The sequence below is a fragment of the Lissotriton helveticus genome, chromosome 8, assembly GCF_964261635.1.
Source record: "Lissotriton helveticus chromosome 8, aLisHel1.1, whole genome shotgun sequence".
NCBI classification, from domain to species: Eukaryota; Metazoa; Chordata; class Amphibia; order Caudata; family Salamandridae; genus Lissotriton; species Lissotriton helveticus.
The window spans coordinates 473701524-473773612 of record NC_136069.1 but is presented as its reverse complement, the minus strand read 5'-3'; positions in this window follow the sequence as shown (position 1 = coordinate 473773612).

Sequence of the window (72089 nt, the reverse complement as noted above, 5' to 3'; positions counted from 1 at the left end):
TACCATCAGTATCAAAGTGGGTGATTGGGTTAGAGTCAAGAAACCTGTAAAAGTACCCAAAGGAGAAGTCAATTTTTCCAACTACAGAGAGTTAGATAAATTCTTAGTAATGCTGTGAGACTTGAGGATGGTAAAGTTTGGAACTTAAAAAGGGTTGCAGTGTGTGATCACAGCCTAGCTCGATTTGTAGAGTCTGGAGTCCGGAGGCGTGGAGAAGCAGTGTAGCAAGCAGCAAGCAGCAAGCAGCACGAAGCGGGCTGCAGCGGCCGTGCTGGTGATCGCGTCCCGTGCCCCGAGCGTGACTGCTCCGTGGGGGTGTCGTTACGGGCAGCCAGCAGTGGCTTGAGGCTTGACGTCCAACCGGACCCGCCCGCATCCCGCATCCCGCATCCGACATCCTGTGTCCCGCATCCCGAGGACCAGGGAGATCATGGAGACCAAGACTAGGGAGAGAATCGCGGGAGAAAAGCCGCTGTGGTAACCGCAGCCGTTGCGGTGGTTGCTGCCGAACGGAGCCCGCTAAGCCAAGAAGCCAGACCAGACCGGAGAATCACCCTCTGCTGCCAGACGAGCCCTGAGGTAAGGTGCGGCTGGCGCCATAGGACGCCAGAGGAGCCAAAGGGGCGACGCAATAGGAGCGACAAAGTGAGGTGCAGGGGGCTAGTGTGGCTACGGTGGCTTGTGGCCTATGGTAGTCAGAATGGAGCATTGCTGAGTGATCAGCGTCCGAACCCTGGCCCAACACCATCAGCCCCCCCAAGAGAGTCACCTGTCTGAGCCATTGGGACTGGACTGAGCCATTCTGCGTTTTGCGTCCAGCCAAGACGCCTTGCAGAGCAGAGTAGAGCGGAGGAGCAGAGGAGGCTACGGGTGCGGTGCGGTCGAGCGTGAGCGCTGATCCAAGGGCTGTGAGAACAACGCCGCTGCCCCCCCTCCCCCAGCCCCCCCCCGAGAAGCCGGAGGACAGGAGAACAGGGTCACGGCCCCGACATCCGTGGCTGGGCGAAAACGAGCGATCTGAGAGGCAAAACTGCGCTGATACAGGTGTGCCTCAGGCACGTCCAGTAACGAGAGGCGGGAGACCCCCCTGGTACAGCAGGAGCCTTCTCAGCAGGAGCGGCTGAGTGCTTTCTTCCGCGAACAGCGGGTCCTCACAGGAGCCTCTCTTGCCATCACCTTAGCCTCGGCAAAAGTTCCACCTCGTCGCGGCCTCATGGGAGGGCTGATTAGCCTCAAGGAGAGGAGCCTCACTCACTGCCCCAGCATATCATTGTCGAAAGAGGGAGTTACAGGACAGGCTACAAGGAGGGGACAAGAGCAATCAGGGCTTGGCAACGAGGAGTAGCGGCAGTAGCAGGACATTGGGGGTGACCATCAAATCATTGAAATGAGATCAGGAAGAGTTAGACAGACCCCTGCCCAGAAAACTAGGAGCGAAAAACAAATTAATAAGAAAAAACCCGAAAGGGGTGACTCTAAGCAAAAAAGTCCACTCTTATCGCCTCTCTTAACAATGTTTAGAAGCATAGAGGAAGGCACTAAAAGAAAACCAGCTCCGAGTGACAGACTGCTACTACTCAAGGACCCTGGAGCCGCCATTTACTCCACATCAGCAGAGATCCCCGGACTAATGACTCCTTTAGCACCTCAGATAGCCTTATCGGCCCAGCCTGAAAATAACAAGGGAAAAAACAAATCAGCGCCAAACCTTAACCTAAACTTAAACCTAAATAGTACAATTGAACAGTGGCTGTGGCAAAAACCGACCCAGAGCATGGGAAAGCCTGGCACAAATCTGACTGACAAGGTGGAGTCATGCAATGGTACTTGCTTTGGCCCAACATGTAAAGAGGACACATGCCTGAGTATGGATCAGGTTCAAGCAGATAGAACAAAAAGTGATGACATTATACATAATATTAATGGAGATAGCTTAGATTATTCGAACAAGATAGAAGGACAGCTAAACTCTATTCATAAGAACCCTAGCCACAGGGAAAAATCTAATTCTCCAACAGCAATTTTTAAAACACCTCAAGGGGAGCACACATGCTCTACCCCCAAGCCAGCCATCAACATTGTAAGAACATCAAGACTCCAGATAGCCGCTCAGGTGCACCAGGTGGATCAAGCCGACCAGGAACAAACAAAAAACGATGGGCAAAAAGAAACAATGTCGGTGTTAGCGAAGGAAATCATGCAGACACCAATTTCGGAAACTATTTTCCAAACGGGAAGTAAACGCAATTTCAATGCTCAAAATAACATGGACCATCAAGGAGCAAAAAATACAAAAACAAACAATGACAACAATCCCTTTAGGAAGGCTAATGACACCAGGCACCAAGTTAATCAAGACCAAAGCCCCAGCCAAGAATTCAAATCACAGGCTCAACAAGGAGAGATAGTCATCGATCAAAGTGTGCTCTCGGAGATCTCTAAATCTTTATTGAACAAATTACAGACAACAATAACGGCATTTAACATGCAAAATGACAAAATGGACATACAAATAGACCTCATGAATATAATTGCATCTCAAATAGCAGGGATTAATACCAAACTGGAAAACATGAACAACTTAATTTCAAGAGTTCAGGCAAAGTACTCTGCTCAGTGCGCTTGTAGCCCAATAATAGACAAATTAAGTCTTCTGCCTACACTTCTTGAACAGATAATATTACTAAATAAATCAAGCTTGGGAGAATATAAAAACAAGGAAGAACAAATAAACGATAAGGGAGAAAACATCAAGGTTCTTGTAAATTCGGAATCTAACAAGACTGAAACTGGTAATCAGTCATCCGGAAATACTGATATTCCCAACCAGGAGGAAATAAGTAATATAGGACTAAAGCTGTCAAGGAAACAAAAAAAATGTAACAGAAAAGCACAGAACAAACAGCCTCCAACTACAGAACAGCAAAAAACTAAGACCTATCCAATGTTCGTTAGTGCAAAAATAAGTAATGCAACTACGGACTTGTACAGCTTTATAGATGAAGACTTGTTAGCCAACACAAACTCAGAAATTGTAGATAAGGACAAACCTGTAGAAATTATCCAGACAAAATACTGTGGAGGAGAGTCAACCCGGGAACCATGCAAAGACACCGGGGACCAAAAGAACATCACTAAAAGAAAAGCAGATAATAAACATGGGCTAAAGAAAAAACCCACTCAGGCGGGGAATACATCCGGAAATGCTCAAACAACGACGTTAAAGGAGACTAAAGATTCCAAGAGCAATAGTGGTCAAAGTACTGACTTCATCAATGGTGATCAGATAAACTATGAACAACCCAGGCCCAGGTTGACCAACACACCACCACATAACGCCCGGCTCGAAATAGAACTGGGAGATAAAGCAGCAAATACACGAGGTCAACAAAAAATCCACACAAAAAACAGGGAACAAAACATCAAAGGAACTTGTGAGGTTGGATGGCGTGTGAACAAAAGTGTTGACAAACAAGAAAACCCGAACCTGGTGAATCAAAAGCGTGGAGATAGCATGATTGAAGGTAAAAAGATAGATACCTTCCAAGTGTTAGATCATGCAGAAACACAGACATGGGTTGAAAATCAAAGAATGCCTCTACCCAAAAAGTATGGGGATAACACCCAAACAAATTTACACCAGGAACCGGTAACTCCCGAACATTCGAGATGCGGACTTGATGACATCGATGCCTTGCATTCTGAGTTGAGAGACAATAACCAACATGTACACATAAAAGTAGAAATTAAAGACTATATAAAGCAAATTAAAATGGAAAAAAAGAGTGAAGACGCAGAACACCTGGCGCATGACCTCAAAACTTCATCAAAATGGCAATTATTGCTAACTCCAGAATATGAGTCAAAAGGTTTGCATAACATTCTGAATAGGAGGAATATTCTGAAATTAACAGCAAACATACCAGCCTTATACTATTTGACCACTACAAATCTATTGGCAGTAGAATTCATTGCAATGACAGACCAGAAAAACAAGGAACAAACACTGACAACTTGGCAGACTGAAATGGACGTTCAGCACATCATGAACGCTAAGGCACAATTTGAAGCATGGGGAATTAAACTATCAAGACCAATAAAACCTCGCTACCCGGGACCTCCAAACAGCAATTTAAACATCAACTATATCGGCCAAAGGCAAAAAGGAACCTCGTCGAATAACCAAACACTACTCAGAGGAGCAATTGGCAGCAGCCTTCCTACAGCACTGAATAGAGCCCAAGAGAATGACCTGGCACCTAGAATGGAGGGGTCCAAGGATAACTGGGCCTGGCTGTCAGGAGCGCTAAATACGATCACTTGCAAGTGACCGACTGAAAATGAACTAGCCGTTCAAGACTTAAGAAACATCCAAATGCTCTCATGGAACATCGCGGGAGCCAAAAAATGGTTAGAAAGCGGGTCCCGACTAGACAAGTGGGAAAAGTACGATATAATCGCATTGCAAGAAACCTGGGCACTAGAAGACCTACCTCTAATAAATTACATACACTATACGGTACCAGCAACCAAAACTAAAACTTATGGTCGGCCGAAAGGGGGCCTGGCGGTCTACATATCCACAGAACTACAAATTGATTCCGTACAGATGGACTCAGTAGGACCAAACATCCAACTGATTAAACTAACCTCAGGGTCTGTGCATAGATTAAAAACTGTCCTGCTGATAAATACATATGCTCACCCGTCGGCCAAGCAAAAAGCAGAGCACAATATGCAGCTAATTACGACCATTACAAACATCAGGAGCACTTTTCCCTCATGGGACCTGATACTTACAGGAGATTTTAACTCAAACTTAATTCACACCCCGGATGAGGATGACCTGTTAGCATCGGATAACATATGCTGGAACGTGCCACAACAATATCAACCAACAATGTTTAAAAAGGATCACGCAGGACAAAGCTTCGTAAATGCTCTTGAGTATCTTGGATTAAGAGTAATAAATGGCAGAACTCCAGATGACTTCCCACCTAAACATACATTTCACAGGGGAAAGATAAGATCAAGACTAGTCTACACAGTCATTTCAGTAGCATCGATGCCATTCCTCTCCCACTTTTCTATTGAGTACACAACCAAGAGTGATCACTCATTTCAACTCATACACTTTAGGCTAAAAATCGCTACGCATCAGGCAAATACAGTAGTTGAAGGAGACATACAAACGGTTGACCTAAAACGCCTCAAATGGTCAAACGAAACAATGGAAACACTTCAGCAACAATTAAAAAATAAGATAAGTAACTATAAAGCAGGATCCCAGACCATCACCCAAGCCTGGGAAAAATTTACAGCAGACCTATCTTCCCTAACGACAACTGGACAAAGGCAGACAAGATATCATGGCCAAAAAAAGCTCCCCGTTAAAACAACAACTGCAGGTCTACGAGCCTTTGAAACGCAACCTCAAAAAAAAATAAGGAGGCTAAAAAGAACAGTACCTGACACCGCAGCCTGGGACAGCGTACGGCAGCTAAGGAAACGATACAAAAAAGGACTCTGGGAAGAAAAAAGAAAAATGAATGATAAATTCTGGGCAGAACTGCTCTGTATCTCCAAGAAATCAAATTCAAAGCAGTTTTGGCTTACCATAAATAAACTGCAGAGACGAGTGAACATATTATCGTCAAATATTCAAGAACGCGAGTGGGCGGAATTCCTGACCTCAAGGTTTTTCGAAATAAATACTCAAGATACAGCAGAAAGAAACTGACAGATTTTAGCGGAGGGAAATGACCAATCCATCGGGATTAAAGGAGTTACCAACTCAGAAGAAGATGAAACCACACATAAAGAAAAGAAATTGATTAACGCGTTAAAGTGTACAGAGGATAATGGCCTATTGACACTAGCAACAACTCACTCGTTCCTCTCAATCGAAGGAGTTAGACGCACAATCAAGAAAGCCCGAACCGAAGGCGCTCCTGGCCCCAATGGAATTCCCCAAGCAATTTTTAAACATGATACATCGTTTTGGAGTAACCATCTACTTGCCTTATATCAAGAGGTAGAGCTCTTAAACTACATACCGACAAATTGGCAAGGATCGATACTGACTCCAATATTTAAAGGAGGAGACAGATCAAATCCAGCAAACTACAGGTTGATAGCCCTCCTGGATGTTGAGGCCAAATACTACGCTTCTCTGGTGTTAGAAGAGCTCAAGGCTTGGTCTGATAATCTCAATCTTATCCCGGCCAACCAGACAGGCTTCAGGCAAGGTATAGGGACGACAACAAACATTTTAGGCCTATCAATTATGGCAAACAAATGTAAGCAGAGGAAACAACATCTCTACCTCTGCTTTATAGACCTAAAAACTGCTTTTGATAGTGTTGATCGCCAGCTCCTGTGGAAAAAGCTTCGAGCATGGGCCATACCTGAAAGGCTACTAAAGGGGATATTGTTATTCTATTCCAACACGTGGCTAAGAATTAAAATAGGTGATGGATCCAGGCTATCAAGGAAACTAATAACAACTAGAGGCCTTAAACAAGGGTGTGTCCTTGCCCCTCACCTTTTTAATTTGTTTTTGTCTGATCTTTCACAAAGGCTGGACCGTATCAACTCCCATCCACCAAAACTCGGAAAATTTAGACTTTCTCATCTCTCATATGCCGATGACATCGTGCTAATGAGCAACACAAAAGTTGGTCTTCAAAGAAGCGTGTATGAAATGTCAGCTTACGTTTCAGAGAACAAACTTTAAATAAACACATCGAAGACCAAAACAATGGTGATTGGGAGCCAACTGAGACGTAAACAGACAATCTGGCTTAAGGGTAACCAATTAGAGGAGGTAAAAAAATACAAGTACCTGGGTTTTTACATCGATAACTCAAGAAATCACACAGAGCAAAAAGGGTACATGGCACAGAGAACAACCGCCCTTACATTTGCCTTCAGTCTATTGGCGAAGAAACTGAAGGGCCCTTCATATAAACCTCTGCTTGCCGTAATGAAGGCAAAGATTTTACCAACAATAACGTATGCGAGCGTCACTTTCCATGGAGAAGACAGAGATGTTTCAAACCAACTGGTAGCTTCTATCTACAAAAAAACATTTCAGATACAAAGGTCAGCCTCCCCAGCCCAGGTGCGCCTGGAATTCGGCATACTAAACGAAGATTTGGGCAGAATGTATGCGACAGTTAAAACTTGGTATCGTTTGAAACTAAACGTAGCTACTTTGCAAATCAATGAAGCACTTTGGGTGGAAGTAAATGAGGACAAAACTTTCATCAATTTCTGTTCAAATCTCTCTCAATTACATGCACAACAGAATTATGGAATAAAAATCTGCCATACCAATTGTTTAAACAAGCATTAAATAAAGCTTTAAAAATTCATTCATCACTGCCGGACAAAAACATTTTTAGAACAAGGTCACACGCCTGGATGGTGATAAATAGTTATAAGTCCCTTGTTCCGGCACCTTATTTGAGCATACCGTTCTCAATGTCTGTTAAAAAACAATTAATGACATTACGCTTTGGTAAACTACCATCTTTGGCAGACCAGCCAGCCTGGGTGTATACAGGTTCTAAACAATGCCGGCTGTGTAACTGCCAGAAGGAAGACTTCATTCATATAATCTGTATATGTAACAAACTGTACAATGAACGAGTTATGCTCCTAAAATCAAGTTTTAATGTAAGAGGAATTAGGTCATGCAGAGCGGCAATAACAGCGTGCCTAAATCCGGAAGATCCCCCTCTGAACGGCAGACTGATTAAATTCCTTAAAGCATTTACTAAGCTCTGTTAAAAAGACTAAAAACGCGGTTAAAGAGGAAGACGGTTGATCATACTGTACTGTATTTTTATAATGAATTTTAGACCACCAGAAGAGATGAAATGAATATATGTAAATCTGGAAGATCCCACCCTCTGAAGGGCAGTCCGATTAAATTCCTTAGAGTACTAACTAATCTCTGTAAAAAGACTGGAAACTTGGTTAAGGTGGAAGATGGCTGGTCTTACTGTACTGTATTTTTTTTTTTTTGTTCTTGTTGTATAATGGATTTTAGAACAACCAGAAGAGATGAAATGAAGTATGGTTATTTTTCTTGTACCACAATGATTTGTTTTTTTATCTTTTCATTGTTTGCTTGTTTTGTTTTGGAAATTCTGGTTTTAAATTGTTATGGTTTTAACTAACTAAACAATAAACTTTGATTTGGTTGCAGTGTGTGGTATGGAAGTTTTTCCAGAGGTGGATTTGGACTCTAAAATGTGACAGATCCCCTTTGGGCTTCAGATATTTGTGAGTTGGCCAATGATGGACGGAGAAATAAAGAGCTGGAAATAATGAGTTGTGATGTTGGTCCAAGTACAAGAAATGTTGGAAGTACTTGCGATGGAAGAGAGTATGAGAATTCCAGAAGCTATTCCAGCAGAAAAAGGGAATTACCTGCTTGGTTTAAGGATTTTGTGGTAGGATAAAAAAAGTACAAATAAAATGTATTAAGTAATTTTGTTTTATGTTTTTTTCTCTTTCTACTTTCCTTCTCTCTCTCTTCTCACATTTTAGTTATTTTTTTTCTTTTCTCTTCTTTCTTTCCCTCTTGTGTAATCTCTTTTGGGGTGATGTGGGTTAGGCAGGAAACTTAATTGTAATTTGGGTTTTTTTAAAGGAAGGGGATGTGTTGTGTCAAGCTATTTCTTAGAATGAGCTTTAGGTTCTGGTGTGCAACTTACATGTTGGTTTTCTGGTTCCACAACAGTATGTTGACCGGACATACCTGTTTCCTGTTGTGGATTTATTACAATAAATATCTTTCATGGATACTTTAATCTCCTGGATTTATTGCCACCACTACAGCATTCAATATTCAAAGTAGGAACAACAAATGTATATCTCTAGACCATACCGGTACTACTGATATACAAATCACTTCTTGTCAAGGCTGTAAGAACTCTCTACACTTTAATAGAGAACCTCACCCTCTGAGAGATACTAGTGGTTCAGAGACAAAATACATAAATGATAGCATCTGCAGTACTTTGATCAACGCATGGTCATTAATTAAAAATAAAGGTGAATTTGACAAATTTCAGGACAATCATATACCAGATCTAGTATTTGTCACAGAAATGTGGGCAGACTTGACATCTGGACCAGATTTGGTCACAGCTATACATTCAAGATACTCCCTGCTCGGACTGGATCGGCAAACCAGGAGAGGGGGGAACCTAGCGGTTGTGCATCGCAACAAAAGAGCAATTTCCTTCTTACTAGTACCTGCCCCAGATTATTAAGCACTTTGAATTAAAATCGAAATTTCTAAAAAATCAGTCATTCAACAGATTACTTATTTAATGCCCACCAGGCCCAAAAACTACATTTGAGTAAACAATTTGCTCATTATTTGAATATTACCTCCAACTGGCAGATTTCACTGTACTGGGAGATTTCAACTGCCATCTGGAAGTCTCTCACGATAAAGACACTGAACATAATTTTCTTCATTAGAAAATAACGAAGGATTGCCTACATACCTCCATATCTAAATTGATTATGTGGTAGCCATCTTGCAACGGCGATGGAGCTTACCTTGACTCTAACTTTTCTACTCTTTTTGTCCTTCTACAAACATTTGGATGCAATGGCAATGAAAAATACTTTATAGTCATAATAGCAAGGGCACTGGAGTCACATTCGTTTGCAGAGCATCCCTCTATTAAAAATACCCCAACATATTCTCCTCTAACTCTAATAATGAAAGAAGTCACCTCTTTGACATTTTATCTTCATTAACTCTGCCACTACGAGCAGCACATATATTCCCAACTCACCAACACTTCTGGGTGGGGTGTCTGATTCTCCCACCGTGGCCTGACAATTCAGCCATCATCCTTATCACTCCTCTAAAGCAATGTCATGTCCTTTAGGCTAGTCCTGTCACGTATACCCCTTTTTACATACATGGTCCAATCCACATGACAATAACGGTTCTGAAACAGGTGACCTTTTACCTAGTGGCTAGCTCCTGCCTCTTTGACAGCAGGTTCTTAGTATTCTATCCTAATCCCTACACCTGACGTACATAAACATGTCCTTAGGCACAGCATAATTACTCTGTATAAGGGTCACCGCTTTTTTCATCCTTGGCCTACAGCCAGCTGTGCATGATCACATTTGCTTGTAAAAACATTTACGATTGTTTTTAAAACATTCATGACTGTTTTCAAAACATATTGATTCTAGCAGAAACCCTGGAGTGACTACTCTAGTATATAAGACCCTTATTCTCCTTGCAAATTAGAGGAGAATTCCTTCCAAGCTGACACAGGGTCCTACATGCTGAATCTTTGACACGCAGTGGTCTGACATCCCTTGTGGGGTGTCATCCTCGAAGCAGAGACGGGGTCCTTCATTTTCAACCATCAGGTGAGGGGGCTGATTCATCTCTGAGGGATTCTTGGCTACACATACACATATGCATTCTACACATACAGATCTAGTCTAGGTACATTTAGGCAAATTACTTAGGGTGCACATTTTAGGAATATGCAAGTGCTACTGTTTTTATCTGAACTGCTTATGTTCATCTTATTAGCACTATGGTAGAAATGCATCTACTATTTACTATATTGGTACTTGCAATCTCTTTTGTATGCTTCTATCTCCTGATTGCTGCAGCAAATATGTTTTACACAAAACTAATGCTGGACCAATAAATACTTATTGAAAACATCCTGATTGCCCTCTTGTGTACTTTCTGAGAATAAGCATGCACGAGTGACTGAGCGAAAAGTACTGTACTGTTTTCCACGATCCCTGAGGAATCAGGGTTGTCATGTTCCATGGTTGCCAGAAACTACCTACACCATTGTAGAATACAGGGGGTGGTAGTGGCACTGTAGAGTTAGCTGGTGTAACGGCTGACATAGCCTGTGAGGGTGTCCAGAAGTGGTTGGAACATCAAGCCCTCAGTTTAGGTCAACCAAAACGTGCAGGTCCTGGGGATTCCTAGGAACTACACACCAGCAGGGGTCACTGACATACATAGCAATGGAACTCACTCTACTGCTCTGTTCCTACCCTCAGCCTTTGATTGCACCAGCCTACTAATGTGTCTATGACACTTCCCATGGATCACAAGTTGACTACCTTGATGTATGAACCCCCAATTCTGAGCAAAAACATTAACCATATGAGCCCACTGTCTCTACTTAATCAGTTCGTGAGTTCTCCTCTCCCCCTTGCAAACTTAATTACCTCTCCAGCTCAACTTCCTCTCCATTGGTACCCTCAGGCCAGCAGAACCTAACTCTACTATCAGGAAGGCCTGTCACCTCCTGGCCCTCTGATCCATTCCACGGCTACTTACTGTGACTCCTTTCTTAAATCCAGACTAGATGAGATCTCTTCGGACCTTCAACAACTTAAGGCTGAGTTCTGAAAGTTAATAAACCTCACTTCAGAGTTAGCTAATATTTGGTGGTTTACCAGGTCCTCCAAGATAACAGACACAATCAAGCATTATCTACTAACTATCTCACTAAGCTGGCATCTCCCCATTCAGCTAAAATGATCACCCCTAACTCTGTGTCTACTCTCCTGAGTTGGAGAACCACACCCTACCCAAATGCCTCCTCTAGACCCTTTAGCCTGAAGGTTTCCTTAACAGATAGTGACATTCCTTTCCTCCTCTTTCCTTACAATTCCACACACATAGGCAAGCTAGATAAGCAGGACCATATAAAAACGATTACCTTGAACCTCATAGAGAACCCGAATACAACTCTAATGCTAAAAACACTTCCACCCTTAAGTAAAACACCTCATCACAGAGACTACTTCCACGGACCCAAATGCACACTTAAAATGCAGGCTTCTCAACTGCCGATCACTTGTAAAACATGTGACGGACATAGCTGATCTCATCCTAGTGCAGGAACTGAGACCTACTCATCCTTACAGAAACTTGCCTAAATTATTTGACAGAGCTAACAAACCTGGTGGAGGTATTGCCTGCATATGGCATACTAGTTTAATTGTGAAATGGGCACACACTGCAGTTCTCTCATCCTGTGAATATCTATGCAGAGACATCATAAGCAACCACAGGCCTTTATGCAAACTGCATGAGATTTACTATCTGCCAGGAGACAACCTCTTTCATTGAACAAATTATGGAAACCATCTCTTCCAATGTTGGATAACATTGTCTGCAAATCTTCCTCAGAGACTTCAATCAACACTAGAATGACTTGAACGGCCTTGAAGTGAATTGCCTCAAAACCTTCCTAGTTGACCTCAATCTGATTCAATCTGCGACAGCCCCACACATTCCTCACTTCTTACCCAATCACTCCTTAATATTGAACTACACCTCTCGACCCTTGTTTTAGAAATCTCTTCTCTCAGAAATGACTTCTCTCTACTCTCCATGAACTACTCTCCTGATCACACCTACCCCACAGTCCCCTCACAAAATTTACAGACGCCTCACGTCCAAGGACCTATTTCCCCCTCCAACAACTCTCCTACTATATTTACTAACACTAATTCTCCGCTCAGCCCACCCTTCCATCGGAGCAACCCTCCCCCTCCAGACCTCCTTGAACTTAACAAAGTCTTCCCCGTGCACCTTAACGTCAAACTCTCCTCCTCCCCATGCTTCTAGCCCAGTGACCTTGGGAATTACTATGACCACGACCTCCCCTGTCTCTCCCTCCCCAATGACCGACAGTTTCTGCCCACTCGGCCCTCCCCACATCCCTAGCCATCCTACCCCTGTGACCTCACCAATCTCTATAAAACCCTCCCTCTCTCCACCTCTTCTGCGAACCCCCCCATCCCTAGCTATCCTACCCCCTGTGACCTCACCGATCCCTATAAAACCCTCCCCCTCTCCACCTCTTCTGCGAACCCCCCCCCCTCCACTCACTCAGCCATCCCAGTACTCATGGGAATGAGCAGGTTCCCCCTTTACCCATCATCACCCAAGCCCCCGCAACAACTAGCTTCTTTCCTCCCATGTCCCTCCACTCAATACATTGACATTATACCCCTCAGCTGAATGCTGATTAACTGCAGATCTGCCTCTTGCCACGCTACTGAAATCACTGAAACCATTCTCAGCGAAAGCATCGACAGTGCATACTTAACTGAAACATGGCTCAACCCCCATTCTGCTTCTATCCTTGATTTGCTCACTCCACCAGGATACTCCATCCTCAGGAAAGATAGAATTGATATAATAGGAGGAGGCCTTGCTCTAATTTTTAAAGATGAACTTAAACTTGCGCAAGTCCCTCACCAGGACCCATCCACTTTCGAATACCCCTGTGCCAAACTTACCACTCCGGGTTCCCCTACTATCCGCCTGCATACCTTCTACCACCCCCCGGTAATTCTCTCACCTTTACAGAGGAGCTGTCTGACCTCATTATTCAAGCATCCCTCTCCTGATGCAGAAATCTCTTCCTAGGGGATTATAATATCCATTGGAATAAAACTGATGACCCTGCAGTTAACCTCATCTAGGATACTCTGGACATTAGTGACGTGACTCAACTCTGACAATCTCCAACTCACTTTAAGGGTGCCACCCTTGATGCTATTATCTCTAGCAAGGATCTGGCTTCTCTTTCCAAGACCATACCCGTTGACTGGTCAGATCACCACCTCATGCTCTTCACCTTGAACAGCTCTACTACTCCTCCTACCCCCAGCTGCAGCAAACAAATGAAAAAAACCTGAAATCTTCACCTCATTCCCCCTGGCGAGTTGGAATCTACAATTAAAACTTGATTACTGCTCCCCCTCTCTCCCATAGCACCACCGACCTAAGCGATCATTACAATAATTCTATCCTTGAAGCCCTTGACCAAATTGCCCCAACTAAACTAAAACCACCAAAAAACATCCCGCCCAAATCCTGGTTCAACTCTGACCTAAATAACGAGGGACGTGCCCTCGGGCAGTCTGAACGCATTCGGAGGAATCAACCTTCCTCTTCTAATTTGGTACTCCTCAGAAAAGTCAGGGCCAACTACAAAAAGCACATCTTCAACGAAAGAAGCCTCCTTCCTTCGCTCTCAACTTGACCAGGCTAGAAATCATCCCAGAGAACTTTTTAACATTGTCAAAAAACAAACCACCTCAGGCCCTCCAAAATTACTATTTGAAGCAAGATTAAAAACCCAGGCAAGATATAGTATCTGGCAAAGTATAATACAAACAGGAAAACACAACGAACTATGATAGCAAAAAATGATTTAATTTAAATTGCTAAGAATTGTATAAACATATTCATTAGTAAAAAAAAATTGTGATAAAAAGTATTTAAAAAAGGGATTTTTCATTCAAGTTGGTATACAAAATTCAGGGAATCTTGGAACATTGTTTCTTCTCAGAATTTGAAGAAGAAGCTGATTTTCGTCTACGCGTTTCGACATGTACAATGTGTCTTCATCAGGACAATGTCAGCATTTTTCTAAAATTGAACAAATAATGTTTAGAAATGCTATCCTTTTATTTGCATAGTACAATTGGTTTAATACATCATAATTGTATTCCAGTTTCTTGCCAGATGTCTAATAGTTTAACATGATGCACCGCTATAATTTGACATAACATCCGATAAATGATTAACCAAACAGTTCTACAGAGCATGATAATAGACCTATATATTCTAACTTACAGTTTATCTAGCATATGGGATAAGAAAAAAGTGAGTTTAAATCAGAAACAAGAATGAGAAGAAGAAAAGTAGTCAGTAGGTTACTGGTGTTGTTAATATATCTAATTTTACTCTCGGGTTGTTACTTCTCTATCAATGTCACTTCCTTAATAACCTATTAATATATTGCTAATTGTGGAGCTCCTCTGTAGTACTATGTACGTGGAAGCCGTCGTTAATTTTATTTAATTTAAGATCTTGGACGATATTAGAGTTTGCTTGGCCCGACACGTTCTTATTGATTCTCCTATGTAACAGTTTTGGAATTATGTCGCTTACCTTTAGTTTAAAATTGATCGATGATGGTGTAGGACCCACATACGATGTTTAAAAGAACCCTTTATTTCTGCATTATAGATAAATGATGCAAGACAAAAGGAAAATCCATAAGTAAGAGTATCTTCTGGTACATATTTACATTATTGTATTTCTGGAATGCTTATTGACGGGTGAGGCAGTATTTTAATACTGTTCATACAATGCTGCATAGCTTATATGCGTATTTGCCTTTGTAAGTAAAATCAATCTTCTCTTGTTCGTGTATTCCATTTTCTACACGGACTTTGTTATTCATCATTACTCAGATTACCTGAATTTTTAAAAAAACAAGAGTTGAGATTCCACGCTGGGAGACAAACAGCGACGTCACCGGCATTCAAGGGCTTGTGTGGGCTTCTGTTGATAAAGAAATTTCCAAATTTCGTGTCTAAGGCTAGTTAGAACTATTCAGTTGAGGTATGACATTTCACAAATGGGGAGTACCTGCTCTTTCCTGCACGTCTATTTCCAGCGCGTCTCTGTAATCTCTGGATTACAGCGTGGGATACCTTCGAGCTAGAGCAGCTTAGAATCTGTTCTACATTAATAAAAACAAGGCAGTACCATGAGTTGTTCGCGTTACGATACGGTCTGAATGTTTTAGAGTTTACCCCCTCCCCTTGTGAGTCATTTTTCAGAATTCCCAAAGATCTTCGTTGAAACCCTTCTTACCCCCTCTTCAAAAAAAACCTCAAGCTGCTTCTGCTCAACAAATATAATATAGGGTCCTTAAGTATATTAAACTCTCTGTCCATTTACTCTTTGCATTACCTCTACTCACTCCTTCCTACTACCTTTTCTAAAATCTCTCTCCATCTTTCATCCTCAATCTAACTATTTAACCCCTCTCTATCTACTTATACAAATGTCCTCATTTTCTTTACATGACCTCTGAATTATTCTTTATCCTTATCCACTCGTAAGCCTCTAATGCCTTATTCTATGTTAACTAATTGCCCTATGTTGATCTGTTCTTGATGTGTAACTTATCCTGTAAAGCGCTCTGATACTCTTGGGTCCAGCTAGCGCTATATAAAATCTTTTAAATGAAATAAATAAGATTCTGGACCTAATCATCTCTAACCCCAAATCCATTCAACTGAAGTTGATTGTTCATGTAACTGGACTGATCACCACTACATCAGCTTCCGCATCATAAAATCTTGGTCTACAAAAAGAACTCAACTAAAAAAAAACAGACACTGGATAACATCCATTCAAAATGCAAATCTGAATGAAATGACATCACGTTACCCACCTAAAGACCAAGATAAACCACAGAATACTGGCCTTGATGCCCATTTTCACCCCCTGCGCTCTTGACCAATACCTGTTCTACGTGCTTCATCGATCATATATTTGAAAAACGCAATGCTAACATAATAGCAAAACTGTGTCCACATCCAAGGATGTTGCTTTCATTACAGCAGAGCCACCTGACACCCCCGAACAATTCACTCTGAGAATTGAGTACTCAGCCAACAACACCTTTCAATACCAAATTGCAAGGTGCTGTTGGTTCCAAATCCAAATTAGAAGACTATGAATATAAAATGACCCCACTTGTGAGAGTCTGGCCTGGTATATGATGTCCACTAATGTAAGTGGGCACCTTGCACCAGTTCAGACAACCCTTATGGTGATTTACGAGGTCTTAGACAACCTTAGAATGCTCTCTAAGTGGTAGCTGTGGAGAGCAGCCTTCAGGCTTAGTCCAGGAGGAGTGTAAAACAGCTTGTTTTACCAAAATGCTATTTTATAGTATAGATTAAGTGAAAAGAACCACGCCAAGTATTTATAAAAATATGTATTTATTATATAATATTCTCTAGAATGCTCAAGTATCTCCAACATGGAGATAAACACAATGCACACAATACTTTAGCAACGAAACACAGTAAATGGCACGAAATACACAGTGGCCCTCGAGGGGGACCAAACCATATACTAAGAAAGCGATATAAGAACCACGACTTGACTCATGACGGTGTCAAGAGAATGTAGAATTTCTAGAGACCCACAGAACCACCCAAGGTAAGTACATAGGGACTCCACAGAGAGCGTGTGCAGTATGGGAACACGACCGCGTGCTCCGTACAAGTGTATGTGCAAGAAGTCGTGTTTGGATTTATAAAGATTAGGGACCCTTCCCAACAAACCCTGGAGAAATCCTGTGGAAGAGAGAAGGCAGAAGGCTGGAGAGCCACCACACCCGTGGATACCCAAGTACCCACGTTACCTACACCAGGGAAGCCGGGTGCATATGTGTGAAGTGGTGTCGGAAAACGCCTTCAAACTTAATGGAGGACTTTAGGGAAGTGCCGCTGCTGGAAGAGGAGAAAGTGTCAGTGGGAATCCAAACGTGGATTCTTGAAAACGAGTATCTGAAGCAGAGGGGACAGAGTCTATGTCACTCGGGAGTAACCAGGACACTTGGAAGATGAATGCCCTCCGATGTCGGATCCTTCAGGGAAGATGACGACCTTGACTCTGCAGCAGCGAGGACCACGTGTTGCTGAGGAAAACCAGAACCCAGATACGAGCTGTCCCACAAATGATGTCGAGTGCTGAGGGGTCGGTGTCCGGCGGGAGCAGATGCTGCTATCTCGCTCCTGCTTACAGCACCTTTGCACACTTGTTCTTAAAATAGACTTCGTTTTAAAATAATCCTGTTTTTAAAATTATTGTGAAAGCTGTCTTACTTTTATTCTGTGGGAATTTGAATTCGGGATTTGGTACTTGGGGGCTGGCGAGGCTTGAACTGGGGCGTGGTCTGTTTTGCTGACACTTCAGAGCCGCCATTGTTCCTCCTGAGGGGCGGTGTACTTGCTCTGGAGGGCCTAAAAAGGGACGCTCGACCCTTGATTAGAGCACACGTTGCTATCTCGCTCCTGCTTACAGCACCTTTGCACACTTGTTCTTAAAATAGACTTCGTTTTTACATAATCCTGTTTTTCAAATTATTGTGAAAGCTGTCTTACTTTATTCTGTGGTAATTTGAATTGGGGGTTTGGTACCTGGGGGCGGGCGGGGCTCGAACTGGGGTGTGGTCTGTTTTGCCGACACTCCTGAGCCACCATTTTTCCTCCTGAGGGGCGGTCTAGTTGATCTGGAGGGCTTAAAAAGGGGAGCTGCGCTAGCGTGCTTGACCCTTGATTAGAGCGGACGCTGCTATCTCGCTCCTGCTTACAGCACCTTTGCACACTTGTTCCTAAAATTGACTTCGTTTTTGTATAATCCTGTTTTTAAAATTAAATTATTGTGAAAGCTGTCTTACTTTTATACTGTGGGAATTTGAATTGGGGGTTTGGTTGTTGGGGGCTGGCGGGGCTTGAATTGGGGTGTGGTCTGTTTTGCCGACACTCCGGAGCCGCCATTTTTCCTCATGAGGGGCGGTCTAGTTGCTCTGGAGGGCTTTAAAAGGGACGCTGCGCTAGCGCGCAGCGGACGTGCGCTGCAGGCGCGGCACTGACGCGCCAAAGGCAAGCCCAACTGCACCCGTCTGCGTCCCAGAGGTGCTCGTTGCTGGTAATGCTGCCTGTTTTTCTGGAAGAAATAGAGGTAAGAGCATTCCTAGGATTAAATACAGTAGAGACAGCCTTATGCCGATAGGTAGTCATACAATGTGTCGCACATTAATGAAAACATCGGTTGACTCTGACCAACTGTAACGTCTGTAAATGGAAGACAGACCCTAGAGGTGATGAGGGATGGATTTCTGGGGAAAATGGCCATACCCTCGGGTCACATACTTTCCTGAATGAAGTGACCGGGGAAAATCTCAAAGCTTTTCTTATCAATGCTAGGTCTATGAGGAAACATGAATTTCAACGTTATGATCTCCTTGTGGAAGCCAAGCCGGATGTCTTGTTTATTACTGAAACCCGGCTCCACGAGGGATCAAGCCCTACTCTCGCTAACGCTATACCCCCCGATTATATGATAATCAGGAAAGATAGAATAGGTAATAGAGGTGGGGGGGTAGCGAATATTTACAAGAATTCTCTCCCTTGCTTGGCTATACCTATTACTGACTTGGAGGTAGCGGAAGGCTTAGGATTCCATTTGTCAGTTACCGCCCACCAGTCAGTTGCAGGGGCGATAATATATAGACAACCAGGGCCGTCCGGTCGCTTCCTGGAGTCTATTGGCCATCCCATAGCACCCATTGCTACTAGATTTAGCCAATGCATGGTCCTCCGGGACTTCAATATTCATTTAGATAAAAAGGAAGACCCAGAGACCAAGAAGTTATGCGAATCTTTGAACATTCTTAGCATGGCCCCATATGTGATGTCTCCCACTCATGAAAAGGGTCACATTTTGGAACAGATTATTTCAACATGTAACATTGACCTAGACAACCCTCTTCCTATTATTTGGTCCGATCATTTTCTGATTACTTTATGGCTTAAAAAAGAGCTGAGTAGGGCCCAGTCTCATGGTATTCAACAAACAAAAGAATATAGAACTTTTAAACTAGTTATGCCTGATTCCTTGGCAGAAATACTAGGCCATCATCCTATTTCTGTGGAGGGGTCCCTAGAAGATGTGACACACGCTCTGGAAAGCTGGCTGCAGAATTGGGCATTGCATCTTGCTCTTCCAAAGACGCGTAGGGCTGCAAGGGGCAACAGTTCGGCTCCTTGGTTTACCGAGGCATTGAGAAAAAGTAACAGTGCTTGTAAATGCCTGGAGCGCTTATGGAGGAAAAGTTTTGATCCATTAGGTAAAGACACCTATGAACAGGCACTTGAAGCGCACTACATAAAAGTGTGTAATAAGAAAAAAAGCTTCCTGTCTACAAAAATTGATCAAGCCAGAAACAGTAGCAGAGAACTGTTTAAGATTGTGAAGGATTTAGCTTCCCCCAATGTTACCCAGAGTCTTTTCACTCCCACCCTTGAATGGACGAATCAGGTTGCTAAATTTGTCTTTGATAAGATAAAGTCCATCCAAGACACATTTGATATGCCCACCTGTATGAATCAGGACGATGCGCCAGACCCTAATGAATACTCCAGGGAGGAAATACTTTTGGAGTTTCCTCCTGTTTCTCTAGATACCTCACTTAAAATCATGTAGGCGTTAAAATCTGGGTTGCCTTCGGATCCCTGCCCGGCGAAAATAGTAGCATCTGTCGCTGAGGTTTTGAATCCGGCTGGTAATCATGTTCTGAACCTTTCCTTCTCTGAAAAAAAGGTTTCAGCGAGGTGGAAACAGGGTAAAATCCTCCCTCTTCTGAAGAAACCCTTAGCTGACCCAGCAGTAGTAAGCAACTATAGGCCTATAACACTGCTTCCCTTCTTTGCCAAGGCGTTGGAGAAGTATGTGAATGTGGTTGTCACGGACTTCATTGAGGCCACAAATGCTCTTCATCCCAGTCAATCGGGGTTTAGAGCAAATTATAGTACTGAAACGGCCTTATTGGAAGTCACTGAAAGTATCAAATCCACCCTTGATAGAGGAGGTAAGGCGGTATTAATACTGCTGGACCTCTCGGTGGCTTTTGATACCGTGCCCCACGGACGACTCTGACTTAGGGAATGTGGCTTTGGGGCACGGTTCTTAGGTGGTTATCTTCTTTTTTGGAAGGCTGTCAGCAATCTGTCTGGTCCCCACCTTTTTCAGCGGATATTCCATCGCTGAATGTTGGAGTGCCTCATGGCTCAGTTTTGAGTCCAACTCTTTTTAATATTTATATGGCACCATTGGCACCACTAACGGAAAAACTTGGGGCAAAAGTTATAACTTATGCCAATGATTCCCAACTGTTGTTCACATATGAAAAGGATGAGCCACTAAATGAAAACTTAATACATCAGTGCTTGACGAAAGTGTTTGATTGGTTTCGACAAAACCAACTGTCATGCAATTCCGCCAAAACTGAAATTATCTTTTTTGGACATACCCCTGTGATGAATGGCGGAATTTGTGGCCTCAGGATCAGCCTCCTCCATCCAGCCCTGTCACCACTGTGAAAAATCTTGGAGTCGTGCTTTATTCGGATCTTTCCATGAAGTCGCAGGTTCAATCTGTGGCCGCTATGTGTTTTAGACTCCTAAAAATGATGAGGAACTTCTTACCACTGTTGCCACTGTCCCACAGGAAGACGGTAGTCCAAGCCTTGATTATGTCAAGGCTGGATTATGCCAATGTATTATACCTGGGAATCCCAAATTATTTATTGATTCGCCTACAGGTTGTTCAAAATGCGGCAGCTAGAGCGATCTCTGTGGTAGGGCCTAGAACTCACATGGCAAGTCACTTGAAAACCTTACACTGGCTCTCAGTGAAAAATAGGATTGATTTTAAGTCTCTGGTGCTGGCCTTTAAGGCACTTCATAACAGCTGCGCTCAGTACATCAGAAAGAGAATTACACCTTATATCCCAGCCAGGACCCTGAGGTCATCGGCCCACCATTTGTTATTGGTGCCAAAATTCTTACGGACCAGGAAGGGGGACGCTCCTTCCAGGTGGTAGTGGGAAGACTATGGAACTCATTGCATCTTTCCCTCAGACAAGAACGAGAGCTTCTTAGCTTTAGACGCCAACTTAAGACTTGGATGTTCCATCAGTAATGAAGTTGCGCAGGATTGTGAGTTTTCATTGTCTCTCTTTGCAAGGGGGACCTTTTAGCGCCGGGACACTCCTCGGAGTAGCCGTGCGCTTTACAAATTCCCCATAACATTAACATAACAGCCCATGCAGGAAGTCAAGAAGGTACACAGTTGGGACCAGCAAGGTCCAGGGGTCTCACCACAAGCAGCGGAGACATGGCAGGCTCCAGGCAATCGGGGAAGCCCAAGAGAAACAAAGGTGACCATCAAATGGAACCACAGGCTGGAGGCACAGGAGTCGCAAGAGGACCTCAAGGAGTTCACCAAAGGAGCAGGCCACGGTGCCCACAAGGTAACGTGGCTGAAGATCTTGGTGGAAGAAGTTGCAGGAAGTTGGGGCTACTTGGAGACCAATGTACTTGTTGCAAAGTTCCAGAAAAATAGAGAATGGTCCTACTTGCCAAAGGGACAGGACACCAATTGACACTAGGTCTAAAAAGAATTCTTTTTGGGAAACCACAATAGCATTCTTAATCAATCACTTCTCACTCAGACACCTATTCACACAAGAACTATCCCAGTAGCCAAAAGTCAAATATATGAATGTTTTATTCACCAAGTAAATGCACTAAGTATAAAATGGTTAAAAGGAGAAAGTTAATCAACTCATGGGATCAAAATACAATTTCATCAAGAATTATTTCACAATGTGCATCAAAAATGTTCTTACACAATACAAAACAACTTTAGATCAGCATTATTGATCCATTAAAAATAGAATTGTTTTCAAAATTACAACAACACCAATGATGTGCACTGGATTTATATAAAACAAGACCAAGAAGCGACGCGTTTCGGTGGTATCAGCAGCACCTTCTTCAGGCTTTACATTAAAACGTGCCCCGGCACTTTAAAATAGTAATGTCAATGTGCGGTTATGTAACGGGGAAATAATCCTCCCAGTCTCTAGTGGCCGACAGGTCCCAGACTGCACTGGAAATAGCTCCTCGCAATTATGCAAATCGCCCGTCCTTGTAGGTTATGCGGAACCTCCTTGCATCCATGGGAGACCTCTGGGTTAACTATGCCCTGGGTAAGGGTGCCAGATACTAGGGACTGACAAGGGTACCTCAGTTTCCAATCTAGGTTGTACTTAAGTACAGAATACAGCAATTTAGGGAGAAAGCAGATAGACTGGGGTCCTGATTAGAAGGATACCAGTCAGACTAGTTAACAACAGCATCACATCAAGCAAAAAGTGGGGGTAACCATAAGAAGCAGATCCTGCTTTGCTACATCACTGCTCGACTAATTTGGGGACACCTGGGTTACCTGCCTATAGTGCTTAGGAAAAAGATGCCAAGCCAGGTTTCCCATATAGTAATAGTACGTTTACAACAGTACCTTAAATAAAAATCTATGACAACAATGTCACAGAAAGATGTCACAGTTTATTCCAGGCTACAATATGAAGACCTCATCTACGCTGATTGAAATTTTTAGAAAAATCAAGTTATTAAAATCTGAAGATAAAACGATTCCAAGCCCAAACCCTCACAATTTAATCTATCCAAATAAATTCAAAACATGCCCACCATTGTAAGTAATAAGGAATGATTATATGAACAAATAATATTACTGAATTATCTGAGCTCAAAAGCAAATACTCTACTTTGAATCATTAAAACGTATAAAGCCACACTAAACCAATATTATCCAAACATAAAACAATCTCATATTCAGTATATATTCAAAACAATGTTTGCCTTAGTAGATGAAACGTGTTTAGGGCCTGGTTTGTGTTTGGTTAGTATTATTTTTGTGTAGGCTTATAAGTGTTATGGAAAACATTATTTTAGTGTGGGGTTAGGTTTATACATTTTAAGGAATATATATATAATCCTTCTTTAAGGGACTTCCTGGAGGTAACAGGAAGGATTATTGGCCCCAAGGTCCCTTAGCAGCCAAGGGGACTTGATCCCCCAACCAGTAGTGCACCTGGAGGTGTTTCTGCAGAGTGGTGGAGAAAAGGGGCGTGGCCTCTGAGGACCTCTCAGCAATCCTGCAGTGTAGGACTTACTGGAGATAATAGGATGGCTTGTTGGCCCACAAGGTCCCTCTGGAGCAAAGGAGACTTAGGGCCATATGCATCAAAGGATTTTGCCCATTCTACGTATATGGGAAAATGTGTTCATGCTTATGGCCCTTAATTCCCCAACCAGCAGTGCACCAGGAGACGCGTTTTCAGAGTGGTGGAGAAAGGGGGCATGTCCTCCCAGCAGTCCTACTGTTTGGGACTTACTGGAGGAAACAGGAGGGCTTGTTGGCCCCCAAGAACCCTTCTGCAGCCAAAGGGACTTCATCCCCCAACCAGTGCTGTGCGAGGAGAAGCGTTTGCAGAGTGGTGATGAAGGGGGTGAGGCCTCTGGTGAATATATTTTTCCCTTTTTAAAAAAAACATTTATGGGGAGGGGCTGCATTTTCTGTGTCCTCAGCAGTAGATATACGTGTGTAGATGGCTCGCCCTCCCTTCAGGATGTTGTACGATGGCGGTGGCCAGCCAGGAAAATAGCAGCCTGCCTGCTTTTTCATCAGCATTAGTCCACCAATCTGCAACTTGGACTTCTGTCAATACTTTTGCGCACCATTATAGACTAAATGATAGGGACATTGATTGAAAGAACATTGGCATGGGGGTTTCAGTTCTCTAACTATCATCAAATATTGGATTGTTAATAAAAGTCATGGAGGCTTTGCATTGTCACTTTTTATTTCTCTTTCTTTCACTGACGTAAATTAGCTTGGCTATTCCTCATTATTAATGACTGGGATGAGAACAAGGGACATGGAGGTGATGCCCTGATTTGTACCCCTAATCTTCATTATCCTTAGTTCTAGTCATTATGCCCCACCCTCCCACTCTGGGTCTATCTGGCATTCGACACAATGTTTGGTATGCCACAAGAATGCTAGGATTCAAGCTCTTTTATGGATCCAGGAGGGTAAGGGCAGGGCATGGCTGGTTTTTCAGAATACTTTCCTGTGTTTTTCCAGACTCAGTGAGGTGGGAAATACCTCATACATAATGACCCGTGTGAAGATGAGTAGGACTGAGAGGAATGGGAATTACAGTAAGAATTCTAGATTCTGCTTCAGGCACTTGACACAATATCCAACATTATTCTTGCAGACATGGGCACCGCATGTCGCCAGGGATTGCACCTGCCACTAGTCTGCCCCTTGCAATCCCTACCACTGCTTTTGTGATGCCTGGCTTCAAAGGTGGCAAAGCAAGTGCAAGGAACACAAGTAAAGCTCGCCATTTAGGGCACCAGTGTTCCTACATTCTTCTTTTTTATTACACTAATACTGAATACTGGCCAATTATTCCCATTAGTGTAATTCAAATGGAGCGCTACAAGACTCAATGTAACCTTTACAGATTGCTTTGCTTGCTATAATTCAGGGCAAACATTACTCCCCACTACTGCCAAAAATCATGTCAGCACTCTAATATAGGTGGCATCTAAAACAGACTTTTTATGTTGTGTAGTTTCAGTAACCATGCAGTTATGGAATTTGTTAATTGCATATTTACATTTAATTAATTGATTAAATAATAATGTAATTGAATTACATTATTTATTTTTGTGCTGTCATCATGGATAAGAACATGTGACATCACTTCCTGGGAAGATTCATGGTCAAAGGTCATATGATGACACTTTCTGTAATGTCATAAAGGTGAAGGTGTAAGTAATGTAATTTCACCTACCCCTGGCATTTTGGTGAAGCGATGTCCATGGATGTAGCCTGTAAACAGGGACACAATAAGCCATAGGTAACCTCTAAGCTAGTGCTAACAAAACAGTGTAGAGGTGACATTAAGATCACGGGACAATATTCAAGATGAGTTTTTCAGAAGAGGGCAGACTATTCTAGATGAGATTTTTCTGGTGATGTTCACACTATATAAAGAATCACAACCTCACTTTTCTGCAGATTGTGTTGCATCTCCTTCTGAATCCCCAAAGTTCTACCCATGGCATTATCTTTTGGTTGCCCTCTATGAAACCTTCAAATGTGGGAACTCAAAGATGCTGTGTAACAGGGACATTTGCACAGTTCCCACTATGATGCAACTGCTCTGTTTATACAGGGGAAGCTAGAACTGCTACTGCCTGCTTTGTAGCATTCTATGTATGTGAGGCACATTCCCAGTACTATTCCCCATACTTTTCCTGTTTCTTGTGTGTGAATAAATGTGCATTGCTGCTGCCTGAGCTTTCTCTGTTGTGTGTGTGAGAGTAACAAATCAACCACTGTTACTCATACGTGTAATGTGCATGTTCCTTATGTTAAGTATGTTTGTGCTACTACTAGTGCCTTTTCTGTGTTAGTGAAGCTTTGCAAAATCGTTTCACTATGCATAAGTCAGAATGCTTTACTTTGTCAATGGTTTTTCAATAAAGCATTGAAAGTGAGTGTTGATTTGCTTCCTAGCCGAAATTGTGGTATGGAATTAGTTATATGAGAGGCTAAAATTTCTCCTACACTTCACTGCTTCAATACAGCCATGAGGTGTAATTAAAGGTGTTTAAAATGTGGCAAACATGTCATCACCAACTGCGCAATTACCTTGTGTATTTGACAGCTGTGTGCAGGGACGTGTCTATTTATTCATCCCAAAAACTGACCATGGGGGGGGGGGCGTGGTCCGACGCCGAAGAGGATGGCGGCTGGTTTGCGCTGCTCCGCGCAGACCTCTGAAAAGGGCCGTCTCTTTGACCTGTGACAGAGTCTCAGCACTTGACCTGAACAAGGGGTTCTACTTATGAGGACCTCCTGCATCACAGGATGTCTTTTTCTGCTTGCGGTAAGAACCCGACACAGCGCATTTTGTTTTAATGACAGCAATGGGTCTCCGTGACTGGATTCACGGCTGCCATTTTGTTGCTTTTATATTTCTCTTCAAGATATCGGCCTGCAGCTTCTTGCAACTAATAACTTTTCTAAAGAAAAATTTGCAGTAATATGCTCCCGACCGCCTCTCTGCACCCAAATATATGTTTTTCAGCAAATGTTTGGTTTTTCCTCTATTTAAGCATGTAGGCTGCCTTGATAGCTTCTGGGTCAGTTATTATTAAGACATTTAAGTTACTTTGAGTACTTAACTTCTCATAAAGATTACCATAATTTCAGCTGATCGTACGATTTCAACTCTGCTTTCTATTACCACAGTTTTGCGCAACTTTTTTCTCACAGCCTGCTTTTTTATTGCTGTGATATCTTCATTTCTATGGGGAGAACCAGGCCCGTTAGGGGAGCTGCTTCATCTTCTGCTTCTGCTCTACGTCCTAAATCCACTGCATTGACAACTTCAAATCCTTATTCTGTATTGCAAAGTGACATGGAAGACTCGGAGCAGGCTATATCGCACCCTCTAACGGAGATATCGACCATTTCATCTATGTTTACTCCTACTCCTGCTTCTCATTACTCTCTACCAAATTCGAAAAACACATCTAAGATAACACCTTCTTCAGTGCTGCCATCCACTAAGCGAATAAAAAAAAACCTCCTTCGCCAGCGAGTTCTCTACCACTAACATCCTTGGAGTTAATCCTAGACAATATAAGGGCTCGCAAACTCTATTTGGAGGAAACAAACATACGTTTACAAAGCTCAGAGGATAAATGGTCTACTCTTGACAACAAAATCAATTTAATGGAGCGTCAAGATGAATCCCTACAAACTTCTTCTCAACAGATTCATCTAATGATAGCAGAAATCTCCCAAATTCAAAAACACGTGGAAAACCTCGAAAATCGCAGCAGATGTAACAACCTGCGAATTTATGGTTTAGCTGAAGGGTTGGAAGGTTCCAATCCTATCTCTTTCTGCCAAGCCTTTTGTCAGCAAATCCTTGATTTTCCTGAATCCCCACAAATAAACATACAAAGAGCACATAGGTTTTGTCATATTCCTCATACACCGTCGTCCTTGTGCAAACCAAAAGGTGTATACTGTACGTTTTAGAATACACTTACTTGCTGAAAGTTTTACAGGCAGTTATATACAGGTATCGCATATCCTGGCAAGGTTCCCCATTTTTTTTCTCACAGGATTATGCTAAAGTCATGGCAGATAGACGGAAAAGTTTCCTAGCCATGCGACCAGCACTGCGAGACTTAAATGCCAGATTTGGTCTAATCCAACCTTGCCTCTTTAAAGTGACTTATAGAAATAAAACAACCACTTATGAAGACCCAGTTCTACTTCAGCAATTTATCGACAGCTGTAAAGAAGAAACCATGGATTTTGCAAGATCAACTTCTACTTGATTTAATTCTCTTTTATTATGTTAAACATAATTTATGCTGTTTCTACTTGTTTTTTATGACTTGTCTTGAATAATTGTCATTTTCCCCTGTGTTTTTCCTTATCAGGTGCTGTTTCTCTGTTCACCCATTGTTGTAACATTCGTCTGGAATATTTCCCTCCTTGTGGTTTCTTCCGGAGTTTTGACTGGCCGTTCCGTCTTCTCTTTGTGGCCTCAACACCCTCCACTCATGTTTGAGTCTTTGGTATGTTTCATTGTTCTTTTTATTTATTGGTTCTATCTATTTTCTTACCTTTCCATAGATCTTTCTTTTCCCCCTTATCTGTCTCCATCTTCTTTTCTTTTATCTCATCTTCCTTCATTTCATATCTCACTCTATTTCAAGTGTCTATGCCTTAATTGTTTCCATTTTCTTTGCATCTGTCTGATAAATGACACTACGTGTTGTTTCCTGGAATATTAAAGGTTTGGGTTCTCCTATTAAAGACCCACTTATCTAATCTTAAATCATATTGTGTTTTCACAAGAATCTCACATACTTGCATCAGAAGTCTTAAAGTTTAAGCACCAATGGGTGGGGAATGTTTTCTCCTCCCCAGGTACAGGCAAAAGAAACTGGGTATTGGTTCTTTGTCACAAAAAGCTTAATGTTTCCCTTCTTTCTCAAAGTTCAAATAATGAAGGCCGTTGGTTGATTGTTCATCTTAAAGTTAACAATATACCTATTTCTTTATTTAATGTGTATGCTCCTACTAAGACTGACAATAATTTTGGCCGCACATATCTACTTTATTGATGTCCATTTCTACACCATATGTTATTTTTGGTGGTGATGTAATCTAGTTGTTGATCCATATGTAGATCACACTTCTAAAGCACCTTTCATCTCTTCTCCAATACACCAACAATCTACCACACTAATTACTCACCGGACTCTTGTTGATTCTTTGAGGCTAAGTAATCCACAACTACCTGAGTATACTTTTTTCTCACCTCTCTCAATCGCATATAGATTATTTATTTGTTTCTAAATCATTATCACAACACATATTTCAGGCAGAATCGGCTTTATATTGATTTCTGACCATGCTCCAGTAATTTTACATTTGGAGTCACTCCCTATCACTATGACCAACTGAAGTTGCCGTTTTAATACTTATTTAGTAATTGATCAAACCTTTACTTCTTTTTTCGAAGCTTTTATTATTGAATTTTTTACCCGTAACACATTTTCTGTTCTTTCTTTCCCTGTTGTGTGGGATGCTTTTAAATCCTCAACCGGAGACTTTATTATATCTTATGTTGCTAAGAAGAAAAGATGTAACTCCCAAAAAGCACTTGATATCCTCAAACATATTAAACTACTAGAAGCACTCTATACTGCCACTAACTCTAAAGCTGATCTCAATAACCCTAATGTAGTAAAATGTAAATATAATAAATAATCCACAGAAAATGCTAACTCCTATCTTCTTCGAGGTAGTGCCCTCTATTATGGAGGCCAAAATGAAGCAGGCAAACTTCTTGCCTAATATCTCAAGAGCAGAAAAGATCACACGAATATTGATTATGTTTTAAATTCCGACTCGTCTTCGGTGATTAAAAATGTGGACATTTTAGAGGAATTCAAGAAATATTACACCTCTCTTTATACCCCTGAAATCATTCTGGACTATTGACATACAAAATGAACTTGTGTCACTACAAAAACAATTTCCCACAGATCTTCACTTTTCATCATAGGAGAAGGATATTTCTGTAAAAGATATTTCTCATGCATTAAAACTCATCAAAACTGGCAAGACGCCTGGTCCACATGGATTCCCTGTTAAATTTTACTCCCACTTTTCTAAATCTCTTCTTCCACATCACCATTCTTTATTTATGCATTTTATTTCATCTAAAGCCCCCAGTGGTACCTTTCAGGAGGTTCTTATTTGTCTAATCCCTAAAAAGGGAAGATACCCTCATTTATGTAAAAATTACAGACCAATCTCTTTAGTCTATTCTGATTATAAATTATTTGCCAAAATACTTGCACTTCAACTTCAACCATTTTTACCTCCTATTATTTGTAAAGAACAATCCAGTTTCATTAAGTGGTGGAACTATCTCTGACAATACTAGAATTTCCTTTAATATATTGCACAAGTCCAACAAATACTCCCAATCACTTGCGGCTATTTCTCTTGATGCAGAAAAAGCCTTTGACTGCATGGATTATTCCTTACATTTTTCACACACTCTCTTGGTTTGGTTTCGACCCTAAATGTATTTTCTTATATTTCTTTATTATACACATCACCCAAAGCTTTTATTTTTGCTAATGGCTCTATTTCTGCTTTCTTTCCCTTGCAAAGAGGAGTTCTTCATGGTTGACCCCTCTCTCTGCTTCTAGCATTAGAACCTTTTCTTGCTAAAATTAAACAAACCCAAATATATATGGTTTTCAACATGGTAAAACTCACATTAAAATGAGTGTCTATTCAGATGATATCTTATTATACCTCTGTAAACCGGAATAGTCTCTCCTGGCTTTCACTGCAGACGTTAATGCTTTCACTGCAGAAGTTAATGCTTTTTCTTTACTCTGTGGTTATAAATTAAACCATGATAAATTTTATTTCTACACATTTCACATGCAACCACCTTAAAAAATAAATAATTAGGTCTCTGGTTTGCTCCTTCTATAAAGCATACCTTATCACTAAACATGACTCAAGTACTTTCCACACTATCTAATTCAATTTTGAAATGACATCCTCTGTATCATCTTGGTGGGGCAGACTTGACACTATTAAAATTATGCTAGCCCCTCTTGACTTCTATACTATTTCTGCTATTCCTATCACTATTTCCTCATACTTTCTCAAAAAATGTATTCTATCTGCCTCTCTATGGAATAAAAAAGAAACACGTATGTCCCTAGTCATGCTTAAACGCAATAAGTCACATGGTGGTATACATTTCAGACTTTTTATCTTACCATAATTCCTTCCTCCTTAAACCACTTTCTAAATGTTTGAATAAATCGGTTTCAGATCTATTTCCACTGTGGAAAGACATTGAACTTTCCATTCTTTCTCCTTTTTTCATCCAAGAATCTCTTACTTTTACTTACAAAACAAATTATTTATCTTCACCTATAAATAAAACTACCCATAAACATTTCCAATCCATGCTTATCTCGCATCTCTCAGACAATGACCAATTTCTTAACTCTTCATTGGCCTTATAAAAATTAACAATAAATCTATATTTTGGAAGACTTGGCAGGATAAAAGCCTGCTTTGGGTTCATCAACTTTACTGAAATGAAACTTTTCTTACCTTTCCTGAAGCACAACCTTTTTATAACTTACCAAAGTAATTTTCTAATACATTTAAGACTTTGATTCAGATTATATCCTCTTCTTTATCTTCACTATCTTCGCATTCGCCCCCTTTAATAACTCAGTATAATATTTTTCCTATATTGAGTACCCATCCAAGTGCCTCAACTATCTACAAGATCCTCAATAAACTTCCAGAGCATAGAAATAAGACCAACATGGAATTACAATGGGAACAGGATTTTCATACTTTGTGGTCTACTGCGTTTAAAGATAAACTGTTGCTAAAAATTCATAGGACTTCAAGATCGGCTAGTACAACTCAAACACTTTTCTTTCTATATAACCAACTTACGTTTACTCCAACTTCCTTACATAAATTTAAACCTACAATTACCCCAAATTGCTGGCCATGTAATGCTTTGAACACTGATTTATTTCATTTTTTTTTGTCTCTGTACTAATCAATTCTGGTTGAGGGTATGGCCTCAAATTGATATGAGTTTTCACATTCATTTTCCATTTTCACCTTTAAACATGTACAGCAAAGCGGTAGGACGCTGCCTGGCTAACAAGTTACGCTCTAACAAAGCTGCACATAGAATAGTTGGTATGAAAAATCTGTCTGGTGATATGGTGTATGACCCCCTAGAAATTATCGGGATCTTCCATACATTTTACGAAGATCACTATTTGGGAAAAGAGCAGGAGGTGCATTTTGCGGATGCCGGGTTACAACAATTAGTGGATCAGCTCAGTCAGGAGGAGGCTGAGACACTGGGGAGCCCTATTACTTTGGAAGAGTTAGAGCTAGCCATAAATAGTATGGCGACTGGTAAGGCAGCGGGTCCTGATAAGCTTCCCTCAGAGGTTTATAGGGCTTTTTTTCAAGACATCAAAATAGACTTGCTGGCTGTTTTCCAAGCAGCCCAGCGGGGGGAGCAGCTCAGTCATGGGACGAGGCCAATATTGTTATATTTAAGAAAAAAGATAAGCCACCGGATCAGTCAGGGTCATATCGCCCAATCTCTCTTGTCAAATGTGACTGGAAAATCTTTGCGAACCGATTGGCAAAAGTTATTTCTCCCCTAGTTTCCCCAAAACAACATTGCTTTATCCCCAGTAGGTTGACCGTGAACCATATTAACAGAATCATGACGCTTTTCGACATCGCTCAGGCTGAATCTAGGGACCTAGGATTGATTTTATTGGATGCCGAGAAGGCGTTCGATCGCGTAGCTTGGGATTTTCTTTGGGGGGTCATGCAGCAGATGGGGCTTGGGCAGGGGTTTATCCAGGCTATAAGAGTACTATACCGCTCACATATGGCTAGGATTTGCTCTATGGGACTTGTCTCAGATCCTTTTAAAATTTCAAGAGGCAAGCGGCAGGGGTGTCCATGTTACCCCCTGCTGTTTGCCCTATATATTAATCCCTTTCTAAGAAAGTTAGAAAGCAGCACGCAAATTAAACCTTTTCGTGTTCTGGAATAATATTTTCTCGTGTTCGCTTATGCGGACGATATTGCCATAACAACATCGGATCCTCTCAGCGCTATAGCTGAAGTAGAACGGCTTGCACCGGAATATGGTGTAGTCTCGGGCTACAAGATAAATATCTTGAAGACCCAGATCCTCTGTACAAAGGATATTATTTTAAACGATCCTCGGGTGGTCAAGGAGGTCACGTATCTTGGAATCAAGATCAGAGAAAGTTTGAAAGATCTGGTCGAAGTTAACTGGGGGGATATCACCACCAAGGTAAAGCAATCGCTAGAAAAATGGGAGTGTCTACATCTCTCTTTGGTAGGCAGAGCCAATATCCTTAAAATGAATATACTCCCTAAGGTGTTATATAATTTTTTAGAGCTGTACCCCTAGAGATATCTCGTGCTCAGCTATTACACTTGCATGCACTTTGCTCTAAATTCTTGTGGGCTTCAGGGAAACCTCGAAGGGCTTTGCATTTCATGACGCTTCCTAGGGAGAGGGGGGGGCTGGTCGCTCCCCGACTTCACACTCTATTACTAGTCGTGTCTCCTATCAAATATGTGGATAATGTTAACTGGAGAAAGCGTAGTTAACTCTGCTGAGGCTCCCTCAATTTATCAGATGCTGTTGAAGAGGTCAAGAATTGCCTCTTCAAGAGGCTGGATAGGAGTTAGTATAAAGTAACGCGCTTCAAAGTTTTGGTGGCAGCCTTTAAGGTTTGGAGTATGGTACAAAAGAATCTACAAATTCAGAGATTAACTTTCTATACCCCTACTACGGCCGTAGGTATATTATCTGCTATTTTCCAGGATTCCGTGGTCAGTAGCTTGATACTTAACGGTATCACCCAAATCGAGGATTTCTATCAGGCTGGGGGACTGTGCGTGTCTTTTACTGATTTAGCAAATAAGTTTCTCCTTCCTAAAAAACTGTTTTTTAAATTTTTACAAAGCTGCAATTTTTTGAGCAAACACTCCATAACGACGGGACCTCCTAAACTAATTGAAGCTATTAGGAGTCAGGAAAAGATAGGGTTTTTGTATAAAGAGGGATGATCTGGAAAAACATAGTTGTAAATGGGCTCAAGTGGGTGAGCCTAGTGTCTCTTTGGAAAAGGTGATTGCTATTGCTTGGGAAATATGCTTGTCAGCGAATCTTACAGCTCAGTTTTATAAAACGATATTCAATCTATATCACACTCCAGCCAAGATGAGGAAGTGGGGGAGGGGGAACAATGGCAAATGTTTCCGGTGTGGTATGGATAACGCTGACATTCTCCATATTTTCTATGCATGTTCTAAAGTCGCTCTTACGTAGTGTTGACCGGTAGTCTCCCTGTGCGTTTTTTCATATGTATAATTTGGGGTGTGGAGATTACAAGGTCGGTAAAAACTGTCTCCAAGACCCTTTTTTGTAAAATTGTGTTTTCGAAGGTGCCAGACAGACTCAAGGGGCCCTGGACTGCGTATATCTGTGACACAGCTGGCCTGACCTGGTTCGTGGACCCCGTGTGAGGAGGAGATCATCAGGGAGGCCTAACTATTGCTTTATAGGGCCTGCTGGGGAGAGAGCTGCGGCATACCCAGTGAGGGGCCTGTGTGCCTGAACTGCAGTGGCCCTGCTGGGATATTTGGAGTGTGACTAGTCTACCTGGGTGGCGCTGGTGCAGCGCAGAGTGGAGGTCTCTGCAGGAGCTGTGTTGCTTGCGGTCCAGCCCACGCCTTGCAGGCCTGGTGAGGGTCCGCTGATTCTATCAGTGGTGGTGACTTCGGCTTCACCCTCTGTGGAAGGTGTGTTTGCTGTGGCTAATGGGCTTGTGGACTGGTGGTGCGCAAAGGCTCGGCATGGTGGATCGACATGACGAGCGGCGGATCGGTGATTGCGGAAGGCACTGGAGCTAGCGGTGGGCGATGTCCAATACTAGAGGCCGCAAGGATAAAACAGTGAAGGATCTCTTTGCCAAGGTTCAAGCGTCCGAGCAACTGACGCCATGGCGTCTGCTTCGACACAGGCGGCTTTGGAGCTAGGGACCGATTCAGAGCCTATGACCAAGGCCTTTCTGGAGTCCCTCTTCACGTCACTGCGGGAGGATATCCACACCCTGAAAGCGGAATTTGCCAGTGAAATCAAAGATGTGAGATGGGACCCGGACGGTCTCAGGGAACGGGTGGCCGAACTACAGACCAAGAGCGATAACAAAGACACTGAGCTCGCAGACCTGCAGCAAGAAATTGTACGGCTCCTTGATCAGCAGGTTGATCTTCAACTACACATGGACGATTTGGAGAAACGTTCGAGGAGACATAATGGCCGCATTAGGAATGTGGCAATGACTGAGGCGACTAAGGATCTGTTTCTTTTTGCGAGGGAACTGTTCAATCATATCCTGGGGTGCCCACTGGACTCAGAGCTTCGCCTGTACAGGCCTCATCGAGCGGGAGCTCTGCAAGCTTCGCCGGCTCCTTCACCGGATATCCTGGTTTGTGTTCAAGATTTTCGCACGAAAGTGGAGATCTTGCAGAAAGCCAAACAGATGCACCCACTCTCGTTTCAGGGCCAATCGCCTCTGTTGTTCCAAGATCTCTCGGCTCTTACGTTACACAAACATAGACTTTTTAAACCTGTCACGACCCACCTGCAGCAGCGCAATGTACCTTATAGTTGGGGCAACGCATTCCGACTGCTCTTTAAATTGGACAACAACCTTTATCAGGTCCGATCGGTCTCTGAGGCCTGTCGCCTGTTGGGCATCGACCTGCCTGTTGAAGAAAGTGAGGGTCCGGGACCCGTTGCTGATACGGATGACTACAGGCCTCGATGGCGCCAGCAGGGCAGACGGCGGCGGGTGAAGAAACCCCCAGCAGCGGTGATAGCGGAAGGCCAGAGAGCTGCTGTGGAGGCGGTCGCATCGTATGGTAGTCAGGCCCATACTGGTTGACATTACACGATACTTACAGTTTGATGTCTTTCCTCATATGCTGTTTGGCCGTTGGTGGGAGGGAGATCACTTGAATGTATACTGGAATACCTTGTTTCACTATTTTTCCGATCATCTCGGGATGATGGACTCATTGGACATGTGTTTTTTGGTTGTTTTTGGGGGTTGGTTTTGCAGGCAGGGGTATGGTTTATTGTCCACCGAGTGCTTAGGTCTGTGTTAAACTTCCACCCTAGGGCTCTTTGGGGGCGAGATACCCTACGGGTTGATGCACCCATTGCTTCTAGAGCACATTTATTGCTGGTTACACACCCCCTAGGTTAGATGCTGGTCACGGAACTTAAAATACTCACACTTAATGTACGGGGGCTGAACAACCCGGTAAAGCACAGGGCAGTCTTGCTATACTTAGAGCAATCTCCCAGGCCGACATTTGCCTCCTACAGGAGACACATATCTTACAGAGGGATTGTCATCGTCTCCGGTTCCCGAAATTTCCCCTTCAATTTTTTCCCTCGAATCCTACCAAGATGGCCGGGGTTCCTGTATTGGTGGCCCAGAAGTTTAGGGGCAAGGTCCTCCACTAATCGGCAGAGATCTGAGGGAGGTTATTGTCTTATAGGTTTTCTCTAGGGGACACCACGTTTACGGTGGGCACTGTATATGGCCCTAATGAGGGCCAGGAGAGGTTTTTTCATAGGGCCCTCACGGAGGTTACAACCGCAACTGACTGCCACATTGTGTTAGGGGGCAACTTAAATTTAGTGTTTGACAATGTCCTAGACAGGTCGTGCCAGTGCTCTTCTCAGGCTGGCGCTCTCTCTGCGGAAGGCTTGTCCCGTTTAGCTGATCTGGGCTTCAAGGATCTCTGGCGTAGCTTTCACCCGGGCGCGTAGGGTTTGGTGACTCTGAGAGACGCTGCTACATTGGAAGGAGGTGACTACCCGAATACATTGCGCTATTTCAGACTACCTCTCACATAACAGCAACACAGACACTACACTCACCACACAGTGGGCTGCCCTGAATGCCGTACTTCGGGGAGTTCATTGCAATCTCGGCCGCGGAGAATGTAGAGCGTCAGGGCAAGAGGGATGAGCTCACACAGAAGACCAGGGAACTGAAACACATGCACAAGAGGACAGGGGCCCCTAGGATATGGAGGCAGTTGAAAGCGACTCGGCAGCAGCTAGCGGCCCTTCACCAAGATCGGGCAGAATTCGCAGCTCTGCGGCTATGGCATGCCTACTACACTGGAGGGGATAGGTGGGGGCGTCTGCTTGCGCATAAACTGCGGGAGGTGAGGCAGTGGCAAGTGGTTCAGGAGATCCTTCGGTGAGACGGTAGACGGGTCACGGAGGACCATGAAATTGCGAGCACCTTCAGCGACTTTTATGCAGATATCTATTCCGCAGCTCCTCCTGCGGACAAGGATGGAGTTGACTTCCTACCGTCTGTTTCTCTTCTGGCCCTTTTACAGGACCAGGCTGAAGAACTGGAGTGAGATATCCGTCCGGAGGAGGTTATCTCGGCCATTTCCCGCCTTAAAATAGCGATATCACCGGGTGCGGATGGTTCCTGGCGAGTTTTTATAAAACATTCTGTGCCCAGGTTGCCCCTCTGCTCACGCGCCTCTTTAACTCCTTTTCAGAGCCGGGAGTGATACCTGGGGACCTCTTGGAGGCCTCCATTGCCGTTATACCTAAACCGAGGAAAGACCGGTCGCAGTGTGGAGCATACCGCCCTATTTCTCTACTTAATGTAGACCGCAAACTATATACGGAGATTCTAGCTGCTCGGCTGGCTCCGCGTATGGTAAGCCTTGTCGACCCAGACCAAGCCGGGTTCATACTGGAGTGACAGACCTCCGATAACACTAAACGGGCCTTCCACCTTATTGAAAAGGCCACCCGCACGATCGGGGAATACATGATGCTGGCCATCAACGCTGAGAAGGCATTTGATAGGGTCCACTGGCCCTACTTGGAGAAGGTTCTGGCGAAGGCAGGTCTGAGCCTGAAGTTCCGTGCCAGAGTGATGAACTGCTACAAATTCCCAACAGCTACAGTGTGGGTTAATGGCCATACATCCCCCGGTTTGCTATCGAGAGAGGTACGAGGTAGGGGTGCTCTTCGTCGCCCCTGCTCTTCGCTCTTTACATGGAACCATTGGCGCAACTCATGAGGCTTGACCCGCAAGTAACGGGAATTAAATTTGGGGGTCATGTCCACACAATCAGCTTATACGCCGATGATGTTTTGGTCTTGCTAGCTCGTCCGAGAGACTCCCTACCTGCGTGTCTCGAGGACCTAGAGGCCTTTGGACGTGTCTCAGGGTTCAAAGTCAACATGAGCAAATCGGTGGCCCTCGACTTATCCCTACAGAAGTCCACTCGGGCTCTCTTGCAGGCCTCGTTCCCCATTCAGTGGGCGACAGACGCTGTACCGTACTTGGGGATTCAGCTTGCTCCTTCCCTGTCGGAGACCGTCAATATCAATTATGCCCAACTGCGACAGAAGATACGGCGGGAGTTGGGGCGGTGGAGACACTACCCATTATCGTGGTTGGGCAAAGTTGCGGCAGTTAAAATGACTGTTGTCCCTCAGATTTTGTACCTTTTTCGCACAATTCCCCTCCGCCCACCTCTGGGCTGGATAAAACAGATGCAGTCTGACTTGGCACAGTTTAATTGCAATGTGACGGCAAACCATGCCTGAAGTTGCATCTGGCGATGTTGCACCCGCAAACAGTGAGGAATTGGAATACCGGATTTGGCGGCGTACTTTCAGGCTGCTAAACTGCGCTTCTTGGTGGAATGGAGTAGGTGGGAATATGGGAAACATTGGTTATTCCAAGACCAAGCCGTTGCTGGTCGACCGCTGCAAGAGATTCCATTCTTATGTAGACAGCACAGACCCCTTAACCTGTATGCCTCCCATATCATGAGGGTTAGTTGGAGGTCTGGGACCGGACTAATGTGAGCCATGAACTCACGACTTTTCTGTCTCCTCTTACCCCTATTGTAGACAACCGGGATTTTGCACCTGGAAGGGACTCGGTTGCCTACGCGAGGTGGAGACCTGCGGGTTGCTGGTTTCTTTATCACATGTACACGTCGGAGGGCATCATCTCATTTCCCCAGTTTCGACAGGAATTCGGGCTGCCAGAATCGGAAAGACTCAGATACATCCAGGTGAGGCATTGGGCACTCGGGGCCCGATTCACAGAATGAACTTAAGACTAAATCCTAAACTTACTACTATTTGGTATTCACAGAAAGCACTTACTACTTTCGGGATTCACAGAGTGAACTTACTACTTTCGGGATTCACAGAATGAACTTACTACTGTGAATCCCGAAAGTAGTAAGTGCATTCTGTGAATACCAAATAGTAGTAAGTTTAGGATTTAGTCTTAAGTTCACTCTGTGAATCGGGCCCTCAGTGAGCAAGTACGCCCCATGGCGGATAGACACCTCGCATTTTACGAACGCTGGTTAATCACGCACATGACTGATAAACAACTGATCTCAGATCTCTATAAGATGCTCCAGGGCAAACACATACACACTTACAGTGCTGGCAGGGTGCGCTGGGAGAGGGAATTGGGCAGGACACTTACTCACAAGGAATGAAAGGGGATCTATTATAGAGCGCAACACTCAGCGTACCACATGGGGCTTACAGACACCCTCACAAAGATAGCGACTTATTGGTACTACACCCCAGAGCGTCTCCACGAGATGGATCACACTAAAGAAGCACTGTGCTGGCGTGGCTGTTGGTGTGTGGGCACGTTGCTGCACTTACTCTGGGAATGTACACATCTCCAGGGATATTGGAAGCAGATAATAGATCAAGTGGACACCCATTTTGACACAGAGATCCCACGTTTTCCATCGTATGTCCTACTGGGTCTCCCAAACCCTCTAACATATCCGCTGCGCTCCCGTAGGGGCCGTTTGATAGCCATTGCATTGGGCTCAGCGATGTAGAACATACTTGCGCATTGGCGCTCCACGCATGTTCCCGCATTTCAGGGGTGGCTCCACCGCCTTTGGATGGTGCTTGGAATGGAAAAACTCTCGCTGTCAAGATCCGGGGAGGGTACCAAATACTCAGAGCTGTGGCAGCTCTTCTTGTCTTTGTTAGCCTCAAAATTTCACGAGATCACTTGTCCGAGGTACCGCCGACTATTGTGTCTCACAGACACGGGGTAGGAGCAAACCGATGGAGAGGGTGGGGGTTGGTTGAGGTTAGGCGGTAGACGTGGACCTTGGAGGGTGGGTGGGCAAGGTGGGGCGGGGTTGAGGGGTGGGGGGAGGTTTTGGTTATATTAGTTCTTCATTTTTATTTTTATTTGTTTGTAGGATTGCATGCACCAGCCTATGTTGGTTTAAAGAGACACTGGTCAAACTGTTCTTGTTAGCCTTTGCTCCCTTGCATGTATGATGCCTAGTTGGGCAGTGTCGATGTATGTAACTTGTGATTATCTGCATTGCAATCCCTTAACTTTCAAATGTTTTACTGTTTAACTCAGAATACCACACAGGGGCTACCGCCTCCAAGGGTCGCCATGCGGCCCCTGTGGCCTTTGGCTTCTCAATTAACATTGAGTGTTGGCTCAAAGCACTGTCTCCCGCTTCCCATCTTTCTTCAGGCGCGGCCGGCCCTGTTGGGTTGTAGGCGGCTTGCTGTGTTTAACATCAAAAAGCCCTGTTATTGTCATTGACTTGCTTGCACAGCTGGACTTTCTCCAGTCAGCCCGCTGGGTGGTAGGCAACTTTATTTTTGTTTTTCGCTCTGTATTTTGTCAATAAAACAGATTTAATACTAAAGGGTCAAGGAAACACAAGCTAGGTATTTATATATGGGGCAATGATAGATCATATGAATTGTTGAAGGCAAATTTGAATGTAATCTAGCGTAATGATTTTTAGGTATAATTGAATGAATTGAATTGCTTTTATCCCTAGCTTTTAGATCTGTTTGTATCTGTATATGTATTTATTAATGTTTCTGATATTGTGGATAATAAAAAAAAGAAAGGTAAGCCACTTTGCCCAAAAAATAAAAAATTAAACATTTTTCTAGGCACGCTTTCTGAGTATTGGCAAACCCTCACATGTAACACGACCATTATAGATTTACTAATTGCAGTTGCGTGTCCAGGAACACGGGCGCTGCCGAGCCTGATTGAGACATGTCCTGTCTGCCGCGTGTTGAAGGCGCATGTATGCTGTGCGCGTAATTCATCCAGGATTTGTAAGGCCACCACAACGGGCCACCAGTGCCGCGCGTGCGGCCACGTTTGAAAGTGCAAGCGACCAAGCGCAACTGACCTGCTTGTTGTGCACCTGCGGTGCTGCCAATTGCCGCCGCCGCGACGTCCCAAATTTGGGCTTGCTTGTTGTTGGTCCATCCCAGGCTGTCAATCTTGTAGCACGCAAGCGCTACCAATGAGAGCCCAGGGCATCATTTTGGCCAGCCCTCGCGATGAACGTAGCTGTGACGCGTCACACGCTTCACTACTACAAGCTCTCACGAGGAGTCGATTCTGAGCCTGCAGTGGCAGTACTGGGTGATTTGCTGGCTGCTGCAGCAAAAGTGAATGAACCCTTGTGCCCTGCCATACAGACCCTGGCTCTGCCTGCCACCACTCTGGATTGCTGCTGGAGGCTGAGTGAGGAGGTAAGAGCCAAACGTTTTCAGAGGGGATATTTAGTGAGTGACAGGCAGAGTGGCAGCCTAGCTGCCAAGGTTTCAGATGTGTGAAATTTTCTCATAACTTCATTGTAATTATGATTGACATTTCAACAACTATGAGCATAGCTGCCAATGTTTCAAATTGCTATGTGTGACATTTGCATAATTAAATTGTAATTATGAGTGCCATTTTACCGACTATGATTGACACTTTTTTGCGAGCAAAACTCAAGCAATGAAGACCAGGGAAACATATATATATATCAGTAATTACAGCCATTTGAGCAATGAGAAACTCCCAGAAGACTTTAGAATTGGTGCAAATGTCTCCGGCGGCGGACTCATAATTACAATAAAATTATGAAAATATCACACATTGTATTGGCAGCTATGCACTTTGAGGCTGCTCTTTACCAACTGACGTTGGAACTACTCAAAACAACAATGTACAGTAGAACGCTTCTTACTGTGTATCTTCTGTGACTTGTTCATGCACATCAATGGTTGAATCTCTCTGGCAGTACAGCCATATAAGTCATGTAAATTGCACAATTTTCTTCTCTAATGTATAATTCAGATGTAGCTTACTCAAATTATTTTAACTTATGTTGGTAATATATTTGAATGGACACATCTAACAGGGGGTCACAGTAGTATAGCACAATACAGCCCATCCCATAATCTCCATGTTTATCTCATGTACATCTGGGGTTCGATTCCCTGGCTTTACATCCCTGCATTTTCAATTTGATTGTTATGTTCTTCTTTAATTTAGTCATGTGTGGTATTATTTTGGCAATATATTTAAATCGACACCCTCAACAGCATCTCATGTAAGTTTAGCATAATGCAGCCTACCTGGTTTACTCAAGACTCAACTTTGTGCATCTACTACTTCTTTTAATCTGGATGTATTTCACTTGTATTTTAGCAGTTGACAATCACACTTAATGTGCTTCATGTCGTCTTTGGCTTGTATCTATTTATTTGCCCTGCACATTTCTTTATTTCGAAACATTGACCATTCTTGGCTCACATCACTGTGGAACAACATGCTTCACCACCTATCAACCATTAATCCCCAGGGCTTGATTCTCAGGTAGCATCTTTCAACATTCTATTGCATTGTTTGCTTTCTTTTATTGTAATTAATTTTTGAATTACATTTGTGGTGGTTATCTCTTAACTTTGCGCCGAATCTCTGTATTTCCACCAGATGACTTTACATTACACACACATTATGCAGCAACAGTGTTTTGTGCAAGTGTGTTAATTAATGCGTCTCACATGAATGTTGAAAACAATCATGTCACTGGCCTCCTTCGGGCAAAAAACTAACTTATTTTATGCTGCGTGCAGTCTATTTTATACTGTGTGTAATACAATATTTAAATTAATTGCATACATACTCTGCTTTCTGTCACAGGCTGTGCCCTCATAGCACCATAAATACAAGTCACTATTCTGTGTGCCAAGAAGGATTCAAATCAGTGACCCTCCGGCTACAGACCTAGAAATCTGAAGTGATCAAATCAACCAACTGAGTTTTCCTGTTGAGCTAAGGCTAGGGAGCCTTTTAGCCATTTGAAGGTCCTTATTTTCATTTCTGTACAGTCTCCTGCTGAACTTCCATCTATCGTACCATAGCCCAACCCTCTTTCACTTCTATCCAGTTTCTCCTCTCAACAATTCATTGTCTTTCTTTGACCTGCACCTCTTTCCCAGTGTTCCATTTTCCTTTTCACATAATCCCAAGCCTCTTTTGACTCTATTTTTATCTTACATTCACCACTCTTTCCCTCAAATCTATCTTTTTGAGTTTCCTTTCATCTTCCCCTTTGCACCAGTTTCCCATTCCGGTGTGTTCACTCAGTTACAGCTCAGATGCTCGCCTACCTATCTTCTACCATCACCTTCATGCTTCACAGTGCTCTACTCCATTCAACATTAAGTCCAACTCTTAATCTCTTCTTGAGTACATCTCAACTGCATCTTTATGAGTCTAATTTTCACGTTTCTATTTCTTCCAATTTCCTCATGCTATGCAACTGTTATCCTCTTTCTCTCACTTTCTTTCACTTCCATCTTCTTTGGTTTTACCTCGTGAGTGCACCTAAAATTTGCATTCTATCACATTTCTGTTTTCCTCTCGCTTCCACCTTTTATTTTCTCACATTCTTTGTTTTCTAGACACCCTCTCGTCCCTAGTACCCCTTCACTCCTCTAATTGCTTTCTCTTTGTTCTCTTCTCATCTCCAGTTGTCTCTCGTATTGAATTATAGGACAATGTGTTTCTTGTGCGAGTAAGAATGCGCACAATACCAGGCAGAGCTGTTCTGGACCCGCAGATTTAGGTAGTGCGAGTATCACTGTGAAAGACCTATTTATTAATCACCTGACATCTTCTTGATTTGTTGCTTTTCTGTAGCAGGCTCTCGTGGCCTCTTGTCTGCTTGTTTGGTAATTTAATGCCCGCCAGTCAGCTATTATGATCACACACATTTGTTTTAATTAGGTATATCATGAGTGCATTTAGGCCCATTATGAGATTTAACAAATTAGATTTTACTTTGGAGTTGGGCTAAAAAAGTGGCGCAATCCCAATGCCAAATCTGGGCCTCGACTAATTTTACATTCTTTTTAAAACCCTGTCACAAAGAAATTGGCAACAAAGGAGAAGCAAGTTAGTAGATCTTTTATGCTTAATTGATTACAAAGTCTGCATTTTCTAATATTTGATAGGGTTAAGACATCTGCTGCAGAGGTGCCCAGTAACTATTAGGGAGTTGGTTGCTGCTGCTTAGAAGTGGTGACAGGGTGCGACCCCTGGTTATTGCCTTTGGGGCACCATAGCGGGCTTTTTATCCCATCTGTGTTGGCAAGGTGGAGCTGACTGACCCCTTTGTGCTTCGTTTAGTTCTAAGGGCACACAGTGAGTCATTAATGTGAATAATTAATTTGCTGTTTTTGAAAGATAAAGAATCACAGGCTTCGACACTGTTGAGTTGGTTTTGGGTTCCCAGAGCACATCGCGTTTGTGCAGGTCCCCACTGCTTTAATGGGGGGACCATGATGTATGGTCATTTAATGACAGCTGTAGATGACGGATCCCTAAATAGTGTCATGTATGTGCATGTTTGCATTGTGCTGAGGGGATTATCAGATAATTGTTAACGCAGCTCTCTGATGGATGTCACATGCGGTTTTTCTGAGTCCCCAGATAGATCATGCAGTCTGTGTGTTCTCTTTTGTACTGCCGGTCACCGGTGTATTCAACTGTGTAGCCTTGGACTGTTTCATGTATGTGCATGTAACTTGCAGGATTGAGTAACTGTTAGCAGTGATACTACGTGTCTCTCGGACCTCTTTCAAGTGCTCGCCCTCCTTTTTCCCCAGCACACCTCCCCCGCAGGGGCGGAACCCTGAGGAATAGCCCCGTGCGCCACAAGCTCTAACTATGACTCCGGTAGCAGGTCGCCTCGTATTATTCTTCAAACTTTTTTAGGCAAAGGCTCTCTAGAGATTGGTGGAAGTTTGAAGACTATAAAATGCGGAGACGGGCTGAGGGAGGAAATGGAAAGTTAGAAAGACTGTGGTATGTTATCCCCTGAATAGATGGTCCAATGGGGCAGCTTACATGGAGTGCTGATTGGGGGGGGCGGCAGGGGACTCTCTCATGTTGATTGGGATTTTACTTGGAATCCCAATATAGGAACAACCCCATTAATGATTGCTGCTCATCAATAACACTATATGTTATTGTCAAAGTTAGTCATCATACAAAAAGATGACACTTTCCAAAAAGTTAATCAACATTAGAACAGTTGCATTAAAGACAATGGAGCACAACCAACAAGATATGTCACAGTGTACAATCAGTAATTACGTCCAATCATGCAAGTGTATTTCCAATGCAGCGCAGTGTTACGTCACACAGCGATTGAAGTATTATTTGTTTAATGAAACAGGCCCAAAATGCAGTAGAATACACATTTTTCGACCTCGACCGTGAATTGGTAATCCTTACACACAATTGAGGAAACAGGAAACACCAAAAGTAAACTGTAATTTCTCTATATGCATACAAAGTCAACAACAACTGCTGAACAAAAGCAGAGTAACACAGCTGTTGTGAATAGCTAAAGCGTGGATGACACACCGAAATGTTCTTAAATGTTCTTAAAGACAGATTCTGTGGGATATTTTGTGCTTTTACTTTATATTCATACTTTATACTTTATATTCATAGCTAGTCCTTTCACTTTTTTGCAACCCTGTGGTTAAAAAAATGAAAATGAATACATTACTTTTATTACGAAGACAAAATTGCATGAAAACAGACTCGGCGAATAAAAGTGTTGGGAGTGGTACAGGGCTGCAAGCTCCCTGGGATAACTTTTCGGCCCAAACACTGACAGCTCTTTCGGATTTACTGCTGTTAACAGGCGAGCGTCCTTCTGTACACAATGCTTTGCTTCTTGGATGCAAGCAGAGTTTTGAAGAATATAATAATGTGTTTTGTGATGGATGGCTGTGATTGACTCTGGAGACTGTAATGTTGTAATGTCATGTTCCTTTCTTTGTTTACCAGGCATTTAGTTTTGGATCAGTTCCCTCACAGTTTGGGAGCAGAAGTGTTAGAAAATAGTGTGTGAGCAGGTAAAGTGTCAAGTTCCTTTACTGCTGTAGGCTGCTCTGATAGTGATTTACGTCACATTAAATAAGTGTTGACATATGTAGAAAAATCCTCTTGACAATATTGCCAGTAATTAAAACACATTGTACCTAAATGCACTGCATTCATGAGTGGTGGCTGCCTGCCAAGAAACCTTAGATGGTCTTCTTCATCTTATAGTCAAAATCCACGAGGAGGAAGCATTCGTGAGTAGGGCAAGAGCAAGCCGGATCTAGCAGGGAACCTGATTTTAGACATTTAAGGATCTCTTGCGTATTTTCCTGGGTCATTTCCAGGAATTTATTAAGTTTTCCATATTTCAGAGGAGGGGTAGATTTCATGACCTCTCTGCCACATTTGAGAGTAAGGAGGATATTATTGACTTTTTCTGGTAAAAAGGTGGCTAACATGTTACATCAAGAGTGGGGTTTCAGATTTGCTATTTGCCTGTTTTGTGATACTGCTCAACAGATTGAACAATTTCTTAAAGGAGTTTGCTGCATTATCAATCTTTAGAGCAAAGTAATTTATTCATGCCCTTCTAATGGCATAATGGTATTTTTTACAGCCTTCTTGGTGATGTCTTTGTCAGTAGCATCCTAAGTTTTCCTCCATGCAGGGGATCCAGAAGCATTGGGGCTTCCCCTGTGGCCTCTTCATAGACACAAACTGTGGGTTTTTAGTGGCAGTTGGGAGGACGCTACGGTGGAGTTCCACGCCTCCACATAGCACCTGTGCATCCCACCCTTGATCCATGCCCCTCCTACCTTGAATGCGATAGCAATGGCGGAGTCCGGGTGGTGTTCCTGATGGCGTTCCTAATGCTTGTTGGCCCGGTTTCCAGAGCTCTTGCTGGCGGGTGCTAGTTGGACTGGCCTGATTCGGCGGCTTGCTGTGCTGTGCTGCGGTGCCGAGACGGTGAATTGCCCGTCGCTCTAAAGCTCTAAAAGACTGTCTGAGACTGTTTTGAGGTTCGGCACGGGAGCGGGAGTGATGCGCTCCGTGTGGTAAGTGCTGACTTCTTCTCACTGTCCTGCCCTGAAGTGGGGCTGATTCCTCGGTGGAGGCCTGGATCTGTGGCTTCGACATTCTGCTGTAGGTGCCGCCTTGGCTGAGGGGCCGAAGCGGTTGAAGTGGACAACATTTTTCTGGCAATTTATGATTGGAAATTCGACGCTCTGCGTGTCTGTCTAGTTTGGTGCTCCGTGGGTTGCACCGAAGCAGACATTATTACAGACATTATTACACCTGGCGTTTTGCTGGAAATTAGAGATTGGGGGTTGTTAGGCTCAGTGTTTTAGTTCTGAGTCCTTGAAGTGAAGCGCTCGAAGGACCTTTTGTTTCTGCAGCAAAAAAAAAAAAAATATATATATATATATATATATATATATATATATATATATATATATTGAAGCCACATGGTCCTCCTAATATCCAAAGGAAAACTCAAGCACTCCGGGTACAGCGATAAGATTTTATTGACGCTTACAGCAGGCGAAAAGGTGACAGACGTGTTTCAAACACAAAGTCCTTCCTCAGTGTCAGTGATGTGCTGCGCACGGCTCATTTTTGTGGACGCCCTCACTAAAGGTGAGAGCGGACTTAATTTACATCCAAGGATGTTTGTTTGAAAACGCTTGGTGGAACGTGGCGGCCATAATGTTATAACAGACTTAAATGATATAATTCATTGCGTGTTTCCTTAGTGCTTAAAACAATATGGACTGATAACCACTGCCAGATGCAAATTAAATGTACGAAAATTGATACAATTTCGCCGTGGATCGGCATGTTTCTGGCCAAATCCCCAATAGAAATGCAAACACCATAAATTAATGACCATTCGCCGCATATCACAAAACAGAGGTGAAATTCAATCTAGCCGTGTATCGGCAAAGCTCCGGCAACACAATAAATATTGCGTCCCGGAGAAAATTACACATCTGACTAATTCATGCCTGTCAGTTGTCAATGATGTGGGAGAGAGAGTTCACATATTTACATTTGACAGTTTGTCAAGAGACATGATACTGTTATCAAAATATATCATAAGTGGAGACAGATTATATTGCGATTTAGAACAATAGTACTGCGATATTAAAGTAACTGTTTGAATCGAGAATATACCAGCAGTATCAATATGTGAGAAGAAATATATATATATATATATATAAAAAAAAGCAGACTACATTTCCCATCTCCCACCAGGGATTCTACTGAAAATAAAGAACGGAGCAGCACCGGCAATTTGCCGCTTTAATGGGCAAACTCACTGGAGTACGAGCCAGAGCCCGTCGCCTCCAAGCTAAAGAGGAAGAAGCAGCAGCCAGATTAGCCGCCCAGGAAGGTAGGGAGGAGGATTCCTCTGTTACCTCTGGGGAAGAGACATTTGGGAATATCAGTACTTTGGAAGCACATCGAGAGACTCTGGACGGTAATATCTCAGCTGAAACAGTACAGGCGGGTGCTTCTAGCCATAATTTGGCGCAAATTGCTACACATCTAAAAAGCACGATGACTACTAATAAGCCATTGAAACAGTTCCCTCTATTTGAAACCAAGGTTAATTCATCAGTTGTTAATAGCTCTTCTACAACTATTTTCTATTTGGACCCTGGCCTATCTCCAGCAATTGCTGTCTCTGACACCGAGCCACTGCAGACTGACGTATTATTATTAAATGCAGATATATCATTGACCTATCCTTCAATCTCAAAGGCAGCACCCCCTCTGGCAGGGATGGCAGTAACTCCAAAGCATGATATAGACAATTTGGCAAACTCAGCTCTTACTTACACGACATCTAGTACAACTGAAGGGGCAGGAGCATTAAGCCCTATTCTAACTATGGACTCGGAAACTACTCAGACAGTTGGAACACTGTAATTATCGGTCAAAGACATGTTAAACTTGATACTAGATGAGATACGTGAAGTTAAGCAGTTTCAAAAGGCCGAGTTGGTTGGGATCCAGAATCGTTTGGATAAAATTGAGGACCTCGTATCCACTCTTCCCCCCCGTCTTCAAGAAGCAGAGGCTAGAATTTCAGTCCTAGAGGAGGAGATGACTAAGGTAAAAAAGGATGGAAAAAGTGCGTCTAAAACTTCTAAGGCCTTAGAAGTTAAGCTTGACGAACTTGAAAATTTCAACCGTCGATCAAACCTTAGAATAGTTGGGGTTCCTGAGAAAATCGAGGGGTCCGATATGGTTAAATGAGTCTCTTCTTTTCTACTACATGAAGTTATACCGGAGTTTAAAGGAGACCTGATGATCACCCGAGCCCATCGGGTACCTGCTCAACCATTCCCTAATTCTGCCCTCCCTCGTATCATTCTCTTAAATTTTGCTGACATTCGTATAAAAGAGACAATTCTATCGAGGGCCATTAAACCAGGCCAATTTGCAGCAAATGCCACAACAAAATGTAGGATATTTTCGGACATGTCCGCGGCTGTGGCTCGCCGCAGAAAAGAGTTTGTCAAAATACTACATTTGTTTAAGGCCAAGGGAGCTCAGGCCTCAATCGCACAACAGTCTAAACTTAAGGTGCTGATCAAAGGCAAATTTTATTTATTGACCGATGTTGAAGAAGCACAAGCTCTGCTTAGCAAAATGTCGCCTGGTTAAAAATAGCTAACGAATATCGAGGAGGGGTGGTAGGGGGTCAGGGTGGGGATGCTGGGAGGCTATGGGGTGTTACATCAAGACACCTCTAGGATAGGGGAAGAGAATCAGTGGCCTGCGTGGGTGAGTGCTGTAGGAAGATGGCCACAGGTGAAGGTGGGGGTGGGGATACTGGGGGTAAAATTGGAAAAGACTGAAGTTGTTTGCAGCAGAATTGCTTTTTGTAAAATAGTGTTTTCTAGGTACTTCAGTATATGCATGTGCAAATTAAGATATTATGTGATTAAAATCTGTGTACTGTTTTCTGCAGTAAATCATGTATTATGTCGTTTAATAGGGGGTTGAAATTAATATCGTTTAACGTGAATGGTCTGAATAATGGTAGAAAAATGCGAGCGATAGAGTCCTGGATTAGGACTGAGAATCCCGCAGTGATAATGTTACAGGAGACTCATATTATGGCTTCTAAAAAAGAGGATTTTAAGATGTTTAAAACTTGGGCTTCTTTCCGGGGTTTTTCGTGTGCCATGAGTTCACAACGTGGAGTCGCTCTCTTTCTGAATAAAAATTTAGAGACTGACATTCTTCAGACGGAAAGTGATACTCTGGGTCGTTGGTGTTGGGTTTCGTGTAAATTTGAGAACTCATCGCTGCCCAATTACCTTTGTTTGTTTCTACGCTCCTATTGAAGATAGTCCCCAGATTTATGATGGTCTGTTTCAATCCCTGTTATTGGTAGGTGGGGACATCGTTATAGGTGGCGATTTTAATATACTTATGAACCCCAATTTAGATTCTACTACGTCCCCCAAAAGACAATCCAAACCTAAATCTTTTAGGACTATGCTAACTTACATATCAATATTGGGATTGTGTGACCCATGGCGCTTAAGAAATCCACGGAAAATTGATTTTACCTGTTGGTCAGGCAGGTTTAAATCCTCTTCTCGTATAGATGTTTTTCTTGTCTCCAGACAGCTCAAATTTAGCTCTCAGAAATTCTACCACAATGGCTTTTCAGACCACAGCATGGTGGTGATTAATTTTGATTATGAAGAGAATATTAAAGTTTTAAAAAGATGGATCTTTAATAAAATGTATTTACATGATATAAATTGGGTATCTGCATTAAAATTAGAGATAGTGGAATATATTGCTCGAAATACAGGTAAGGCCCCTTTTCACATCATTTGGGACTCTTTAAAGGCCTTTTTACGGGGCATAATCATTAGTAAAGATGCGGCTGAGTGGTCCGCTGTGAAATGTATTAGGAACTCTCTGCTACAAAAAAGTTCAGGATCTAACATCACGACAACACCGTAATCCAACCTGTGATGTTCTAAAACAACTGAGGGAGGCCAAACGTGAGCTTAGTGCCCATTACTTTGTACAAAGTGAAGAGGTCTTCCGTAAACAATCTCAAAAAGTTTCGAAGAGAGTAATTTCACAGGGAAATTTTTAGCCTGGCAAGTAAAATAGCAGGCGGCTTCAAATATGAATAATTCCTTAAAAGACCCCGTCACTCATACTGATACATTCGCTCAGGCTGAAATAAATTCTATTATGCTCCAACACTATGACAGAATTTATAGTACAAAACACATTATCGATCATCAAAACCTGTCTGATTTTCTGGGGTGACACGTAATTCCTAGTCTATCTTCAGAAGACCAATTAAATATGCAAACATTTTCTAAGGTAGAATTGGAAGCAGTGGTAAAAGACCTCCAATTGGGCAAGGCTTGTGGCCCTGATGGCCTCCCTTCAGAGTTTTTTAAAGTTTTCTTTGGCTCTTTTAGTGATTTGTTTCTGTCACTATTAAATTCAATGCTTGACAGAGGGCAAATTCCTGAATCTTTCCCTGAAGGCACAGTTGTTAGTTTCCTGAAAAAGGGGAAAGAACCCAAAGACCCGACCTCATACAGGCCAATTACTTTACTAAACTCAGATTACCACGAAATTGCTTTCACTTCGTTTCAATAATTTTACGGCGGAGCTGATCCATCCCGATCAAAACTGCTTTATTATAGGTAGACAATTATTTACAAACACACACTTTTTAGTTGAGGCATTAGGTTCATTTGAGTCACGCAGGATACAGGCTTTGGTTCTATTATTGGACGCAGAAAAAGCTTTTGATTTGGTGGTTTGAGACACCCTTTTTTTTATTTTAAATAAGTTTGCTATTCCACAACATATTATTAATTTGATACAGAATTTGTACACGGGTGCCATAGCAAATATAATTATAAACCCTGTCGCCTATTCTTTTTGCTTTTTTTATTGAACCACTCGCTGTCGCTATTAGGAACTGTCTTCAGATCACTCCACCGGTTACTTCTATGGCCAAGATAAAACTTTACGCAGACAATATTATGTTACTAATTAAACCAGACCTTATATCACAGACACAGATTCTTAAAATTTTTGAAGAGTTCGAAGCCTTAGGAGGCTATCGAATTAATAAAAAAAAAGACAGAAATACTGGTTTGTGGGGGTGCAGACCCAGTTGTACATACAGATCTCCAAGGTTGCATCAATTCAAAACCTAAAAGATACCTGGGGATCTTTTTCTCTTCTATCGTCCAGGACTTATATACACTTAATTTCGTCCCTTTAATTCGAAAAGTTAATTTAATGTTTGCCCGCTGGGACCCTTTGCCTTTATCTATTCTTGGTCGAATTGCTTTGGTTAAAATGTCAGTACTCCCCCTTTTTAATTTTTTATTTTCAACTATTCCAGTTTTTTTGCCTTGCTCTTTTTTTTCCAGAATAGAATCTATATTTTCCACATTCATTTGGGCGAAAAAAAACCGCCTAGAATAGATTTACGGACTTTATCTGCAGAAATTGAATATGGAGGTCTCTCTTTACCAAATTTAAAAGATTATTATTACGCATACTTTGCGCAGTACCTAGAGAGATTTAAAAATTCAAACCCAGGTACTGGGTTTTTTATAAAAAAAAATAATTTGATTTAATATGTTTAGAAATTCAGATTCCATCCCCTTTGCTTGTGCCGAAATCACCCAAATTTGTCCGTTATAAGACTCTAAATTGTTTTTTTAAACGGCGAGATGCCATGCATAAGACATTTTCTCTCCCACTTTTCAACTTAACAACTCCTTTAATTGGTGCTTTTGCATTTTTTATGGATTAAGATCGATCCCATCGTTATAGAAAATTGGGGTCAGGCAGGGTTTAAAACGTTATCTGATTTTCTGGTGAATGGGACCTGGTTTACTGGTAATGATATGATACGTTTGATCCTTGGCAACTTTCTGCTAATTGGGTCCTATAATAATTTGATCTATCATACTTTGACGCAATTAGACCCCAGTATTATTATTAATAATTCTTCTTCATTGGCATTAGATCTTTTTGTTAATGATCTTAGGAAGAAACCTGGGGCATGGAAACAGTGCCTGACACAGAGTCGGGAGGATGAGCTGACTTCTAAAGCTATACGTAAATGGCATACACAGGAAAACCTATTATTATATACTGAAATATGGAAAACTATCAATCAGTTCAATTTTTGTTTATTGCGTGGCGCCAATTGGCGTCGAATGCTTTATTTTAGCAAATGGCTGTTATATCGCACACCAGTAATCATTGCCAAAATGTATGACAATACATCTGCTACCTGTTTTAGACGCTGTAACTGCGATCAAGCTAATTGGTCTCACATTATGGCGTACTGTCCTAAAATCAAGTCTTTTTGGGAGGAAATTTTCGCTTTTCTAAAAACGTATTATATGATATTAATTCCATATAATGTAAAAATGCTACTATTTGGATATGATCCAGAATGTAAACTTATAAGCCATTTGGCAAAATTGACTTACATTATAATGGCCGTTGCTAGATCTCTATTATTAAAGAACTGGCTTTCACCACAAGTTCCGACACTTTACAGGAGTGGTTTGAGAAAATGAAGAGGGTTAGGAAATGTGAACAACAGTATGCAAAAAGAGTCGGGGTATAAAAAAGTTTGATCAAATCTGGGGGTGTTATTTTGAGTAATTTGTTACATGTTATGTTAGATTGCAAATGAGTGTAATTGTATTTTTTGTGCAATTTTTATTCGTTACACTTATTGTAAAATACTGCATACAACTTCAATAAAAATATATTTTTTAAAACAAACAAACTGTGAGTTTTCTGGTGGGACTGGGACAGCAAACAAAATATAAAAAGTAATAATAAAGAAACATCTGAAGGTGTTCATATAGTATTCACTGCTGCTGCTGCTTCATAGGGGGCCAACAGCACCCTATGAAATTAAAATAAAACTGTAAGTCTCCTGGGTCATTAAATGCATGACAATTATTTTTGAAGTATGCCAAGCTAGAGCGGCAAGCACTTCAGCTGGAGTGTAGGGACCTCTTATTTGTAATTCAGTGGCTACATTTCTGGGCTTCAGGAAAGCCTTAAAACACATTAATGGTTGTTTAAAAAATGCTTTATTATGACACAGTGATTATTATTAATCATTGCCATGCATATATATGGGGGGCTGTTCCCAGGGCCAACATGGGCTCCGAGAGGGGGGCCGTGTGGCCCACATTGAAGTCTTCAAAGCTCCAGGGAGGTGGTGGTCCACAGGGCATGGGGGTTTGCTACGGACCCCCGCATTTTTTATGAGTATGTGCCCCGGGGAGGTGGTGGTCCCCAGCGCATGTAGGGGGCTCTTCCCCAGCACACATCTTCTTTTTATTAAAACAGAGTCCTGGGGAGGTGGCGGCCCTGGGGCTGCGGGGCAGCGTGCCCCCAGTGTTTCATTATCAAAGCCCCGGGGAGGTGGAGGTCCCCGGGCAGCGGGGGGGATTTGGACCCCCCCACGCATTTAGTTTTTAAAGCCCCAGGGAGGTAGCCATCCCCGGGGCTGCGGGGGGCCACAGTGTCCATGCATACAATTAAATAAGCCCTGGGGAGATGGCGGGCCCCTGAAAATTAATTGGTGAGTGCCCTTGGCACCTGGCCCACCTGGGGGCTTTCATAAATGAAGCGCTTCATTTTTAATAAAATTTCTCTTCCAGATTCGTGACCCCAGCACAAATCTGGCTGATTAAAAAAGATACATATGCTTTTTGGGGACCTGGGGGTCCTTTTTGGGCCCCCTGAGCAGGCCTAGGGGGTCAAGGTGTTTGTACCCTGCTCCATTTTCTTTTATTTCACCTTTTTATTTACTCTTTTCTTGTGACTCAGTTACCGAGTCACAAGATGGCTGCCAACACTTCCTGGTTTGGTGTGTTGGCAGCCAATCAGAGTGAAGCTCATGCCCGGGAGGGTTCGGGAACCCTCCTCGGTGCTCAGATATCGAAACTTTTCTTTTTCTAATTTCTCAGGAACAACTGAACGGATTTACACCATTTAAGAAAAGGGTTCTTTCTGAACCAAGACCTACCTTTTTGCCAAATTTGGTGTAATTCCATTCAGCAGTTCGGGCTGTAGCTTTGTCTAAAGTTCCTATGGAAATTAACATGGGGAATATGCGTTTTGGGACCCCAATTTTTCTCATCCCCTGCTTGACGAATCTCCCCAAAACTTTCAAGACACGAGCTGACCGGAGCGTCCCATTAGTTTTGTAAATTTCGTGAAGATTCGTCAACCGGCACTAAAGATATTGGCAAAAGACAAAATGCTTTTTGAATAGAACGAGGTCCTAACTATAACTACTTACTGCCGACCGGAATTAATGACACTGCATTTTCCTACCCAGCAATGGTTCAATATAGTATGAATAAGAAACCACCTTTGCTCTGAGTTTATCTAAAAACAATGAATATATGATACTGTAAGAAATGCTTTTTGTTTTAAACAAATCACGTGGAGTTACACTGATTTTAGCGCACTCATACACTTTATATTTTATTTATGCACACTGGCTCTTTCAGATGTAAATTGACATAGGCTGATAAGCACACACAGGGGACGGAAGTACATCCACCCCACAGCTCACAGTGTATTATACAGTAATGAAGCTGTTTCCAAACAGGACAGACATGTTCAGGATGTGGATGTAGAACCCTTGGTAAAAAATTGGATATTTTTCCTTTTAAAGTCTTAAATTAGTAATTTAAACAGTCAATCACACTGCTAATAAATCCTCCATCCAGACACTTTTCTTTTTTTAATGTCTAAAATGATATATTTATAAATTTAATATCAATATTAGGGCAAGACATTATCTAAGCTAATCATACACATAATATACATTTACTTTTAGTAAACATATTACTTTTAAATGCAATTTCGTGAAGTCGTGTTCGGTGCGTGCTGCCTGTGTGCACGGTGCGCGGACCCCATGTGACCTGAAAAAAAAGATTTGATTGGTTCATAACATTTCCTATTGTAACTATTGAAGGACCCCACCCATTTCAATCATTCTTTTTAGACCTTCTTTGGAGGAACATCTCTCAGCTGAGAAGTACTTTTTTGGGTGATTTATTTCTGCTATTGACTTAAATCTGCAAACAATGGCTTCTGGACAGCAGCCAGCACCAGATTCAGACCATTCTTCTGAGGATGGGTTTATTCCTGAATCTGCACGCCCTGAAAGGTACACTTCAGTGGTCTGGACATTTTTTTCCATTCCAGAAGGACAAAAAAAAGCAACAAAAGTGACGTGCAAAATCTACAAAAGGGTTCTTTCTAGATAAGATCCAACCTAGAAGTATTCAAGTGGGTCCGCAAGTATGATGAAGTAGCTCAAGACTCTGCACCCCGTGAACCTGGCTAAGGAGGAGTGCAGAAGACTTCAGGGGAACCCTCCTCCTGTAGTGGCAAGTACTTCTACTGCATCTTCATCATCACCAGGACACCGGGACATCCATCCAGAATTTGCCCAAGTGAAAATCCATTGCATTAAATGCAACAAACTGTTGTGCTACGGAGAGCAGTCCATCGATCTGATTTGTACAGCGCAGAAAAATCACAGCTGTTAGATTTTTGTTTCTTTTTTTCCCTGAATTTCACTGTTTTGTTCCTCCTGTTCTCTTTTTTTCCTTTGAAAAAAAAACAAAAAAATCCCAAAATTATTTTAAAAAGTACAAAAAAAAATAAAACAAAAACAAACTTAAAATGTTTTTTCAGAACTAACTTCTCTGGTTAAAAAAAGAGCTATATTTGTATGATAGTGTGTGAAAGTTTGGTTGAATGTATGCGTAGTGCATAATTGACCGAAAGAATGCATTAGTAGTGTCTGGTGAATGCATAAGAACAGTCACAAAAAAAACAGTTGACGCGGCGTTTCGGTGTTGTTAAAATGGTGTCACCTTCATCAGGACATTGACATTATTAACTTGCGATCTAGAAATTAGAATACAATGTTTTAGATACCTATTCTTTGTTGCAGTGACACATACATTACATTATTTGCTATTTTTTTACTTTTTACTCCAAGACATACAGTCTTATTCTTGCAAAAACCTTGTGTTCCCCCGCTACATTCGCATCTTTTTAAAGAAACTAGACATCCTTTCAAATAAGATATCCGAGTACTGATTATTTTATGGTTCAGAGGCCAAAGTATTGCCCCATCTGTATAGGTAAATACCTTCAACAGAAGATTTGTTTCAGCGGACGTTGTAATTCAATTTTTTAAGAAGTACCGCTCAGGTTTCACTACTGCATTTCGTCTCGTGATAGACGATCCTTATATGTAAATAGAGAAAGCTGAATTTAATATATGTAGTTTGACCTTTTTGTTAAATGACTATTATTTTAAAAGAAAACTGTCTCGTATTTGTATTACCTTGATGGAAATATCAGTGCTTTAAAATGGGCATGGAGGAGCCACCGTACAATATTATCAGGTGTTTTTCTATGAAAATTGCAAATTCCTTCTTCAATTTGGAATCCCTGAAAAAAAGTAAAATAAAGGGCATTGGAAGGTCGGTCTCTGTATTTGTACAGTCCTACCGGAAGTTTATCTATCTTGAGCTTACTCACCAACTATAAATCCCATTTGTACTTGAGTGGTGATTGTAATTCTTGTACTTCCAATCCAAAAGGGGTTACTCTGGTCCTTTTGTCGTGAGCCTCTGGGTGTAATTAATATATACACTGAGCCTGCTGGTTACGCTAAGCATGTTACTCATAATATGTTGGATTTCTTCTCTCACTCTCCTTGTTTTTAATTGTATTCAGGACTGATATGTCCAATGCATTGATAAGGGCTTATATATATATATTTAAAAAAGGGGGACAGTTCCTCGGTAGATATACTCCTTTACGGATATTGAATTAATGTTGTTATGGTAGTGGGTTAGTTAGGTCCTAAATCGAGTACCCCATGATCTGAAATACAGATTTAAACTGGAATTAGAAGCAAAAACGGGGCACCATCTCATAGTGTCTAGGGTTCGATTAAATCCGATCTCCTTTCTCACTAACAATAGTTTGCTACACCGCAACATTGGTTCACATACCTGTCTTGATAGATTCGGCCTCCCTGCTTCACCGCGCCTGTGTCCTCATGGATAATTTTGACACGGCACGGGTGGTGCTTTTTATGCTGACTCTGTTCGTAATGACCGGGAAGTGCATTTTTGATGGTTCCGATAGTTACGTCGGAGTGATACTAATATCCCTATGGTCATTACTTATTTATTAATTTCCCATAGTTCTGGTTCTAATGTTGTTACTTATTCGCATTACACCCTTCCGGATAACACAAATTAATATCATTCTGACATGTACATCGCATGACCCGGAAGTATATGCGTCTGATTGCCGGCAAAACATAATGAACTAAAAGTTTTTTTGGAGGCATTCCTTCTATATATTGACAAGGTATTGTTGCCAAGTCGAATCATTTAAAACATGTCTAATATCAATTGACCGGTATATCTTGCATATACGTGTTCACTACTAAATGAGTGCGTTCCACTCCTGTCTGCTATGTGGTGTATATGATGAGGTCATTTTTACATGGAGAAGAAAAGCTACACAGAGTGCCTTTTCCTCTCCTTGTACATCTTGTGCCATCACTATGTTACAAAAAGTGACATATTGTTGGCACAGGATGCTTCTAAATTTGCCCCATAAGAGCTTAGGTATTGGCAGACTGCTACAATAAGAACATATTGTAAGTTCATTGATTGAAAAATTGCATGAGAGTGACAAGAGGTAAACACAGAGTTATCTCTCCAAAGATGCTCAAAGAAGACTGATTAAAGTGATTGCAGTCCTTTAATAGGTACAATAGAAAATATTATAAACCAATCAAATCTCTTTTTTTCCAGGTCACATGGGATCCTATGACAGAGTGATTCCAAAGGTACATAGGTATAAACTGGGTATTTTGAAGAATGTATTAATACAGTGTAGCTTCTTGCAGGTCTGCATGCAGAGTATATAAAGAAATTGACTTGTACTAGGCTTAGTGGCTAGGCCAATCCTCAACTATATGACTAATAAGTAGAGTAATTTCTGTACTGCAGAGAGATAACAAGACACATTTATAAGTATTTAGGTTTTGGCAAAGTGATAGGACATGTTTATAGAGTGGTGAAGGGAAGGGATGGGGCCTCATGTGAAATGTGCAAACACACTCTGTGGCGTGTTTTAGGTTGAGGAATTTAGGCTCTTTTAATCCTGAAAGTCCTTGGGTTCTACTAGCCATGTCTCTCTATTGAACACCATACAGCTGCGTTGCAGACAGATGGTCCAAAGCTATGTCCCGTTTTACACCTCTCTGCACTGCAACTCTCTGCCACTTTCTGAACATATCTGGTGGGTTAATTGGCCCCCAGTGACAGTCAGAATTCAAGGCAACTTTATCCTGTAACTTAAAACGCCCACAGAACATCTCTCCACACTTATCTATTCCGTCCATCCCCCCTTTCTTCACCAGTGTGCAAACACAGCCCTTTGTGCATTTGAATACTTAGTTAATCTTACCGTCACAGTAATAGATATAAAAAACACTAAACATGTTTTTCAGTTTTTTTGTATAATTTAAATTTCTGAAAATGTCATATTTTAGAATTAGGATCTGTGAAAGAGAAGAAAAAATACAGTTATAATATATAATATTATATTTTTTACAACACAACATAATTTTAATTTTTTTTAAATTGTTTTCTTTGCCTTTTTTGCTGTTCTCAAAATATCTTGAATTTCACTACAAACAGTGATTTCAATCTTACTCATCACATAACAGCGGGCAAAAAAAAAACAATCAATAAGATGGTTTAAAAAAAAAAGTAAGTCTAACCTATTTTAATATACTCAACTATTTCTGAACATTCCACAAAAACAACATCTTCAATAACAAACCATATAATACAAATCACACATATATAAAATGCTTTCTTCTAAGAGAATTTTCTTGAATATGAAAGAACTCAAATAATAATACGATGAACAATTATTTTTAATTTTCATACACTGTAAATAATGTTCTTTAAAAATATATGCTGACAGAATGTGCAAGAAAAAGTCCTTAATTCAAATATATACTTTTCCTCTAGGCCAAATAGTATTCTTGAAATCCTTTATATTGAAATTGTCCAATAGTAATCGTATTAATACATATTAACTTTGGCTTTAAAAATATTAGGTAGGAATTTGGTAATTTGTGAGTCAAACTTTGTTTAAAAACCAATTGAGCAGTGTAATGTCCAGATATTGTAGAAGGACCATCATGGAAAATTATTGCTACTGCTACAAAAGTTCTTCCTGATATTGATAGTTGACTTGCTCCAAAATGTTTTATTAAAGTTTCCAATTTTCTTCCATCAGCTGTACAATGTTGTATCATTAAAATTATATATATTGTCCATATCTTTGTATAAATAATGTTGACGACATTTCTGATTTGCATTGCCTACACTCCATGTTTTGATTTGCTTCTTTAACTAGTTTGTTGAAAGACACTGATTTACAGTCTGGTAATGTCAAATATAGAAATCTTTCAGTGTCTATGTTAGTGCTAGATGTAAACATACAATTTCCACATTGATGTTCCCATTTATAATGAAGGCCAAAAAGATTTTCAATTTCTATTACTTCATTTTCCAATACTGCAAACATATACATGAGAAATTCCTGAGCATGGAATAAAAAATAATGTATCTAATTGAAACAATCACAAGAATTATTAGTAAAATGTCCAAAATGAGATAAGATGCAACTGGTAATTAATGTAAATGAAAAGCACAGGAAGTGAAGTGATAGGGAGATTAATCTGATGTATATAAGCATGACAACTTTTCGACAACCCTACACAGCATTAGGCAGAATGTAAAAAATTGAAAATAAATAAATAAATAAATAAATAAACGTCACTTCCACAGGCAGGCACAAGGGTCGGCGCTCTCAACCGCTTGGAGCAACCGATTACAAGGGGGCCCACAACCTGGTTCCACTTGAACCGGGCAACATTACCAACCGGACTCTAATGGAGTCTATGCGCCTCATATTGGGGGACGGGGAGGGGGGTGGCGGGTGGAGATGGCGAGGGGGGTGGGGGGAGGGAATGGGTGGGGTAAAATCACTAAAACAGGCAACCAAACTAATAAAGCAAATAGAAAGAAGGAACTCAACGTTCAGCGTAAGATCAGCGAAGGTAAAACCCAGAAAAAATATTTAATAGCATGCTCTCATCAAAGCCAAATTAAAACAAAAGAACTAGATCATGGATAAACTAAAAATATGTTCATGGAATGTGGCGGGACTCAACGATAGGAACAAAATGGACCGGCTTTGTGGGATAATCAATCAAATCTCATTTGATGTATTATGTCTCCAGGAGACCCATATTCCCTGGGGCGAAAGAGATACACTTAAGATCCCTGGATACAATATATTGGCAACCACAACTCAGACATCAAGAACCCGGGGCGTTGCTATCTTAGCTAGATCATTTCTTGGACAGGCAAAATGCGAATTAGTAGATTCCTTAGGCAGATGGATTATCATAGAATTATAAGCAGGTATTCCGATCTGTGCAGTATATGCACCTAATCAAGATGAGCCCTCCATATTTGAGGATCTTGAAATGGAATTAGCTTCTTGGACCGGCATAATAATATTTTGTGGTGATTTTAATATTTCTTTGGGACACAACGCATTGCTTCAAAACCAGGATTCTTACACTTATATTAGAAGAAACCCAAAAGTGTTTAAAGCCATCTCTCAACTGAAGGAAAGTTTACACCTAATTGATATCTGGGAATTAAAACATCAAGCTGATCCGGGCTACACCTACTTTTCACACCCGCACACCAAGTATGTTCGGATTGATTACATGTGGATAACCAGAGACTGTTCTGATAAAATACAAATAAAAAAACTCCCTAAAATGATCTCGGATCACAATCCATTGACCTTAATGCTAGATAGCGCAAATCTCGATAGACCACGCTCAAGCTGGACGTTTGACAGAAAACATCTGGTAAATAAAGATTATGTTGAATATATAAAAACATGGACTAAGGGCTTTTTTGACTGCAACAGATTTAGCGCCTCTAGGGGCACAGTTTGGGATTGCTTCAAAGCGGCCTTAAGGGGAGAAACAATTAGCTTTGTAGCTAAACGTAGGAAGGAGGCTGACAACGACAATAAACGACAGTTGCAAGAGCTAGCTAATATCGAGGAGGAACACACCAATTTAATAGGGAGGGGAGAGGATGGGGGACCCACCCTGAGGAAAATGCTGATCTTAAAAACCAAACTAAATGACAAACTTGCCCAGAAAGCAGCTGAGACTTACCAGGCAAACCGTAACGAAATCTATGAAGATGGGGAGAGAGTGGGGAAGCAGCTAGCTCTACATACCCGACAGAAACAATCCCAGAACACAATTTCCAGTATAGAAGCAGATGGAAAGGAATATACAACATCAGAAGACATAGTAGACATATTCAGGCAATATTATCAGAAACTATATCAGACTGAGGACAAGACAGACCAAGAAACAGTAAAGGATATACTTAATACATGGTTCACCGAGATTGGACCAAATAAAACTTTAGATCAAGACAGTAGGGAAAATTTCGAAAAAGATATCACACACACAGGGGTGGTGTTGGCCCTGGCAGAGCTATCCTCAGGAAAAGCAGCGGGCCCTGATAAAATCCCAGTAGAACTCTACAAAATCCCTGGTGATTGTATAACACCATATTTATTAGATCTATTTATAGGGATTCAGGTAAGCGGCATCCCTCCTGACTCATGGAAGGTAACAAATATAAATATCTTCCCCAAAAAGGGAAAGGCACCAAACTTACCATCATCTTATCGGCCAATTTCCTTAATAAATTCGGATTCAAAGATATACTCTAAAATCTTGGCTAATCGGCTAAAGTGGGTCATCGAAAATCTTGTCTCCCCGTGGCAACACAGATTTATCCCTGGTAAGTCCACCACAGACCATACTCGTAGGGCTATATTGTTATTTGATATTATGAATGCAACGGGGGACAGAATGTCGATGATTCTACTCGATGCCGAGAAGGCGTTCGATCGTGTTTCCTGGGGTTTTTTGTGCGCGGTGCTAGAGAAGAATAACTTTGGGCCTTGCCTCTCCAAATCAATTAGGGCAATGTACCACGAACCAAAGGCCAGGGTGCAACTAATGGGACAGGAATCTAGGCTGTTTGAAAAACCCGGGGAGAACAAGGCAGGGATGTCCATGTTCTCCGATCCTATTCGCTATGTACATCAATCCATTAATCTTCAAACTAATAGCAAGCAATTCAATTATACCTGCCACAGTAGGCACTTATGATAATAAGGTTCTGGCATATGCTGATGACGTGGCGGTAATAACACCCTACCCCTCTGAGGCTATAGCTGAAATCGAGACTATCACACAAGCCTTCGGGCAGATTTCAGGACACTCTCTTAACCGGGATAAAACCATGGTAATATGCACGGACAATGTTGAGTTTGACGACCCGAAAAAGGTAGATAACGCAATATATCTAGGTATATGTATATCACCCAATATAGGAATACTAATGATCTAAATTATGAACCCCTACTCAAAAATATTAAGAAAGATCTAAAAAGGGTTGACAGTCTTCACCTCTCAATTATCGGGAGAGGACATTTCCTAAAAATGAACATTCTACCGAGGCTGCTATATCTGTTTCGGGCAAATCATCTTATAGTGGAGGATAAAACTATTAAAGCGATAGAATATCAAATGAGTAAATTTATTTGGAGTTACGGCAAAATTAGAAGGGCCATAAATTACCCATCCCTCCCGGTACAAAGAGGTGGGCTAGCAATCCCCAATATAATGCTATACTTATGGGCCACTATGCTCCAACAAATGTCGCCCCTGTTTAATATCAATACAGTAGATCCAAATATTGTGGAAAGTGTTATACCATCAATATATGAATTAGCCTTAAGAAACAAGGCAAAGGCCTGTTGTTAAAACAATTAGAACCCTCATATTATAAGAAGGTGAAGTTTAAAATTATTAAGAGTGCTTGGAGAGTATGGAGGAAAACAGCAAAGCAGCTTGAAATCCCAACATTTAATAAGTACACACCATTATGGAACTCTTCTGTGCTGCCAGGACAGGCTACCGACGGTATCTCCAGACGTTGGGAAAATTTGGGAGTTTTTACAGTAGGAGATTTCCTTCAGGGCATCGCAGAAACCAGGTTTCAGTATCTACAAGATAAATTCTTGATTACGAGTACAGATATTTTTAAGTATATACAAATCAATACTATCCTCAATAGAAAACTACACAATATCTCTTTGTTAGATATCCCCTTATTGGATTGTATGGGTAAATCAGCATCCAGGATAGGTACATTTTATGACATGTTGTTGAAAAGTAAGAAGGATGATGTAGAGCGAATTGAATCTACATGGGCAACTAAACTTAACAATCCTAACGCCGACATAGACATGTCTCTACAGCTCTTGTCTGAATTATTTATTTCGTCAAACTTAAAGGCCCAGCTTTATAAGACCATATGTAATGTATATTATACACCTGCCAAACTCTTTTCCTGGGGGAAGAGAGCGAATTCCGAATGTCCTCGCTGTGGTACTGGTCCAGCACATTTGATGGACATGTTTTATGAATGTGATAAATTAACATCTTTCAGACAATTGATAGCAGAATTTTGGCAGGAAGTATTCGGTCATGCCGTAGCGGAATCACCGACGTTATATTTACTAGGATATGATAATACTCTTATGCACAGCAAGGAGGAGGAAATGTGCCTCTTTCTAGGGACGGCGGTCTATAGAATAATCTTAGCAGCACGGTGGAAGGAGGCAGATCCCCCTAATTTTCAAATATGGCTAACTCGATATTTAGGGATTTACAATCAAGAAAAGGCAATTTATGCATGTAGAGGGAAACAAGCAAAGATGCGAGGGGAAAGAATTTGGAAGCCAATTGAGGATTGGAATAATAGGATCAGACAATTACTATAAGATAATAACAAACTTCCCACTTACTCTTTGATGTAGCTAGCATGCAATGTCTATTCTCCTATATTATTACATGATCTGTATTAATAAATAAGAGTTATTATTGTTGATACATATAAAACCTTCACTTATGAATATGAATATGTCTTCTTTGTTTTTTGTACATACTTTATTTGTGTTGCTGAATAAAAATATATTAAAAAAAATAATAATAAAAAAAAGAGAAATTCCTGAGCATCTTGTTGGATATTCTGCGTAAACTGTGTAGAACCAGAACATATATCCAAAAGATTACGGATATCAGACACGCTTTGCATTTTACTTTTATCAGTTCCCAATGTTTCATAAATACAATGCAACAAGGAACAAAATATTTTTTCCCGATTCTCCTTAGTTTGCTGTTGCAAACTTTCAAGAAAAAAAACAACATTGACTACTACATTAGCATAGCAGTTGATACCTGAACTATTTTCAAACTGATAACCAACAATCTCTTCAACAGTGTCCTTTTTCTTTTTGATTGCAATCACAATATTATTTAGTTTTTTCCTTCTCTATAACTTTACTACAGATATTCCCATATATTCTTTTTCGACCTACCACACACTTTTCAAATACAGGATATTGACCTAAATTGGGAACATACTCTCTTCTTAACCTATTATACTCTTTTACACAGTTTGCATCTGCAGTAATCTTTGTCTCATCAAAATCAATCAAAAACAAAGCAGATAAAGTTCTGTCTTGGGACAAAGCAACATATGCCATACCCTCTTTAAACACGGTACTTCCAATGTTCACCAAAGCACTGTCTACACTTAAACCTTGCGATTTATGAATAGTCACTGCATATGCCAGATTAAGTGGAAACTGTTTTCTACGGACATATCAATCTTTACCAGCAAAAAATGAACTGAACAACGACCAATTTGTTTTACTTCTTCAATCTGATAAAATTTAATTTTTAAAAATTCAACACCGTCTTTATTCTGATAATTAACAAAATCCACAACTTTACCCATTGCTTCATTAATTAAACCTTTTTGTACATCCAAATTACCCCTTAAAATTACCTGACAGTTTAGATTCTTTTCTAAACCAGCAGTTTTAGATATCGGTTTTCTAAAGAATCCAATTTTGTTTTCAATTTTTCTATCAAAATAATAGTGATTCCTTCATGCTCTATTTTATCAATGGCTTCCATTTTTATTATTTCTTCATTTTCTAGCTTCAAAAGTTGTTCATTGAATATAGAACACTCTTGCAGTGTTGGCATTAAGCAGATTATAGATTTATTTTCTGCAATTTTCATATATATTTTCTCAGGAACTATATTTTCATTTGGAAACAAATTGGAAAGTATTCGACTTCGCAAAGCTTGTTTGCCATGATCTGTCAGTACTCCAATTCTTATATCTTGAAGAATAGTTCTATAATCAACATCATTTGCCTGTTGCATATTTGTAATGAGTTCTTTGTATTCAAAATATGACCAAATATTAACGTTTCCAACACTACCCAAAGACTTTCTGGTGTCTTCATGCACAAGTGTTTTAAATACTGGTTGTCCTTTTATGGGAGTAAGTTGCAGTAGATCTCCAAAAACTATGACATGTTTTCCTCCAAATAAACATCATACTTTGTTTTAGGAACTTGTTGCATTCTTAAATGCACAAAAGCAAGCATTAAGTAAATGATGCAATGTCATTCCTTTAATGTTGTGTGCTGCCAGTTACAACACAAGACAAATGTGAGTCAGTTGTTTTCTGTAGATAACTGGTCATTACTTTAATTAAGAAACTTTTTCCTGTTCCAGTTTGACCACTCACATACATTCGGATAGGTTGAAATGATGTGCATGTGCATTCTTTCTTTTCATGAAGAAACCCATGGTCAATCTGTTGTCTCACTTGCTGATATATTTCTTTCTGTTCAACATTTAGTTGTTCTTCCAAATTTCCTAAGTCCATAATATCTTCTTGAGCTTGATGCATTGCTGTTTCCACTTCATTCATGGCGATTGCCCCTTCATTTTCAAGAATTGGTTCTCCTAGTGGATCTTGACTCAGTGGAGCAGAAGTTTGACGGTCTTGAGAACTGTCTCTAGCAATCTCAGCTGCAACAGTAGCTTCTTGATCAATTTCATCATTCAACATTTTCACATAATTTGCAAAAGCAGTACATCCTATGGTATCTTTACAAGCATTGAAGGAATCTTCATCGCTCTGAAAATCTCACCGTAATTCCAATTCTGAATGCCACGGTTTGAACAGTTGCAAAAGTGCTAAATAGTAAAATTCCCTTTTATCAGGAGTGTCACAACTCAGTTTTCTGTGATTAATCAAATTTCCTATCCTTTGTTTCACCAACCATCCTTCGGAACCAATCACTGCATACTTTCCATCATTGATGTTTTCTGTAGTATTCCAATTAAAAGTGTAGTTTTGCAGCACTTCATAGAGACATATGTTCTCAAGATGCTGACTTCTATTTGGATAATATGTGTCCAACATGTTTGTTTTCACAATATCTGTGCTTTTTCTGCTAAATATTCGATTTCTTCAACGGATTTAAGTACTCGATTTTGCGTTGCAGCAAGACCTAGACTCACCCAAATGATTCTTCTAGATTTTGAGTATAAACTTGCAGATGATAACCGATCTGAGCATTCATATGCTCCAGTTTCTCGATGGGATAACATCTTCAAACTGAAACTGTAAAATTTCTTACTAAGACTCTTCTCATGAGAAATTTCTTCCCACATTTCTTTGAATTTCGTCTTTTCTGATTTTGTAATGTAGGGTGTTACATACCGAGCAATGGAATTATCCATGCAAAAAAAAGGAAAAGACGGTTGACTATAAAGTTCTGCACCTCGTGCCAGTTCTTAAATCAAATGTCCCTCGCAAACTGCCCTGGCATCAACCGTCTATTGTTGCCACTGTGCACCAGATCCTTCGAGATAAAGATATTTGGGCGTGCGTTGGAAAAGTAAGTCCAATAGATCACCAAGTCTATTTTCACAACAAGTTCTTTTATTTCATTTACAAGGTTAAAAAGTTCTTTACAGTCCAACCAACGCGTTTCGTTCTCCTTCTGAGAACTTCATCAGGGCTTAGAAAATACGATAAATGTCATAACAGTGTAGCCTCCAAGTATGTATCCGTGTTGGGGGTACAGTCAATTCCTGACAAGATTCAGTTAGTTCCAAGAGTTTCTTATATAAAGGATGCCCAACAAGTGAATCTGTGTATGTCTGAAGGAAACTAGACCTTCTGACCAGTAGGTGAACAATCCAAAATAAGCATTGAGGTACACCTCGTTTTAGAATAGTAAGGACCAACACTCTCAGAACGTGACGATGTCCTTATTCAGGTACACGCCTATCAAGGGGAAAAGTTCCCATTGGCAACAATATGCCTCCCAATGACGAGTCTTCGGTTTTCATGGGACAGCAATGGAATTATCTACAACGTACTGAATATCCATATTAGCACTCCACATTGAGAGAATAACTGGATTATAATCATTTATATATTTTGATTCTTCACTTCTTCTCAAATTGTATGTATTTTTTTTAGACTTTCTAGTGATGGTATGTCTCTTATCTGACATAAAACTGTTTACTCTTCCTTTGGATATTACAGGACGTGGAAATCCAAAACGATATTTGGTATAAAACTTTTCCTTGGACTTGTACTTTTGTCGACAGTATTTTCCACATCGATGACTTTGGAATCGTAATACTTGTTGTCTTAAGTTGTTTTCTTCTGTTCTTTTTGGTATAGCACAAGTGGAATATTCTTCAATAAAACTGTATCATCGGAATCAGTTCCGAATTTGAAGGCATCCTTGATCCATATCAGCATATCTATATGAGGAGCACCTCTAGCTTGATACTCCTGTCTCCAAAAGAAATCCATAACTTCTCCAAGAGTAGGATTCTTTTTATTGCAGATAAAGGACATCCTAGGCTTCAAATCTATGATTGAAATATCTGCATACATTAACAGGATCCAAAGAGCACAATTCTCCAGGTGTCTTGTATTCAATGTTGTTTATATTCGAATTTGCCTCTCGAAGAAATTCAAGGAAATCATCCCATGCGTATTTAGCACAGCTTAGGGTAAGGAAACACGTAGGAGTTCCTAAGTTCCTTAGCATACATTTAAGTTCTCCATGACGTCGGTACCAATACTCATTAGTACCACGCTGACATGCCATCAAATTAATTAGCTGAGATTCTAAACTATCATCTCCCTGATGTACTTTATCCATAAATTCCTTTGCCAAAACATTTAGAAGATGTACTCCTGTTTTCAATATGTGGTTGAATGCATATGAAAGTCCAGACAAGTCACTCTCAAACAAAAGATGAAATATCTATGGGATACATTGTCAAAATCTTGGATCTTCTGCATACAATCTGGTTGTCCGATATTCTGATGCAGGAATCTGAACTGATCGTTCATCATATCATCCACCTTTTCCTGTTGGGAACAACTGCGGAAAACAACGAGCTTCCAAACTTTTTTCCCATACACTCATGGGACTTCCCTTTGCTTTTTTCATTTGGAATAATTCAATAGTATTCCCTATCACTTCTTTTGAATGAAGTGGATGTACACTGTAATGTTCATAGATTTATTCACTTTTGGACATGTCCACTTTTTCAATTTGACCCCTTGACGTTTCAGTATCATCCCCTAAAAGTATTTCTTCTTCTTCCACATACACTTTTTCATAGTTCTCATTGTTCTTCATGAGATGTAATGTTGCCTTTTGCACTTTCCTAACATCCACTAACTCTTGCCAGATTTTCTGACTCTTAGTAGGAACACCATTACCTAGAATAACTAATGGTTCATTTTCTACATTCTCTACACCAATAGTTTAAATATTTTTCTTTAAATCTAGTGGTTAATATACAACTCTTCCTTTTAATCCTCTGTAAAGCTGTAGGAGGCAATTTACCTGTTTTAGGCTCCATACGAACAATAACCTGAAATGGGTGCACACATTGAATCAGAATAGACTCATACGTATTTAAATCTATCAGTTCTGGAGGAATAGATGTAATACAACAAAAGACCCAGTCCAAGGGCGTCAAAACATGTCAGTGACTCCAAAAAGGGGCAGTCAATATATACTGCTACCTATCGCTCTCTTATACACTTTATAAGGAGATACTCCACTGCACTCCGCCCACGTTAAAAGAAAAAGAAAAACCTATTCTCCCTGACAGTGCCACAGAACAACAAGAATTGTGACCTAAAGAAGTTAGTCACAAGTGTCCACACAGTAGTGTTGGACTAAATTCTCCTTAGAAAAAATGTGTGAGAAACAAGTGACGCCTCACGGAAACACCACCAACGGGGTAACTGGTATGTAATTTCCAGACAAGCCCCTGTCTCATCATCGGTAGTCACCTGATTCTCAAAGAAAATGAAGAAAGGAAAGAAGTGTCCAAAACAAACAACAAAAATTGTGACAAACAGTGGAAAGCAGAAGTATCTGCTAGTGACCAACACATAACATAAACAAGTGCATAAAACACAACATAAAGTTCCCTTAACCAACTTTATTTATAGGGAAGTAATTATGCTGTTGTGTTAAAAAGGCTGGTAGCTATTCATGCATACCATTACCTAATACGAGTGCCGACATGTTTCACTGCTATAACACTTTAAGCAGTTTCATCAGGGCTGCACTCATATGCCACCACTCCACTTTTGGACACTAGTTCTGTATGTACTGTCAAAGAAGAATAGGCAAAGAGACGTGAATTAAAAACATGTAAACCCACAGTCAGCAATCTGTATATGAAACAAATGGTGTATAACTAATGTTACCCAGAGTCAGCCAAGTTAGTCATACCAGCCGCTCCGGGGTTGAAAAGGTGCCAGGGTACTCCAATATTGAGCTATCACCTTCACTTATCCTTAAGTTTTCTGTTGAAAAAAAGTTTCACACATTTGTAAAATAAATACTAATAAGACCCGAGAGGCAATCTTATCAGTGTGTAAAACACGACTCTTAGTTAGTTGATCACATAGTTTAGTGTTATACATTCTACATCCAACCCCATTCAGCTATTGCTAAACAGTCTTCAAATGGGAACTGCACACGGACTCTAATTGTAAAAGCGCTGGGAAGGACAGGTAAACACAAAATGCCCGAATTGCTTCGAAAAGCCGTATGTAACTGTCCGAGCCCGTCTGCCTTCTTACTCAGACGGGTGCCCGTGTGCTGCCCTGCCCGCCCAATAGGAACAGTCAGAAAACCAAAATGCTCGACAATTGCAAACTGTTGGTCCTGCCCCCAGTCTCGGTGCCTGCCTGGCACCGGACCTCGTTAAAAACTCCTCACCGTGTTACCGTAGGGTAGACGCTTTTCCTCCACCTCAACTTTGCAAGGAACGGACGCGCTGAAGTAATAGCTTCGAGCGGTCTCCGCCCCTGCACTCCTGTCATGTGACTCTGGTGCCGACCACGGCGGCCATCTTAGACTAGTAAATTCGAGCGCTGGAGGTTATAGACAAACCAGCTCAAAAGACATTTAGTTAGGCATCCGATGCTTAACATAACACCCCATTTCCAACCGAATGTATACCAAAACCACTGTCGATGGTAAAACGCACTTGGAAGTTAATTCCCATACTGTGTGTGGTGGCACTCTAAAAGTGGTATCGAGAACATATTATACTGGATCAGGCTCCAAAATCATGCTACCACAGTGCTCCAAATGGCGGCCATCTTGGAATGCAACCTGGTACACGGAGGAGGACATCATATTATATATTTTGAAGACAAAAACATGATTGTATATATGTCTAGGGCTTGGCTATGGCTGCAGAAAAACAGTGTCCATGTCCGGACAGATTAGCCTACCTTCATAACTGGTGGACACTTGGTTCTGCCTCTAGACAATAGAGGAACAATGTGTGCCCCATACCAATGCGAACC